General features: G+C 37.8%; 4 protein-coding genes across 6 annotated transcripts; all 4 read left to right on the top strand.

The window, feature by feature from the left end:
• Positions 1 to 6,531: 6,531 nt before the first annotated feature.
• Positions 6,532 to 8,050, top strand: LOC117616062 (endochitinase EP3-like). The gene is made up of 2 exons (XM_034345263.1): positions 6,532 to 6,872; positions 7,341 to 8,050. Exons 1-2 carry the CDS (start codon positions 6,584 to 6,586, stop codon positions 7,739 to 7,741), a joined length of 690 nt encoding a protein of 229 aa, XP_034201154.1. The 5' UTR covers positions 6,532 to 6,583; the 3' UTR covers positions 7,742 to 8,050.
• Positions 8,051 to 23,586: 15,536 nt separating this feature from the next.
• LOC117616512 (cyclic nucleotide-gated ion channel 1-like) lies at positions 23,587 to 36,278 on the top strand. Of its 3 annotated transcripts, none has more exons than XM_034345849.1 (8): positions 23,587 to 23,742; positions 23,847 to 24,336; positions 24,601 to 24,813; positions 24,926 to 25,194; positions 33,197 to 33,308; positions 33,968 to 34,246; positions 34,351 to 35,878; positions 36,040 to 36,278. In XM_034345849.1, the coding sequence occupies exons 1-8, from the start codon at positions 23,687 to 23,689 to the stop codon at positions 36,117 to 36,119; spliced, it is 3,027 nt and encodes a 1,008-aa protein (XP_034201740.1). In that variant the 5' UTR covers positions 23,587 to 23,686; the 3' UTR covers positions 36,120 to 36,278. The 3 variants fall into 3 exon arrangements, with proteins under 3 accessions (XP_034201740.1, XP_034201742.1, XP_034201741.1); XM_034345850.1 differs by having other exon boundaries at positions 23,630 to 23,764; XM_034345851.1 differs by lacking the exon at positions 36,040 to 36,278 and having other exon boundaries at positions 34,351 to 36,038.
• A 1,310-nt stretch (positions 36,279 to 37,588) lies between these two features.
• Positions 37,589 to 38,567, top strand: LOC117615908 (protein DMP10-like). Its single transcript, XM_034345088.1, has one exon. It carries the CDS (start codon positions 37,668 to 37,670, stop codon positions 38,565 to 38,567), a length of 900 nt encoding a protein of 299 aa, XP_034200979.1. The 5' UTR covers positions 37,589 to 37,667.
• A 3,392-nt stretch (positions 38,568 to 41,959) lies between these two features.
• LOC117615899 (protein FAR1-RELATED SEQUENCE 5-like) lies at positions 41,960 to 43,553 on the top strand. Its single transcript, XM_034345076.1, has 3 exons — positions 41,960 to 42,083; positions 42,527 to 43,227; positions 43,305 to 43,553. Exons 1-3 carry the CDS (start codon positions 41,960 to 41,962, stop codon positions 43,551 to 43,553), a joined length of 1,074 nt encoding a protein of 357 aa, XP_034200967.1.
• The last annotated feature ends 28,536 nt before the right edge of the window (positions 43,554 to 72,089 follow it).

Raw genomic sequence — 72,089 nt, 5'->3', positions numbered from 1 at the left:
AGAAAGGCACTAAGCATACTGCATTTGGGATATAAGCAGGAAACAGGAAGTTGTTCAAACTAGAGAAGCAAACTGACCATCACGATAAGAACTTCCAAAGTTCAGGCTTAGAGACATAAGTCATTCAAAACGAGACTTTTCTCATTACAAATTTGGTTCAGCAAAAGCCAAGACAAGCAGAGTTTGAGTTTTCACAAATATAAAAACCTCAACAAATTTTACAGTGCAGTTCCAGCTTATTAAGTCCTCAAGTCCAGCCACTTTTGCCCCTTCAAACTAAAGAAGCTGCAATTATGCCCGCTAAAAAATCTCCAAAGGCTTGAAGTAGATTAAAGCTTTGCCAAAATTGAACTTTGGTATCGATTTATAGCTAAAGCTAAGTAGTTGAAGTTGTTAACAGCTCAGTCCAGCCTGGATCAGAAGTTTCTACCCAGGCAAAAATGGGATTCCAGCCATCTTTTGTTTTTTTAGAGTTGATTTTTTTTCCTTCTTAATTTTGTAAAAGGCAGTTCTACCTAAAACAGTCCGCTTTATTATCATCTATTATGGCCAAAACTACTAATTTTATATTGTGATAAATTATGAAGTCCTCACCAGCCTGAGGCAGGAAAAGAACTTACTTGGGAGATATTCCTCACCCAAATTCATAATCGCTTTAGAAACCAGTAACTTGGGGCGCAAGTTATCTATTTCAAAGAAGTCTGTCATGATTTTTTTTATTGCTAGCAGTGGCACGCTCGCACACCAAAGAAAGTTGGCTTGTTGACCAGTCAATGGTTTTCAAGGTAATGGGGAACTTTGCCCTTCCATCACAGGAATAGAAACAAAACGGGTGAACACATCCCCCATCACAGACCCACCCCCCTCTCATGAACCCAGAACCCACAAACCCACCCCCTCCACACCCCCCACCCCCCGCCTCCTGCTTTCCCCCTCTCTGAGACACAGTAACCACATCCCCTCATCACCCCCCCCCCCTCTCATGAACCTAGAACCCACAAACCCACCTCCTCCATTACTTCCTCCAAATCCAAACGCGATAGATAAAGTTTTCCACCATAGGCCTTTCTCCATGGAAAAGCCATAACCGTCACAACTACCCATTTTCTTCTCCCCTATTCCCCCATTCCCACCACCGCAAGCCACCCTCCCTTTTCTCCATCTCTTCCTCTCTCTCTCTCTCTCTCTCTCTCTCTCTCTCTACCCCCTCTCTTTCTCCCTTTCCCATTCGACCTCTCCCCTCTATATTAATTACAACAAAAGGGAAAGAGATGAAGTGAGTGGGCCCCACTGTTTATTAAAATAAATTATATATATTTTTTAACATCTAAAATGACCAATTTGCCCTCATATTTGACGGCAAATTGGATGAAATGTTGAGGATTTGAACGGCGAGGAGAAATTGAGAATAAAATTTAGTTCGAGTCCTTAATTTTGTATAAAAAAAGATCAGGAGGTAAATTGATAATTAGGTACAAGTTTAAGAGGCATTTCAGCAGTTAACCAAATAAAATATGGGGCTCCTCAAACAATACATATAAAATAAAATCTGGAGTCTCCTCAAACCAAGTGAGCGAGGTCTCAATATGAAGAGCAAAACGCGCTAGAGGGCGAGTGAGCCTAAAATATTTTTAGTTGTACTCTTTAGTAAACTAATGACATGCATACCAAAGTTGCTTCGCAAAGCATGACTGATCTGATTATTTCCAAAGTAATTTTTGCTCACAGAAGCAGAATGGTCCTGATGGATTTATGAATACAGTACATAGTCTTGACCGGCATTATTTGCTATATTTCCAAAGTCGAATTATTTGCTATATTTATAAGCAACCCATCTTGACCGGCATTGGTTTCAGAACTAACAAAATTTGGCATTGCCTTGATGACGATTGTTCATGTCTGGCAACGATATTTTCAAGACGCCATGACTCGAAGAAAATTGGAATGTTTTAATGTCCTCAATGGACTGATTCCACAAAAAAAAAAAAAATTAAATAAATAAAAAGAAAGGTTAATATTTAGCCTTACCCTAAGAAATTAATAAAGCAAATCACAGTCGTGCTACAAATAGATGGAAACGTACGAAATGTCAACGGACTGCTTATTGATTCAGCACTGAAACTAGTTGGCTCCGCAATTGATGGGGCCGCCTGTTCGACATAATAGTACCATGCCAGCAAGCAAGCATCTAGAATTTTTTTATTTTTTTTTTTGCCGGAGCAATATATAGTTAAATATTACTCCCCTTTAATTTGAGCTTAATCCAGTCGTTACCGTGTTAAAATATCTCAAATTATTATTTTATACAATAGAAACTGATAGAGAAGAAAATTAAATACGCGATGTTTTTAACCACTTGAATTACATATAAGTTCGTTAAAAAGTGTTTCATTACCCCTATGATAAAAAAAATATTGATCCTAAAAAAATTGGGTGCTTAGCTTTTGGTGCAATAGCAGTTGGGGTGGGGGTTGTGATGGATCACTATTATTATAAGACTATGAGTCTTTATGAACTTTTTTTTAATACAACTGATAGTCTAAATTATTAAAAATTAATTTAATTTACGAAAATGGGAATTTGGGTGCAAAAGGACGGGCTCAATACCGTAGTCAACTAGCTTAATCCATATGTGCAAATCAACTCCTAAATTTCTATAATTCTAGATGAACTTGAGTGATTAAATACCTAATTGAATAAATAGTGGTATAAGGCGGAACAATGACCAACAAGATTATTGAAAATTGAAATTCCTAGGCAAATAAATGTAGGTAATTTGGAAATCAGAAAAACCAATTTTAAACCATACAAGATTTTTGTCTTACTTACAAGTCAAGGTCCATGATCCATTCAAAGCATACACATTCCGGAACCATGTTTTCAATATGAACTAGGTAGCCGGATAGGCTGAAGTTGAAAAGTTAGACTAAATTCAATTGTCGATAATGTTAGTTAAGAAAATAAATAAATAAAATAAATAAAATAGGGATGAGAAGGTCTTGGGTAATGGACAACTGGATTCTTTTCTTTTATATATATTTTTAATTTATTTTCTTTGCTTTGTTAAGCTGTGCATGTCAATGGGTACCAATTTCCCCAAGTTCATTTGGAGACACGAATATAGGTGATGTGGTTCTTTCTTCTAGATATACATTTTTATAGGTAAATGTTTAAATTCAACAAAGTCTACTCTCTCAAGTTAATTACAAAATTTAGAACATTCTGTGATGCCGTACTCGGCATGGTGCTTGACAACTTTACGAAATGGCATGACGTTTGAGATGTGCAACAACAGGATACTCCAACAAAGGCAGAGTTAGAATTATAAAGTTAGAGGGTTAAAGTAAAAAATATAAGTATATAAATATATTTAAGTATTTAATAATTACATATTTAGATATAAATATTTCTAATTAAGTTATGTCTAATTTTTTTTAGAGGGAACTTTAACTTAAATTATAAGTGGTGTATTACAAATTCTATTTGTTATATATAATATAATAGAAGAGAGATAAAAATTTGGGGGGCTAGGGCCACTCTAGGCCTAGGAGTGGCTCTGCCGCTGTACTCCAACTCAATACGCATTGCATTAACAAACCTTGACAAGTTGTTCTAAAAAAGAAAAGAAAATTAACTTTTGTTATTTTTTTTAATACAAGCGATGGTCTAAACTATAAAAGAGAAAAAGATTTCTCACACACACTATGATTTGCAAATTAATACAATTTTCTACTCGACTAGATCCCGTTGTTATGTTAACTTGTAGAATTAGTAGTCTTTTTTTTAGATGCATGTATATTGAGATTTGGCATCGCAAATAGTTCATCGTTCATTTAATCTAACCACTAGTCTCTATTCTTTTTCAGAAACGAGATAAACGGATTTCTTTAATCTAAAGAAATGTTTACTTCTCTCTCAAGTGACGGCAGCAGCCATAACAGAGCCAAGCGATCTCATTCACAAGCACCAGAAAATTTCGACGCAACAAAATTATTTTAGTTTTTTTTTTAAAAAGAACGTGTGTAGTTGAATCAACAACAAAAATTAACACGTAAACACAGGACAAAATAATAATAAAATCTATGTTGGCGCGTAATAGTAGGAGTCAACCAGAATGGAGTTTTAACAATTGAAGTGAAAGTGATGGGCACCACGAGTCAATCCAATACTTACAGACTCAAAGAAACAGACATCCGCAATTAATGATACCACCAGATCGTTTTCAAATTTGCTTTTGCAAAAGAGCTTGCCAAATCATCTATTATGATAAGTCGTTTGATTTTCTTTTCTTTTCTCTTATTATAGCATTCATAATGAGTTCTTTAAATTATATTTTTAGACAAATTTTAGAGAGAAATTAGAAAAATACAATTCTAACTATGCTCCTTATTCACCTCATAAAATAAAAAGACTTCTACGAGCTCCTGAATCTGAAAAGAGAGAAAGGACTCCTAATGACTACTTATAATTTAATGCTGTTTTATTTTATGAGCATTTTTAACATTTAATTAATATTAACTATTATATATATATATATATTTTATAGAGATGGACCAATTAAAAAAGAGTTATAACATTTACGATTTTTTAAACTAAAAAGTACGATTGAAGTTAAAATTTTATAGAGGGTTCATAAAATAATTTTTATATATTTTTAGCTAAATTTTAACTAAAAAAATCATATATGTATTATCCTCTTTATGAATTCCATCCCCACTGCTTTTAAACATGCGTGCTTGCGGTGACCCAGAAGATTTAAGGCCATGCATTCAACAAGCCGCGGCTCTAGATTAGATTGCATGTACACCTAATCATTGAAGTTAATATTATTATTCGAATTTTAGAATATAAAAAATTAACGGGTTTAAAAGAAAATATTTAATTTGAAACCTAAAGAACGGTTAGTGTAATTTTTTACTTTTATTTATTTATTTTAAGAAATATCCATAAAAAAATTACATCACTTGATTAGCTTTTATAAAATATCAATTAATAAGTTAATTTTTTATACATTAAAATTAAGACAATTTTTACTAAATAATAAACTTACCTTTTGATTTAACATATAAAATATGCATAAAAGATTACAACACTAGAGTCGCTAGCGACGAGGGGACATAAAGGCAGAAAACCCACGTGTGAAGATTTGTCATTGGCAGAGTTGGGGCAAGACGCATATAGGTGTTATTTTTCGCTTTCCTTTATATATTTTTATACCTTTTTAACCATTAATGAATATTATTGTTTATTTACACGCATGGCGCCAAAAAAACAAGTCCAAATAATCAAATTCAAAATTTAAAGTCTTTTATGGAGTTTAAAAGTAGAAGTATCCAATTTAGATTTTTAAAGAATTTATAAAAGTTTAGTATTCAGTTATAAACTTTTAAAATGTTTTAAAAAGTTTGGTATGGTATCCAAAAAGTTAATAATTTTAAAAAGCTTATTAAATGAATGACTTTCATATACTTTTAAGGCTAATTATTAATAACAAATTTTTTACCAATTTACTACTGACTTTTATATCAACTCTATGAAATTATTTAAGAATATGTCAATTCTATGAAAGTAACTCACTCAAGAAAGACTCCACTTATATTATCCTATTATGTTGTTACAAATTGTGAATATGGACAAAACAATTAAACACAACTTAATAAATTGATAGTTTAACAATATAATAAGGTTTCGTGAACTTAGACAAGAAAATAAACTTTAGTAGTATATATGATTTGGAGTATTCAGTATATAAAATTCCAAATTTAAACTACCTAATTAACTTTGTCGGCGAGAAGTTCTCTTGTTCTGGACACTGGCGGACCCAGAAACTTTTTAGCGAAGGTGCAATATTGACTAAGTATGAAAAATGGTTTTTCGGAATAATCATTTTCTCAAGATAATTTTTGGCGGCTTTTATTCCTTACACATCAAATAAGAAAACTTGTTTTTATGGGATTTTAGTATGAAGTATATATTGACTTAATGAGCCATCATTTTTAGCCTAAATCGTATTTTGCACTAAAACCGAAATTTCATATTTTGATTTGGTGGGAATTTGATTTTCTAGTATTTTTATTTGAATCTAAATGGGGGGTACTTCCTTATTTACATTGTAAACTTAAGTAAATGGAGTAATATAAAAATAAATAAAAGTAAAAGGACAAAGACATTTACTTAAATGTTGAAAATGGAAATAAGGTAATTTGTATACCAGTTGAGCAAAGGGGCAATTTGAAACACTTACAATGATTTTTCTGGCGAGGGGAGCTGGACCTCCTTGCGCCTTATAGAGAACTTCTGGAAGTAGAATAGATTGGCTAGCTAGGGTATAAAATATACCTAACTCGATAACAATGGTTTACTATTGGAAGAGATACACATCAACAGATCTATCAGAATCAGAAAAGAAACCAATAATTTACGTCTTGCTGTGTACAAGTCAAGGTCCATGAAAATTTAGAACCATACGTGTCCTCAAGAGATGTGCATAAATTTCTAGAAAAGCTAGAAATTTCACTATAAATACCCAACTCATCTGAACCTTCACTTCTCATCCTTTACCCATACATATCCCTACAGAAAAATGGCTAGCTATAGACTACTAAGCCTCATTGCCCTTGTATTTGTAGCCGGAGGAGCCCTGCCCAGAAATGTAAGAGCTCAAGCTCCGGTGGCTGATGTTGTGACCCAGGCATTCTTTGATGGGATCATTAACCAGGCTGCTGCAAATTGTGCTGGGAAGAACTTCTACACACGACAATCTTTTCTGGATGCTGTCAACTCATATTCTGATTTCGGTCGGTTCGGTACGGCTGACGACTCCAAACGCGAAATCGCAGCTTTCTTTGCTCATGTCACTCATGAGACTGGGCGTAAGTTCTCTATGCATATATTACTAGCATATGATGCTTATCAATTGGGACAATTTATCAGCTTGATTTTTGTTCTTGTGAATATCACCATTACTCAGTAGATTTATATGCATGTGTGTGCGAGGTAAGTTCTTGTGAATATCATCATTATTATACTTTAATTGGGATATAATGATAACCTACAAGTTATCATTGTCACCCTTTGTTTAGGATACAATCTTTAGTGATTAATTAGATCAGTAATTACCAAATAAATTTAATGATAAGCACAATATATATTATTGTTTTTTTTAATCTTTTGTAGCTTTGTAAATGAAGACACGTATCTTTTGACCTCTTTGAGCTTTTGTCCTGAGGGTTTCGCTTTATAATTTCCATTTCTGTATTATAAAAAAATATAAGAAGAAGAAGACAGTTAATTAATTAATACCCTAACAAGCAAATTCTTTTTTGTCTTGTTTAAATCAGATTTCTGCTACATAGAAGAGATAAACAAAGATACCTACTGCGATCCAAACTATCCAAACTATCCATGCAACCCCAACAAACAGTACTATGGTCGTGGACCGCTCCAACTAACATGGAACTACAACTATGGAGCTGCTGGAAACAGCATTGGATTCGACGGCTTAAACTCGCCAGAAAGCGTGGCCTCAGACCCCGTTCTTGCATTCAAGACTGCCCTGTGGTTTTGGATAACCAATGTTCGTCCGGTTATAAGTCAAGGATTTGGAGCCACAATTCGAGCCATTAATGGCGCTGTGGAATGTGATGGCAAACAGCCTGCCCTAGTTCAAGCCCGCATCAACTATTACACTGATTATTGCACCCAACTTAGCGTTGATCCTGGCACTAATCTCTCCTGCTAGCTCTCCAATTTTAATTAGGTTCATTAATTGCTCTTCTTAGTTTCCTTCTATCTATGCAACTAAAAGCATATTTAGAATGACTAAGCAGTGCAGCCTGAAAATAAAAAATAAAGGCCAATAGGACTACCTCCTGGGTTTGATTCCCCTCCTTTCAATATCGCTTGTATCGATAGAGGACTACCTCATGTTGTGTAGTCGATTGAATAAATAAAATAAAAAGCTAGCGCAATAAAAAGCACAGCGTGCTTAGAAGGTTACCAGGGTTGGTTCTATGATCAGATATATATTGAAATTTAGTCCTTTAATTAATTTCTCTTTTGCTATAGAATAATTTTCACATATTATGTATCCATTTTAGAGCCTTATGAAATATACAACCAGTCAATCGCAGTTGATCATATGTCCAACGATGGACTTGTCCAATATGCTCTTGGCATATACCAATTTAAGGCTCATAGATAAAAGGGTTGACTATCCAATTGCCGTCGGTTTGAGCTGCTCTTGGAATATCTAAGTGCATAGCTGGCCCACTTCTTTCATGACATTGAAGACATAAAAGGAAGCTAAGAAACGTCATATTTTATACATAGACAGTTTTTCTTGTCATGATACTTTTATATAAGATAGCGTTATACTGCAAGGTACTTCAGAGTGCTGTTCTTCTCTTCTCATGAGACTCTTTTACATAAGATTAAAGTTATTGGTTTTAAATTCAAATGAATGTTGAGTTGTGAAGATACAATTCAACTAGAAAAATGATTTGTTTTATGTTTAGTTTCCTTCTTGGTTTTAAATTCCTATTTTCAATTCCTACACATGGTTTAGGATTCCTGTTATAATAATCATATGTCCTACCAATGTTGAAGGGATTTTAAAACATTTTTTTAAGAAGTTCATTTGAATATTAAATATGCATTAAATTAAATTAATCGCAACGGAAGTCTATGGTAGTTGTTTAACTTCAAAAAATAAAACTTCTTCCAAGTATCTTAAGTCATGAACATTGATATGTTTTTCATATGGAAATTCAAGAGAAAAGGATACCTAATTACCTTTGAAGCAATTATATGAACCAATTTGTGTTTGGTCTTCTCTTGATGATTTCCTCTTTGTTGACCTCTTTGATCTTTGATCTTTGCTCCTTGATCTTTCTCCTCTATGTGAGCCACAAAAGTATATGGCTTTTAAGTCTCCACACCAATGGAACCTTAAGATGAGAGGTAGTATCTTGAGAATACAAGGATGCTAGTGCAACATTCTCAAGATTGGTTTCAATCTAAACCCTATGAAAGATTAAAGTGTTTCACTTTTGAAAACTGTCTTTTATCTCTCTTTGATCTCCCAAACCTATTTGGTTGATGTTAGATTGTGTTTGTATGTCAATAAGCTTATGGAAACAATTCCCATACACATTTACTTAAGACTTTTGGCCAAACCCCAATGAGCTTCTAATTTTGGGCCTTGTGACACTTAAATCATAATATTTAGGTGTCTTAATCCCTTAGGCTTGATATGTAAGAACCCAAAACAAAATATCTAAAAAGAAAGAAAATATCTAAAAAAGTAAGGAAAATATCTTTTAGCAAAAAGACAAGTTTGCCCTCACATATTTTAATGGGGGAAAATTTGACTTTTTAATCGAAAAATAATTTGGGAATTTCGCTTACGCCATTGCGTAGAGCGCGGCGAAACGAGTTCGTAGACACGGAGTAGACCCGAATCGGAGCCGTAACGAAGAAGATATGGTCTAAAAATCGCGAAGGGCAAAATGGTAATTTGGCCAAAAAGTCAGATTTTTATACCCCTCTCTCTCTCTCTCTCTCTCTCTCCCGTCACTTCTCTCTCTTCCCTCTCTCTCCCTCGCGTCGCACCCATGCCTTGCGCCCGTTCGACTTCCAGGCGACGGCTCGGCCACCACGGGCCGAGCCGATCTCCACCGTGGGTACCTACGAATCCGCCTCCGTGTCACCGTCAATACCTGACCGACCTCCACCCCGGGGCCGCCCTGAGTTGGCCGGAAAACCATGTTTTCCGACGGAGGTTCTTTCGAAGCCACCCGAACTTCCAGCTCAAAATTCTCCTTCGTTTCTCCACCAAATCGATCGAGTAAGGTATGGTTTCTCAGCTATTTTTCGTGTTCTAGCTGATTGGTATATGGGCTTCGATCGATTTTAGCTCTAAGGGGTTCGATTTTTGACTTGAAATCTGGCCGGAACTTCGGTCGTTCGAAACTACTATTTCTGGTCACTTTTTGGGGGTTGTCCAAGAACAAAAGTGACTCCAAATGGGGTGTTTTACCTAGGATTGGAGTTTGGAGTCTTGGTTCCGAGATTTTTCGGCCACCCGAAATCGCTTTGGACACCCAAAGCTGCCCGCGCGTGCTGGAGCACGTGGGCGAGGGTAGTGATGTAATTCTGTAAAGTTTTGTGACCCTCGTGTAGGGATGGCAACGGGCCGGGTAGGGGCCGGGTATGACAATACCATCCCCGTCCCCGCTCTCCATCCCCGCCCCCATCCCCGAACCAATCCCCGTTTAATAGGTTTCGGGGAATACCCGTCCCCGTTTCCGTCGGGGGACTATCCCCCATACCCGCCCCGAATTCCCGATTTTTTTTGCACAAAAAATATTTATCATATATTTTAACATTAAGTTTCATATTAAATTATCATTCAACACATCCAAATTAACTACAAAGTTCAACTCAACTATTCAAAATCACATCAATATGAAATTCTAGAAAAGATTAGGAAGAATTAGGAGAGAGAGGTTAGCTTAGGGTTAAACATAAATATTATAATTATATATTTATTTATTTAAATATAAACATATATATTTTCGGGGCGGATTCGGGGATGGGGACGCCAATACCATCCCCTCCCCATACCCGACGGGGATTTTTTAAGTTCGGGGATCCCCATACCCGATAACCATTTGGCCCCGAAATCTCCCCCCATTAGGGTCGGGGACCCGACGGGGACCCTCCCCCGCGGGAATTTTTGCCATCCCTACCCTCGTGTCGTCACGAGCATGTGGGATTTTGCGGATCTCGATTCGGAGTCCGTTTGAGCCCCGAACGGATTTTCCATATCGCGCGATCCGTGGGTGCAGTGTCGTTAAATAATCGGATCGCGCCGAATTTTGGATATGTCGGTCTACATGATGATAGGATCGTGTAGGATTCGACGGATTGTAAATCGGAGTCTCGGATACTCCGGAATCGCGAACCCTGGGGCTAGGGTTTGGATTTTAAGCGATAACGCGATTTTAGCTAATCCGACCGTCCGTTTCGGACCAAATTCGTGGAACATGGTTCCTTCTCTATGAGGAACCTTTAAAGAAGCCCAGATTTGTCATCGGAGGCCGTGGACCCACGGGGTCCTGGGTCGGCCGATCAGACAATTTATCGCTTAATTTAAGCATCGGGTCTTCCAGACTGATCTATGAGTCTAAAAAGTTAATGTGGGCTCAGGAGTAACTTGGATGTGAATGCACGTATTTCTAGGAGCAGTGGGCAGGGTGTTTAATTTAATTCTTTATTCAGCAGTTTATTAATTTAATATTTATGGATAATCAGGCAGCAGGAGCCCGACAGGACCGCAGAAAAGAACTTCACGAGGTCCAATTAGCTCGGACCATCTTTGAGTGGACTTTCTTTCATGAATGACTTTATATAAATGAGTTATATAGATGATTTTTATAAATAGATTTCATATATGATTTTATATTGATTTTATATAAATAAGTTTTTATAAATGAGTTTATTTGAATAAATTTCTTTATTGATCTTGAGTAAGCTTTATTATATTTCCGAGCATGATTAGTACAGAAATAGTTCCATAGTTTTGTGCTGCTTACGTACACATGCTAAAGAGTTATAGGAAAAAGAGTTTGAGGCTTATGACAGATGAAATAGCGGCACAACTTGAGATTTCATTTATTATTCCGATTTTTCTAAAGGAATTTATTTTAAACCCACCTCGTACCCATTTTCTTTGGTGATTACCCACAGTTGGACCGATGTCTACGGACATCCAGTCCGATTTCAGTTTATGTCAGTGCACTTGACTTTGCCTCACGAGTCACGGGGACGCTCGGACCGTGAGTGCCAGGATTTGCGGCTCGACAGACTTGGTGTCCCGAGACCTGCCAGGATTGCGGCTCGGCAGACTTGGTGTCCGGAGACCTGCCAGGATTGCGGCTCGGCTGACTCTGTGTCCCAAAGACCTGCCAGGATTGCGGATCAGGCTGACTACGGTCCCTTGCATCCTGCCAGAGCGACTCGAGCTGACTTGGTGTCATCGAGGAATCTGCCGGCGGGACAGACTGATCATAATCCCCTGATTTCGCCAGTTTGCGGCTCGGGTAGCCTGCGTGACGCCCGAGACCTGCCAGGGAATTGACGGTTAAGACAGGGGTACAATTTGGTGGTATTTTCAAGGATTTTGAGTTTTCTTTATTTAATTATGATTTTCAGTTATTTTATATCAGCTTTCTAATTTTTTTTTCAGGCATGGATACCTTTATATATATTTATTCAGTTATGCAAGGTTTGAGTACAGAGCTTTTATACAAGTTTGATTTCAGTATTTTATGCAAGCTTTGATTTCAGTGCCTTTGTGCGAAACTTTTCGAACTTGAATGTGATTTATATAGAATGCCTTGAATTTAGTATGCGTTATATGGAGAGTACGTATTCAGTTTTATTTAACTATTTTACAATGGGGGTTATTATGGTTATAAAGTTATTTCTAAGAACCTTATTTTTGTCCACTCACATTTTCAACCTGTTTTTCGCCCCCAGGCCATAGAAGTGCGCCGGATCCACCACCGGGCCAATCAAAGCTTCCGCGTCATCCAGTAAGGTAGAGTTTTATAGAAAATCCTTAAAACCCTGAAACTTAGACAAATGCTTTGATATATAGTTGAAGTTGAAAAATAGGAGTTGAGATCTGTTATCTGAAAAATTCTGGCAGTTGGTGTGAATTTAATTGATTGTTTAACAGGTGGAAAATATTGGGTTTGGTCAAAATACAGGGGAGATTCTGCCGAATTTTTGGCAGAAGTCTAAGGGAGAGTTTAAAGCGAGAAGGGTAAAAAGGTCTTTTATGCCCGACATTCGCCAGGTGCCGGACACGCACAGGGCTTGGCCCGAATTTCAAAGAGGAAATTGGGTCGGGTCCTGTCATGATACCCAACTATTTGAGATTCCCTTTAACTATTACCAAGGCCCAAATGCATTTTTACACGTAGTAAATCATTCACATCAAATCAATCAAATTGATTTCCTCATTCTCATTTGTATTACTTAAAGTTAACCATTTAAGGCGTGCGATCCATTATGTTATAATTAGCAAGGCAGTGGGAAAATATTAGAACTTTTTATAATCAACTGGAACTAAAACCCCTTTTTAATTCTTCCTTTATATGGATCGATCACAATCAATCCTAAGACTTTCACGAGCCAAGAGTGACATCTAGGAATATATCAAGGCTACCCAAGCTAACCAGAATAGATGAAGAACCTATTCAATTGGAATTGCAATGCAATACGATCCTTCTCTTATACAAAATTTCAAATCATATTATTAGGATACGGATTGATTATGTCAAACCCCTAATATGATTTATAAACTCATGTGATTCAAAAGAAGATGATTAAGAATCACATTCTAAATCAATCTCAAAATACTTTGGCCAAAGATTTGCTGAATCGCATCTCGAAACATTCTCCTTCTTTATCGAAGGTAGAGATTCCTTATTGTACATTCACATGCCCCTATGATGAATTAAGAGACCCAAATACTTAAGACAAATATTTTACGGCTTGCCTTTGAGAGCTATCAAAGATCAATAACGCATCACAGGACAACCATGATGCCTCAAGTCTAAGGATTAATTTGCATTATTGCAATTATGAGTTCTCGTTTGACATGTAGATAAATACTCCATATGATAACTACGATTGATCGCGTTCAATGTACTCATTCAATAATGAGCACCCACATACTTGTATTAGTGTCAACTACACAAATGGTTTGAGACTAACCATCCTCCTTATGAAGCATACATAATATGTGCTAATCTTGATGGTTTATGAATGCCCATTTGATAACCCTATGATTAGGAACATTTTGGGATACTATAGTTAAAGATCAAAGGTCTCTTGAATCTAATCTTCTTTAGATTACTTTATCTCCTATTTAGTATTCCCCGGACTTTGTTTCTTTAACTGATATAAAAGATAACAAAATAAGTTTGTCGTTTATTGAAATGTAATCTAAGGAGATTACATCAAATGTATTGACTCTTAAGCCACATTTCTAACAAACGTAACCCTAGGATTTATGCACTGCAAATAAGGCCATTAGGGAGTCATTATTCGTGGCTAGAGTGTGCCTAGAGGGTGTGGCATAAGTGCAGCTATGAGCCTAATTACGAGTAAGTGTGAAGAAAACACTTGAGTGCTTGTAACTGCTTTCTCTTCCACTTCTATAGTGAATCTCTAGCAACTACAGGAAGTAGGTAGCCTAAGGCCTGATGGGACAAAGCTCGGCCAGGCCTGATGTCTAAGCTTGATCAGTTCGACCCGCTTTAAGATTAGGTAGGGCTTGGGCCTATTGTGAAATTATTGCAAGTGCACAATCCGCACAAGTAATATAGAGATAAGTAAAGTGTCATTCCCACGAACACTATAATTTCCTATTAATTACCAATTATGATTAATTCAAAAGTTTATTTGAACAGTTGATTAACAAGATTGATTGATTTAAGTAAACTAAAACAATTATGAAAAATAGCAATTCAATTAATGATGGAAAATCAAGTTAATGAGACAGTAGGGCATCCGATTTCACATTAACCAATTTAACTTAATTCTTATAGCCAATTAACCCTAATTACTACCCATGTTGACAGTTGTTTTCTCCTAATTCATTCGATATCCCCTCTCGGGCTCAACCAAGAGTATTCTTAATTAACAACCCATTTTCTCTCTCGACCAACGGATTTAGAAAATCAAGAACCCATTAAGTTCTACGAGAACCTGCAAGAAAATTGCATGAGTCATGTTAGTCCCTCTCGGGCACTCATTCAAGACATGGTATTTGTTACAATAAGCAAACACCAAACATCTCCTCTCGGTCTCGGCTTGGATCATCAAATCAATTAAATATTAACCAGATATTCCAAGCATTAAGAATAGTAACAAATACTCAACATGGAATAATAATCAGAAATTAATATAACTATAAAATTAAGTATTCATGGTTAGGCTACATCGTAGCCCTAGAAAAAGAAATTAGTTCATGACAAAAGAAAAGATAAACAAGAGAACTGGTGTTATAAAACCAATTTGACAGATGAATTTGATCTCTGGATTCTCCACAGCAACACCTTCGTAAGCTCCAAAAGCACTCGGCAGCAACTCTTGGCGTTCTCTCTGATACATTTGTGGTGTAGTGAAATATGGTGAAAAGTCTATGGTAGAAAAGATGATCTTTAGAGAGAGCTTAGAATGATCTTATATAGTGTAAAATAACTAAACCCTACTCTAAAAAGTTATTGAAAAAATCTCCTAAAGCAAAACAAAATCCCAAACTATTAAGGAAACAAACTAGGAAAGAATCATTCTTTGACTTGGAAACACGTCAGCCAACTTGCACGCACATTTTGGGGTCATTTCACTTCCTAGAAAATTCTAAAAAAAATAATATGAGAAACGTAACTTGATCTCTAAGATTTCCAAGCATATATACACGCCACTAGGAAATATCATAAAGGTCTTCAAATCTTCAATCTTCCACAGCAGTGCAGTTCTGACGGAATTTCAACTTAGGCTGTCTTGACTTGCAAGTTTGGAGCATTTGGCTTGGTAGAAAATTATGAAACTTTGACACAACGATCTTCAATGTCTTAGCTATCATCTCCAATTGGCCTCGTGCTAAAATTCATTCGAAAAGTTGATGTTCAATCAAAATCCTTCCAAGAGCACAGAATAGCTGAAAATAAGGAAAGTAAGGTAATAATACTCTTTTTAATTAACTTTCCCTACAAAAACCAAATATAAGAGGTATAAAAATATAGGAAATAATGCACTTATCAAGGCCAAGGGATTGAAATCTTGGGCCGACTCTTGGGTCGGCGTAGCCTGACCAATTCATAAATAAATAATAAACAACAATAATGTTGGTGATTTAAGATCATTTGTAACACCTCAAATATACACTGATCAAGATACGAAGTAGGAAGAATTCTAAATGGTGACAGTGATAAATGGGGCCCTTTTAGAACTTCGTGGTACACAATAAAACCCAAGACAAGAATACTGATTATTGGTCAATCAATTTAATCCACATAAATAAAAAAAAATTGTGTGAATATATGAGGAAAGATAAAGAATACTTATATAGTAAAATCTGAAAAGTCTTTTTTTTTTTTTTTTTTTCCTTCAGATTTTTAATAATTTCTTCTTTGTTTTTTTAATTACCATTTTTCTGATTTCCCTCTCATAATCCATTTAGAAAACATTTTGGGTGGTAAGTCGGTGCGATATCCTCTTTCTCCTTCTACCCTGTACTCACGCTCTGAAGAGGCTTGAAATATTTACGTTCATATCCTATTCTTGGTCTAGGGATCACCATTTACCCAAGCAAGATAGTATGAAAGAAAGCTATCACGTGGATGACACAAAATTTTTGAAGGCGGTCACCCTTAAAGAGCTCAGAGCCTGAGTACTGGCCAGAAAGAGAAAGAGGACATTGCATCGACTTACCACCCAAAAGGTTTTATTAAAAATATTGTTAGGGACAGTAAGAAAACATGTTAAAAAAAACAAAGAAGAAAAATATTAAAAGTTTGAGAAAAAACATACTAAACCAAACCCTAAACCATTCTTCTGCTCTCCTCTCCACTTCTTCTTATCTCATCATCATCATTACCACTCATCTTCTCAAAATTTCTTCTTTATTAACCCCCCTTCACAATCTCGATTTTTCTCTTCCTCTTCAAATTTACGACTCCTCAAAGATAAGTCCAAATATATTATCCGACGTTTCCATTGCTTGGAGACAAATAGAGTCCGAACCACAGCCTATGATTACAACACCTAGAGGATTAGTCGTATTAGACAGTGTAGGGGCCTTCTTGTTCCAGCAGCTCTAGATGGACTTGTGCTGTTGTAAAGAAAGAGTGACGTTGTCCCTTTGCCTGGTTTCAAGAACTAGACCCTAAAATACTTAAAAAGAATGCATATTCTTGGGGAATACTCTGGTTTTTCTCACCAAGAAGATAATGATTTAGTGAATCAAAAGTTTAGGCTTGGCTTGAGTGGCTTGTGGTGTGTGAGTTAAGTCTCTATGAGTAAAGCAAGAGAGCGTCTGCTTGAGCTGAAATGGGGTATTGGATAAAGGATATTTCAGGGCTTGGAATAGTTTTTGGTTTGTATTATGGTAAAAGAAGAAGATAGCTTAAGAGGGAAAATGTCGCGACCCGATTCGAGAATAGGGAATATTCCCAAATCAGGGTGTGAGTCATACCATAGTTAAAACTAAAATCCTACAACCATTATATGATGAGAAATAGAGCCACAAATAATACAAATTTACTTAATAACACAGAATTAGAGTCGTAGTAACTCGTAGTTAAATACACAGTAAGGTATTTATCAAACGGTTGACTACTTACAAATATTAATTACACAATTCAACAACAAAAGACTAGTAGCTTGGTTGAAACCCGCTTCCACAAATTTCGCCTTGAATCCTACATAATCTATTAAGGTATGAGCATTCTAATGCCTAGTAGAGTACCGTCAAACCCCTCAAGGTCAGCTATCACAATTAATCAAAGTGTCATGCATCAAACAACATAAGATACAGAAATTATGCAACCATACAAGATAAATAAATTTGCAGATGCGGTGATGCCATGAGCTCACTCCCTTCTAATCCCACTAATTCATACCTTAGGGCAACAAGCTTGCATGTCCCATACCATGCGTTTTAGCACTGCTGTAACACCTCGTCCTAAAAATAATTGTTCAATTGATTATTTATTGTGAAATTATATTTTTGCCCTTAGGTGTTGGGTCACTTTAATCACTTTTTGTTCAGAAAGAAATTTGGGGAATTGAGCAGCACCGTTGTGTAGAGCTCGATGATACAAGTTCGTAGACAGGTGGCATGTTCATTTTGGAGTTAAAACGAAGAAGTTTTGATCTACGGAAGTGTAGTGACACAACTGTAATTTTTGCAAAGTCAAAATTTTAAAAGCTGGCAGCTCTCTCTCTCTCTCTCTCCTCTCCCAACTCTCTCTCTCTCTCTCTCTCTCTCTCTCTCTCTCTCTCTCTCCCAATCCGCGCGACGCCATACGTTGCCCGACGATTGCGTCACCATCCGGCGATCGTTTTAGGTGAAATTGGTCCCAAAAGTGTCGTATCGACATCCTCTATCTAACCCACCAATTTTTCCAGCTCAAAAACCCAAGGATTTGCGAGTGGAATGACTGGAAGTGTCGACAATTTTTGAAGCTTCTAACGCCGTTTCTAGAGACTCCAGCCACCGTTTCTGTTGATTGAGGTATGAAACTTCATCTACTCTTCATGCTCTTTCTGTTATGAAAGTGGATTGGATCGATTTTGGAGTTTCGTAAGTCAATCAAAATACCCATATAGGGCCGATGGTTTGGCCGTGATTTCATCAAGCTCCGGTCACTTTTTGGCCATGGTTCGAGAACAAAAGTGGTTCCCTTGTTAACTTGAATGTATTGGTATAGGTATTGTAGGGAGTTTTGAGGATTTTCAATCGCTAGAATTTTCTCAAGGCCCCAATGTCGACGGCGGTGCATGGGCCTTGTGTCGATGATTTGTTTTTTACCTAGAATTATTCCCTCATTTTCACGAGCACGATGGTATGGTCGGATTTGAATTTGGTTATCATTTGACTATCAAACAAATATTGCACCTATTATGCTATATCCAAATTTGATAGGTTCGAACAGTTCGATCGGTTCCAATTTCAATTATGTTGTTCCATATACCTCTAGATCGTGTAGGTACTTACATATCGAGAATCGGAGCCCCGGATACTCCGAGTCAATGATTCCAGGGTTAGGCGAACCAATCGTCGTCCAATCGTGTGATTGGCTTAGATTCGACTGCTCGATCAAGATCAAACTTTCAGGACTTGTTTAATAGACTTTGTTGGACCTATAGGAACTTTTGGATTTGAAATCTGAGGTCGTGGCCCTGCAGGCGTAATTGACCTAGATGGTGGGCCTCATAGGTCCGATCGGGACCAATTGGTTAGGAGGTGTTTGTGCCTTGGTTGTTTGATTTTAAAATGGTATTTTGCTACAAGAGTTTTATTAATTGTTTATGGAACTATTATTCTATCGCCTTTACTTTCCCAATATGATATATTTATGTTTTATTGTGTGGATTTGGGTTGAGTTGATTTTAAATGTTTGGTGATATGTTTATGTTTATTTTTATATATATGTGTAAAATCGTTTGAAATTGGAAATATTGTTGCCTTCGGAAATATTGATATCTTCAAACATCCCAGTTGCCTTCGGAAATATTGATGTCTTCGGACTTCCTGGTTGCCTTAGGAAATATTGTTACCTTCAAAAATATTGATGTCTTCGAACATACAGTTGCCTTTAGAATGTCTTCGGACATATGGTTGCCTTCAAAAGGTCTTCGAACATATAGTTGCCTTCAGATTATCTTTGGACACTTCAGTTGCTTTCAAATTTTTCTAAGCGCGTATGACATTGCCCCATGAGTATCGGAGACGCCCGAACCATGTGATGCTAGGATTTGCGTTCTCAGGTTGAGTATATCTCCCTAAGTTCTTGATGCAGCAGAACAAGAACAAAAGATAATTTCAAGCAAACTTAACTTTGTTGATTCTAAGAATACCCAAACTAAAACTCTAATCTGTTAATTCTGCGAATACCCAGGAAAAGAGTAAAGAGATGAGAGAAAAAAACTCAATCTTTATTCAATAATCAAACATCAACTCACCATTTCTTACAATTTCATGCATTATTTATGGGAACCTCTCAATTAAGATGAGATAACTCCTCATAACTCCCCTAAGATGAGATAAGATAAGATTAGACAATTATGATGAGATAACTCCTTATAACTCTCTTAAACCTTTCCTATCCCAACTTCCCTCCTAATGATAACTTCACATTAAATCTCCCTAACTCACAAAGATGAAAGGACTCTCCATAATTTTATTCATGAACCTAGATAACTCCCACATATGAAGAGATACTTATTTAATGTAGGTTATTAAGACTTTCCTCATGCATGAACGTGATCCCAATGGTCCATTTATGTATTTGCTAAACTTGCTGCATCAGTTCTGCGAAGATTTGCTTTCTCAGGTTAAGTATATTTCCCTAATTTCTGCTATGATTGCATTCTCAGGTTGATTATTTGTCCCTGAGTCATGCTAGGGGAATTAACGGTTTATTTGAGTTATCAGGTTGAGTATATTTTCCTGAGTCTTGTTAGGGGTATTGATGCATTATTTGCATTCTCAAGTTGGCCACGTGTCCCTGAGTTATGCTAGGATGTGTCACACATGTGGAGTGGATCATTCAACATGTGTAGTACTTGCAATTGACAGATTATCTATGGAATTGATGGATTATATTTGGGATACATCTATGTGGGGAACAATGCAATATTGATGTGTTTATACAGTTAACAGGATATTCTTCGCCATCGTGCTCATATTATCTACATAGGGTTGGCCAGGATCCCCAGTCACCTGCCCGACTTGTCTACACAGGTGGTTGGCTAGTTTCCCCCTTTCCCGGTTGCCTTTGGATTTAATGATATTTCTCATATACCCTTTGGTGGGTGATAGAAGGATATATACACTACGTGGACGGTTACAAGTATGGCTTTCAAATAAAATGTTTGATTATGTAAGTGTTTGGATGTTCAATGATAAATTGATTGAATAGTTAGGTACATAATTTTAGGGCATGATATTTGGTTATATAGTTGGATGTAAACAAATTAAAGAATAATTCTATAATTTAATTGTTGGTTTTACCTTGAACAATATTACCTTATCAGAATTGTGATTTTTGGTACAAAGAACTACATGTGGGTTGATCCCTTAGTAAGGGTATGTAGGTAACTTAGGCTAACCTAGGTACAACCGCAAGTTTATGATTTGTTTGTTATGTTCAGTTAGGTTAAGATGTTTTTGCTAATTGGCATATGGTTTATACCTTGTGCATGCTGAAAGATTGGGAAATAATTTTGTTTGATGTGCAAGTAGATTTTTGGGTTTTGAGCCAATTTCAACGAGGGCTCTGCCGATTTTGCTGTAAAAGTAAAGTCCTAAAGTTGTTTTCGAATTAGGGCAAAAAGGTATTTTAGTAGTCTGGGCTGACACATGCCTGGTGGCGGATAGGGAAAGGGTTCGTCACGAATTCCAAGGGGGAATTCGGGGCGGGTCCTTTCAACTGTTGCTCCGAATACCCTTAAATATGAAATAGTGCTCATCCGTCTATTAACCTTATTTTTTATTTATGCATTTCTTAACTTTCACTTTTCATTAAAGGCCCTACTCTTATCACCTAACTATATTCATGCCCTACTCTCATCACCTGAATATATTCCACATTTTAACTTAGATATATCTAAGACATTCTCCCGCGCCTTAGATATACCTCGACCCAAACACAAATCCAAAATACAACCATATTTATGATGCATATGTAATGACACTCAAACATCATTTATCTCTATGGAATAGTAATAATATTTCAAGTATAATCACATGAATTATAATATTCATCCAACATCAAATAATATCCACGAAGCAACATCAATAATAATATTCACATGGCACCAAATATTATTTCATCGAACATCAAATAATATTCACCGAACAAAACAACAATAATATTGCTATATATAAGCACCAAGATTAAAAGTGACATAGCCAATCATCAGGAAATTACGAAATTCCCTAATTCATGTCTAGTTGGCTAAAGTACCAATTTACTCTTTGGAAGTTCTCCGAGGATTTGTCGAATCTACATTTGTAATCCAATTCCTGAACAAATTCAAATCCAAATTATTATTGAGCAATCTTTGCTCTATTTCACCTAAGACCAATAAACCTCAACTTAACACCTCAACCTTACGCATTGCAAAGATTCTGAGTGAAAATAACGAAAATGCCCCTGGGACCAACCCGGGGTCCAAAGTGGTCAAATCTCGTTCAAAATAATCTAAAACTGTGTCCTACACTTTGTCGACACTGAAACAAATCTCGTTCAAAATAATCTAAAACTGTGTCCTACACTTTGTCGACACTGAAACAAGGCTAACGACACCCATTGTCCAAAAGTGACCATTTGGGTCACGTGGGCCCCATATCAACCGACATTTCAAAAAAAATCCGCCTCGACGCACAGCCTCAGATTGACTCAAGACATATATCATTGGATTCGAATCAAGAAATTAAGTTGAATGGACTAATAATATGGCGTCAGAGGCTATCGGAATAGTCGCCACGCGCTGCCACTCACAGGAGATGCAAGTGGGCTTGGCTGCGGTTACTATTCATCATCTTCTAAAAAATTATGTATTTTTTTTGTTCTAGAGTTTTGTATTTCATTTTGACTGACCAAATATCAGCAGAAATTAACCAAATTATAATGGTTGGAAAGCCTATTAATTCTAGTTTCTAATCCAATAAACCAAACTCAAAACGGAGCTATAAATGAAAGAGAAATCAAGCTCCAAAATCGGGCTCATGGCTGGTTTTCTACAGATTCTGCAGAAAATATCCATAATCATTCTTCAACATAATATTATTTTTTAACTAAAATACGAAACTCCACCTTTATGTGTTTACGGCAGTGGGTTTCTGGAAAGCGGAGGATGTGTTTGGGTTGAGAAGGCTAAAGCTTGTTTCTGAGTGATTTCCAGCGGAGGGTAAGCTTGCCTATGTCCTCCTTGGTCTCCCGGTTCCTGGCTAAAGCCTTTTTTATAGACACAGGAGGAGCAGTCGTTCGTCTAAAGCTTTAAATGAGAACGGCTGAAATTGGACCAGTCATTGGAATACTGGCAGGTTGGTAGCTGGTTTTAAGTGGTGGAAGAAGACTGCAACTCGGCAAGTCTATGACTTAGTGATGGAAGATAGGAAACTGGAGGTTGGGTAATAAGTGCTGGAGTAAGACGACATCACAAGAGGTCTACGTTGTTTAGTGCTAGAGGATAGGAAATTGGAAGTTGGGTAATAAATGCGGGAGGAAGACGCGCTCTCTGTTTACCCGCTCAATAGGCTCAATGGAAATATATTCTACATTTTACGATTTTTTTTAGTTCCGCCATTGTTGACCAAAATATATTCTACATTTTGATAAAATAAAAAAGTAATTTGATAAAGATCTAAGTAGCTGTGTACATCGAATGTGAAAGCATGATTTGTCTTTAGCTTTTTTCTTTACATAATTTAAGCCTCCATTATATTCAAGCTTTATGTCAAGTCACTATATGTTGACCCGATATGAATTTTAATTCCACACGCTTTTATATTGAACGATGGCCTCTCAAAAAAATAATATATGATAGAACAAAATTAGCTTTTCTAAATTTGATCTGCTTGATAAAAAGGACAAACAAGACTAACAACTCTACATAGACTAACTTCACTTATTTTCTTTAATTTTTTTGTCGGATTTATATACGTGTGTGACAAGTCAAAACTCAAACATTTTTTTTCCAATTAAAAATTTCCTTTTATTACGTCAACTTTCCACCCACCGAGTGCTATAGCTAGCCAGATCAATTTTTGCCACTCTCAGCCTTGTCCAAAAACCCCTCTTCCTTGCTTCACCTTGTATAGAAAGCCTCCCAATTTCTGTTATTAATTTAAATTGTATCCACAGAAGTTGGAGTTATGCCCAACCCCGATGTAACTGTGGTTGTGGAGAAGTCGGAAGAGAAAGATGGACGGTTTGGTTTCTTTAACTTTGAAGTCAATACAGAGTAACTCTTCTTTGATTCTTTCTATCTGATAGGGTGAAATTTTATACTCATGTTTCTTGTGTATTTTCCAGTGATTCAGATTCAGACTCGGATTCAAAATCATGCTCATACTCAGATACTACAAGTAGTGGAGAATCTTCCGTCGAAGAATGGCAGATATCAAAAGAAAAATGGCCAAATATGAAGGTGAAAATTCTTGAGTGGAAGAAGAAGATGTTTGCAAAGTGGAAGCAGATTTTTGCAACATCATGTGTGTTTGCTGTTTCACTGGATCCTTTGTTCCTCTACATTCCTTTCATCAATCAGGACATGAATTGTCTGAGATTGGACCAAAAGTTGAAGATAGCAGCTCTTACATTAAGATCTGTAACAGATATCTTTTATATTATGGACATCATTATTGAGATTTATACATCTAAGATCTGTTCAAGTTTAACCATTGAACTTCATCACATCTCCAAATCAGAATTCTTAGGGAACACTTTTTTGCCGACGCTAGCTAAGAAGATTTGGCAGTCATACATCTTAATTGACATTTTAGCTATTCTTCCCCTTCCACAGGTAAGACAAGTCCTTCTTGGAGGTAATTATTGCTTTCTTATGTCTTTATTAATGATATTATTCGGAACACATTTATTGACTAATTAAGTTATATATTAACCACCTTTCTAATAAAGGGAGTCTCTATCATGTATGTGGGACGTATCTGTATTAGAGTCATGCGGAGTATGATAATAAAAAGCATCAAGTCCTGTTTCAATATTTTCTCTCACCACATATATATAATTCAACTTAATTATTGGCATAAAATTGTATTGTGTTCAGGTTCTAATCCTCACTTTCTTTTCAAGAATGGGGGCTTCGAGATCCTCGGAGACAAGCAAGTTTATTATGAACTTTTTTGTTCTGATGCAATATATACCGCGGGTTATTCGCATCTACTTATCGTGTGAGGCACCAAAAAAGTCTCCAAGAAGGGAGACTCCAATATGGGTTAAAGGTGTACTTAATTTCTTTATGTATATCCTTGCTAGTCATGTAAGTTTCAATCTTATTGTGATTTATTTTAACATCATGAAGTTAGCGTTAAACAAATTAAGTATTACAAGCAAGTTCATTCTAATTAACTAAATTATTTATTATTGTTCAGATACTCGGAGCCATATGGTACTTTTTTGCTATTCAACAAATGACAGCCTGTTGGCAATATGCATGTCAAAATGAAAATGGGTGTGACCCTAATACCTTTGGTTGTCATTACCAAACATTCAAAGATGATTTGTGTCCTATAAGTTCACCAAATGCAACGATCTTCGATTTTGGGATATTTCTTAGTATCCTTCAGTCTGGTGTGCCGTCATCAACAAATTTTCTACAAAAGTTCTCGAACTGCTTTTGTTGGGGCCTACGAAATTTGAGGTTTGTACATTTAGGACCTTTTATCTTACATATCAAATATTACTTACAATATATGAACAAAAACATATTCAAAATTCAGGATGGACGAGGATTAATATTAAATAGATGTAGAATATTGTATGCCCTTAGAACATTAATTAATCACAGTGCATATCAAAGACATCAACCATACTATTTTTTAACATAACTTTCTTTGTCAACTAAAAAGGATTAAATGTTATTTGCCGTTCAAAAGTAGAATAAGTTTCATAATATAGAGAAGTGAAGGATATTTCAGTAATTTAGTGTAACAACCCGACCCTAATTTTATTAACTATTGAAATTATTTAATTTATTTAATTATGAAATTACAATTTTGCTTTCGGGAGTAGGGGTATTTTGGTCACTTTTTAATCCAGAAGGATTTTGGGAAAATTAATGGTATCATTGCTCTCTCTCTCTCTCTCTCTCTCTCTCTCTCTCTCTCTCTCTCTCTCTCCCCTGCATGCGACAGCACCCCCCTTCCCCCGACTGTATAGCAGCCCTGGTTTTCTCTTCGCTGCCTCCACCTCCCCCAACTCTTTCGGACCGGCTAGCTTCCCTCTACCGGCCCCACCCCTTAGCCGCCGTCAACAACCACCGTTGTCATCGAAAAAAGCAAGAAAGGGGCAGGTTTTAACGCATAATTTTCGGAGCTTGTTCGGACGATTCCGGCTACTAATTCTTCGATCTAGGTATACTTTTTCATCCTCTCAATGTGTTCTAGTTGATGGTTGGGTTGTTTAGGATCAATTTCTACATTTTGGTTGTCAATTTATCGCTTGAAATCTGGCCAGTTTTAGGCTCTTGATTCCAGTTGCTTTTTGGGGTTGGTCCAAGAACAAAAGTTGCTTCATTCTTTGTTCTGATCATGTAGATATAGGTCTTGACTGGCAGTTGGGAGATTTTTCCGATCGCTAGAATTGTGGGCCACTTTGGGGCTGGCCTTTGGGTCCTAAAATGATCCCTATGTCATCCAAGCACGACGGTATACTCGGAATTGAATTTGATTATCGTTTGACTGTCAATTGTATATCGCATATTAGGCATTATCCGGGTTCAATATGTTCGGACTGTTGGGTCGACTCCAATTTAAAATATGATAATCTAGGCATTTCTAGGATCTTGTAGGAATTCGCAGATCGTGAATCAGAGTACTGGATACTCCGATTCAATGACTTAAAGTTGCGTTAAATGATAACCGTCCGATTGTGAGATCCAACAGTTCGATTCGGACCAAACTTATAGGAGGGGAATAGTTGACTTTATTGAATTCGTAGGAACTTTCGGATCGGAAATCGAAGGTCGTGGGCCCAACAGGCCTAGTTGACCAAGTTTAGGCAGTTTGACCCCTCGGTTGATCGTGAGTGTTCCGAGGTAGTTTCACCATTCGATGAGTACTAGAACGACCTTATTAACGAGTCTTGATTGTTATTTGAGTTATGTTGACTATGTTGGAATTTTGTGATTGTTTTATAATATCATATGAAATTCTTGGATTATTAGTTTGATAACTGAAGTTATGGAATGGATGAGTATGAGATACTTGATCGATGGGTTATGCAAGCGAGTCTTGGGTCTCGACTATGATTATTAGTAAATAAATGGATGTTTGTTTTTAAGTGTACTTCGTTCGTCTAATATGAAATTTCTTGCATAATGAGTTTTGGATTGAAAATTGATTTAATATGGGTTAATGAGGATATGGGATCTCTAAAGGTTATTATTTATCATTAATTAATATTATTATGATTATTATTAAAGCATATGGATTGGGTAATATTGGGTTATTTACGAAAGTCTATTGTTTTAATTATGGAATATAGTATTTTATGGAAATTAAGTGTAAACAAGTTTTGATTACTATTTCAATTATTTTGGGCCTTTATGGAATATAGGCTTGAGGGTTTATTTTCTATACTAGGAATAAATATTTGGGAAAATTGAATTAAGGTAGGGAATATTATTTTTATAATATATATATATATATATATATATATATATGAGGTTATAAAAACGGGCTATCAGTTCAGTCTCGGCCTGTATCATGTGACACGGGACTTCCCGTTTAAATTTTGTTATTCTTAATATTATTATTATTATCATTATTATTATTATTATTACTATTATTATTAGTGCCATTAATATTATTTATAAGGGATTATGTGACTTTGTGTAAGAAACGGTGTTTTGAATTTTATTATCTTATCTTAGGGGATTTTCAGAGATTGTTTGTTCCTAAGTATTTGAGTAGTGTTTTGAATATTAATAAAATCGAAATGGTTTACTTAGGTTTGGTAATGGGTATTTCGGTTAATGAGGCTTATAATTAATTTGAATATGGATTATATGTGTTGAGGAATTGTTATTCACTCTATGATTAAATAACTGGGCAAGAGATTAATATAAGATGGGTTACTTTATTGTTTGGTTGTTTGAATATGGGATTACACCATGTTAAGTACCCTCCCTTGGTTACAGTATCCACACGTGGCGTTGGATTATTCGGTGTGTGGGCATATATGGTTATGTTGTTAGTTTATCACACGTGGCGTTGGATTATCCAGCGTGTGATAAAGCAGTATGCGCGCATAGAACATGGTTTGGTTGGGCCACACGTGGCATTGAATTTTCTGGCGTGTGTACTGATTGGGACACTGGTTACTTTACCACATGTGGCATTGGACTCTCCGGCGTGTAGTAAAGTAACAAGGAGAGGAAAAGGGATTATTATACTATGTCAGGAAAAGATTAATGTTTAAAAAGGATTATGTTTGGTATGATGTGATTTAAATTAAAGGGAAAAGATAATTCTAGAATTAACTTATTAGTATTACTGAAAATGATTGTATGTTATCTAAACTGTGATTTTTTGTAGTAAGAACTACGTGTGGCTTGATCTCTCACAAAGGGATACGTAGGTGGCCTGAGGTCTTACCTAGGTGTAGTTGTGAACTAAAGTTTATTTATGAAACTTTAATTTGGTCATTTGGATCTAGTCTTTCTTCTTTTGTTTTTGATGAGTTGGGTTTTGATTTTGTCGGTGGTCCTGAAGCTCGATTGAAACCGAGGCCTGATTGAAATGATTATTCATATTCCTGTTTGACTAAGTGGGTGTTGTTGAAAAGTGTTTGTGGTTAAGATAGGTATGATACCCGTCTTGGATTGATGTACGATTTTGGCCCAAGTCTTTAAGCTACTTGCAATTGTGTTTGGATGGTAAACATCACACGGTGAAAAATTGGGAAATTATTTTATGTTGATTACAGTGGGTATTCGTAAAATTGTTTGGGTTCATTAATTGCATCGTTAATATATTATTTGACTTAAGAGATTGCTGGTGGTTATGCTTTGAATTATTTGAAGGATAGAAACCTATTCTGCAAACTGTGTTATTGCATTGTGTGTGCTGGCAGTTGGTTTCTTAAACTGAGATATTTACAGGTGAAACAAATTTGGTAAATGTCCGTTTTTTAGGTTAGACTCTGCCGAAATTTCAACAGAAAGTCTCGTCCCTCTTTTCCTTGATTTGAAAAAGAGGCTATATCGTTAGTAAGTGGGCCGGCATAAGCTTGATGTCTGAAATACCACAGGATTCGTCACGAATTTTGAGGAATTTGGGGCGGGTCTTGTCATTTAGTCGTTGACCTATTTCACTATAACTTATAGTAAGAGTTTAAATGAAACATATAGAGTAAAAGCATGGGGCAAAATGACAGAATTGACAAAATAGGGCAAAATGAGACAGAGTAAAAACATAGAGTTTAGAAGCACAACATACAATACAAGGATAAAGTGAGATTTAAATAAAATAAACACGAATAGCAAAACAACAATTAAAATTTCTTGTTTTAAGAGAAAATTAATAATTGTACTCATAAATTAAGTGTAAATATCATAAGCCACAAGGGCCAGTACAAATATCCACAAAAAGTTAATACAAAGATAGAAGCATAGTAACCACGTAGGGTTAATCCAAATTCATAGAAACACACCTAAAATATCAAGCACACAAATTGTATCTCCACTAATAGCCATATAAGGCCGAAGAACTTTCGGCATAAAAGCCCCAAGCCTGAAAAAGCCATACATGAATTGTAGTGCCTAAAACTATACAACTACAACTTTTAAACTCTCACAAGTAGAGATGAGACTACAAACGAACACCCAACTCACAAAGTGTTGATTACAATTCGAGAAACTGTCAACACACAAGTGAGTAAAAGTCACTCATCTACCTCATCTATCTCCAAAACCGCCAATAAAACCACTAGTGCTCGTTGTCACTAAAGGTTCCAAAAATAACAAAACCACAAGAGCTGTCAATGAAATCATCAATGCAACCAAGCGGAAAATCCAGGGAAAAAACTAGTAAACAACCCGAAGAAAGAGGGGAGGGACGGAGAGGAGAGTGATGGGGAAGGAGGGCACCACCCCTAAAAGGGGCCCCGAGACTGGAGCTAGATTCCTGAGGTCATGTCTTTTTTTTTCTTTTTTATTTTTATAAAGTTTTTAAAGAGTTCGTTAGAGTTTATATTAAACTTTATTCTTTTGATGCCCAAAGAAAGATTTCGAGCCAAAAAAAACCCAAAGAAAGACTTGAGCAAATTATTTACTTTATTAAGTTATTCTAAACTGTTTTTTTTCAACTATTTCATATTTATTGCGTATTTTCTTAGATATGTCAAGATGATATGCAACTTTAAATTTTTTCAGAAGTGGTTGTCATTTTCTCAGTCTTGTTTATTCACCTCTTGTCTCCTTGTCTTTATTTTATTTTATTTTTTTCTTTGTTATCTTGTGACCAACTTATATGTGATGAGGTCCTAACAAATACGTACCACGACACATTTATTATTGTCACTTGCCACCTAAATGGATTGAGATTTTCTAATCACTGGCTTTTTCTTTTGAATTTATTTCTCGGCATATAACTTTCGTTTTTTTAAGAAAAAAATTACCTATATTGGGGGTACCACTGTGGCATATCCCAATTCAATCACCTATAGCCATGTATTTTAACTCGATATGTCACTGTATGATAGGTTTAAGATTCCGCCACTGTGACATCCTTGTTACATGTAAGTTTTTTTTTCGTTTTTTAGGGCCCTTTACCTATTTTTATGCAATTAATTTTCAACACTTTGATCATTGCAATTCTTTTTACTCATTATTGTAAGAGCCTCGCTCATCGTTTATAGTTAACTCTCACGTATTGGGTAACTGTGGGTTAGTTTAGTTTGTCAAGACAGTGTGTATACTCCCTTACATGTGAAGTTTGAATTTCCTTCCCTTTAAATTAGATTAATTTAAAGTTAATTTAGAATATCGCTTGACCAAAAGGTTCTATTCTCCCAAAACTTGAGGACTAATACCTAAATTACATATTCTAAATTAACGGAACTACATGACAAAGAAATCAATCATACAGTCCACAAACTAAAGTTTACAATAATTACTAAGTCCTAAAAAGTTTTAGAAAATTTACAAATTTTAAATCACATTGGATTGTTGTAGGAGCGGAAAAACTAAAAAGAATCCAGGTCATGGGCTTCAATTTGGGCATTTCGACAATTCGCAATAATGATTTGAACTAGTATGGGCATTCAAATCGGAAAACCGAGCTAAATTGGGCTATAAAAAAAAAAGTGTTGACAAAAAATCGGATTGAGTTGACAAAAAAAGGACGATTTAGATTTTAGTTCTTATAGTGAAAAAACTGGATCAGAGCAAACCGAACTAGTTGTGTATTTTTCAATTAAAATGTTAAGTCTAATGCTAAATTTATAAGTTCATAACTAATCTTTCCCCTAGAATGTGAGCACCGACTCCTCGTCTACCCTTCCCCAACCCGTAGCCCAACCCTTCCTCCTCCATAGCCAACCAATTGAGACCCATGACCCCCAGCCCCACCCACTCCTGCAGGAAGCCACTTTAGACCCAGTCCATGCCAGAATTGCCCTCCGATCCCCTCTGGGTTTCTTGGCGTCTCTGGCCACATAGGGGAGGAGGTCTCCTCCTCTCCGTCCCCTCTTCTCTCCCATTGACCTCCTTGTCCCTTTCCTTCTCCTTCATCTTTTCTTTCTGATTCTCCCCTTTCCCTCTGTCGGTGTGGTTTTTTTTTTTTTTTTTTTTTTTTTTTTTTTTTTTTTTTTTTTTTTTTTTTGCCTGAGTCCGATTCCTCGGTGAGATGGTGGTTCCTCCCCACCCTTGTGGTGGCTGCTCCAGCTTTATGCTTGGTATTTTGTGGCTATTGTCCCAAATTTTATCTGTGTCCCCTTGTATACTCCAAACTTTCCCCACAATCACATATGTTTCATCCTTTACACCCCTCCCTATTCTGGCCTTCTCCCAATCTGGGATCTGCCCTCTCCCTTGGGCAGTAGCAGCTGCACCTAAACACGATTTATCGTGTGTATATCGGAATGTGGGTGGAGTCTGTGCTTCAATGCTTGCACCACCTCATTCTGTTCCTTTGGTTCCTTTGGTGTCAGTACTTTTGGCCTCGGGTTGGTTTATCTTGGGGTTTTGCTTTGCGTGGTTGCTGCTTTCTCTATGGTGCACTTGATGATTCGGGATTGCTGGAGGTGGTGAGTCTTGGGTTCGTGTCTTCGGGTTGATGAATGGTTGTGTTATGAGCGATTTTTGGTATACTTGTGCGTCTATATATGCAACTATGCTGATCTATGTGGAGGTTGACTATCCTCGTATGTGGCCATGGTGGTTCGTTATCGGTCGTTATCGGTCCTCGTGAAGGTGGTGGCGGCACTTTGTGCTCGGTTTTTTCTTTTTGTCACTTTTGTATAAGGATACTTTAGAGCATCCATAATAGGCTCCTTAAATTACATCCTTAGACAAATTTTAAGGAGGAATTGTAAAAATACAACTCCAACCATGCTCCCTATCCACCTCCTAAAATAGGAAGACCTCTAGAAGTTCCTAAATCTGAGGAGAGAGAAAAGACTCCTAGTGGCTCCCTATAATTTAATGCTGATTTATTAATAATTATTTCAAACCTTTATTTAATGCTAACAAATTTTTTTTATAATTTTTTAATAGAGATGGACCAATCAAAAAAGAGTTATAGCATTTATGACTCCCTAAACTGGAGAGAATGATTGAAGTTTAAATTATAGAGAACTCCTAAAATAACTTTTATATGTTTTTAGCTAAAATTTAACTAAAAAATAGAGAGCATGATTGTGGATGCTCTTAGTGCCCCTTTTTTTATTTAGTTTTCATTTTCGTTAGGGGATCTGATCCTTTAGCTAGTTCGGAGCTTGGTTCAAGTGGATTTTCCCCCCTTTTGTACTTGTTTCTCTTGCTGTTCTAGTTGTGTATTTCTTGCCCTTTTGGGTTTATTAATGCACTAATTTCAACAAAAAATAAAATAAAATAAAACTAATCTTTCCCCAAGCCCACCTCCAAATCACCTCTCTTTTCTAGTCCCAATCACATCCCTTTACATGAAATTGGACCATTTGTGAATTTTAAAGCCAAAAAAATAGCATTTCAATGTGGTTTTGTAAAAGAAAGAAATTCAAAATTCAAAACAGTAGATTCTGGTCCAAAACCGAAAACTGAACTGGCTTATGAGCAAACTCAACCACATCGGAACAAATAATGTTTACTCAAAACCAAACCAAACTGAGCCGGATGAATAATATTAGTTTCGATTCCGATTTGGGGGGAGAACCAGACCCTGCCCACCCCTACTTTGAACATAAAAAAGAGTGTGTTGTATTTTCTTACATTTTCTTTAGTACAAGCGATAGTCTAAACTAGGTTTCACACACACACACACACACACACACACACACACAATAACAAGGTGCCATAGGGTTTCGAACCTGAGACTACTAATCTGCAAATCAAGACCTTTTTTCACTGAGTTAGACCATATCGGCAGTATTTTTTTTTACTTAAGCATATTGAATTTGTAACTTCATACTTGCATCTTATATTGCTACATTTATTTTTGCAGTTCTCTTGGATCTAACCTCCAACCCAGTACTAGAACTTGGGAAAACCTCTTTGTGGTTTTTATTTCTATAACTGGCTTGCTGCTATTTATATATCTCATTGGAAATCTGCAGGTTGGTGCCCCATTTAACTGTTATTATATATATATATATAAATAAATTTCTTGATGCTTAGAGTTCCTCATTTAATTATGTATAAATTTCTTGATGCCATTTTGATCCTGTAGCTTTGGTTTTTTTTCTTTTTTTCTTTTTTTCTTTTTTCAATTATGTCCATGTGGTTTTAACTTTATTCATCAATTTGTTTTTTATCATACAAAACAATAATTCACTCAAGAAACTACTAAACACACCCAACCAACATCACTCCCAACATTCTCTCGATGCACCCACATATTTCCAGGGACAGCTTCACCATGGATACGTTTTTTTTTTTTTTTTTTTGCCAGAGTATAAAACCATTCTTTTACAATTGCGTATTCATGTAAGAGTGTTTTTCTTGTAACAATGGTGTATCCTTTACAATACAGACCTAGCTAATACTTATGTAACGATTGTTTCTTCTTCTTCTTCTTCTTTTTTTTTTGGGGTCAAATTGCTTATGTAACGATTTTTTATTGTCTCATTTAATGGTGTCTATATATATAATGTATATTTTAGCTGAATTTTTATTTGAATATGTTTTGTAAATCACAATGATCAATGCATATGATTGATCATTGTAATATACTTTAATTAGAATATAACTATTTCACTTGCTGCTTGTGGAATAGACATATTTGTCCTTGGACACTACAAGAATACAGGTGCATAGACACAAGATGAAAATAAAACGGAAAATGGAAGCGAAAGGTCAAGAGCTAGAATTATGGTTGCCTAAAAATGGCATCCCTCAGAGGTCGCAGAAGGATATAAAGTTGCAGATCATGGAAAAGGTAGAACAAGAATTTGAAGAAAACAGGAATGTTGACTTGGATAATTTTCTCCCTACTCTTCCCTTGGATCTTGAAAACCAGATCAAAAGTTGTATGCCGTTGACTAGGTTGAAGAAGGTAAGTTTGTCCAAACCCTTGACTATAGTTGTAGCATGATCATATATAACAAGAGCACTTCAATTCTTCAAAGCAATTAAATTAATCACATTCATTAATCGTAGGTGCGAGTACTTCAAAACATGGATGAACAAGTGTTAAAAGCAATTTGTCAGCATCTCAAGCCCATGAAGTATTCTAAAAACAATCTCATTCTTCGAGAGGGCGAACCCCTTAAAATGATGATCTTCATTGTAGAAGGACATGTAGCCGTTGAAAAGAAAGGCGGTTCCATTTCGCTGCAAGGTGCAAGAGAATTATGTGGAGAAAATCTTCTAGCTTGGCCGTTCTCGACCTCTTTTCCTCAGACGTTACCCACAGCAACAGAGTCTGCTAGGGCAATTGGTGATGTTAAAGCCCTTATTCTAATGGCCAGTGATATGAAGAGTGTCGTCTTTAAATTCAGGGTGCATTTCATCAAAAAGTACGGAAAACTCAAAGAAAAATTGGTCAATCTTCATCTAGGACCTGTTGATACAACACCAACATTGGTTGAGACAGCACCAACATATGTTGAGGGATCGCCCACAATCTTTACTTCACAAGAACTTAAGAAGGCCACGAAAAATTACCATGAAAGTACAAGGCTTGGTGAAGGAGCCTGTGGAATAGTTTACAAAGGGTTACTACCAGATAAAAGAGTTGTTGCCATAAAAAAGTCCATGATTATTCATTCGCCATCCACGAGCGTTAACTCCATTAATGAGGGTCTTATTCTTTCTCAGATCAACCACAGAAACATCGTCAAGCTTTTAGGTTGTTGTTTAGAGGCAAAAACGATTTTAATGGTTTATGAGTTCACGGACAAAGGGTCTCTCTATCATCAAATTCACAAAGAAGGCATAGGATCCGGACTCTCATTTGAATTAAGAATGAAGATAGCAGCAGAAATTGCCGGGGCATTAGCATACTTGCACGCCATGTCAATCCTACACCGGGATTTGAAGACAATAAATATATTATTGGATAAAAGTTACGCAGCAAAAGTTTCAGGCTTCAGAGGTTCACGATTGGTTCACGAAGATCACGATCAGATATCAACTTTAGTGCAAGGGACACTCGGATACTTAGATCCTGAATACATTGAATCAGCAACGCTAACAGAAAAGAGCGATGTCTACAGCTTTGGAGTTGTCCTATTGGAGCTTCTAACAAGTCAAAAGGCAGTGTCTTTTGAAAGGTCTGCCGTAGACAGAAATCTAGCAAACTTCTTTCTTCGCTCAATGGAAGGAGGTCACTTAGTTCAAATTCTTGATGGTGAAATAATCAACGTGGGAAATTTTGAGACAGCCGAAGAAGTAAGCTATCTGGCAAAAAGATGCTTGAAGGTTAGAGGGGAGGAAAGGCCTTGTATGAAAGAAGTAGCCGCCGAGCTCGAGGGGATAATGCGAAGCATGGAAAAGCATCCAGGAGGACAGGCTAATTTTTCTCGATCTCCCAAAGAAACTGACGGTTTGCTTGGTTCGCCTTCAAACGCTTATGTTGTGGATGTTAGAGGTGAAGGTGATGATGCTGGTTCTAGTGGTATTATTATCAGTGCGGAGGATGGCAAGAGCATGCAAAATCAAATCCAAATGATTGAGCCTTATGATGGTGGACGATAATTGGTCTTTTGCTGTTTAAGTTGTTTTTATATTACAATTTTTATGATTTTTTAATTATCAATAGGAGATAGATTGAAATTAGAATTCTCTATAATGATAAATTTTGTAAAAGAAGAAAGTTGCATATCTTGAAAGAATGTATTGTAACAGCTGCAGTGCTGATGCTGAGGTCCATGCATGGGTGCCTTGAGAAGTTGTGGAAGATTCATGGGTGTGCTGAACATTCCTAGCAGTGCATAAAGAATGGGTGTGCTGGAGGGGATTTGTGATTTGTGATCAAAAGCCCAAAAAAAAAAAAGGATTTACCTTTTGTGTTATTTTATTTTCATTAAAACAAAAAGGTTTTAATTTTGATGCTGAACTTTGACCTTTGTACCCAAACTTTTATATGTGGCAATTTAGTACTTCAATCAAATTTTGTGAAGTTAAAACATAGCCTTCCATCTATCTCCACTGAAACCCATTACATAATCTATATGATATCATCATACTCTTCAAAAGACCCAAAAACAATTCCAAGGAATAAGGAACCAATAAGCAAATCCAAGAAAACCTAAAAATAATATGTTCACCTGATGTCCTTTTTGGGTGATATTGAGCTTGTCATGTCCTTTTTAGTTTTATATTTTCCTTTGGGGAGAGCTTATAATCTTTGGGTCTCCTTTATACAATTAATTGACCCCTAGCCTCCTCCATGTTTATACTGCTGGGCCTTGCTGTCAAGCGCCATAGGTGTTCTAGGCCAAAAGTCTAGATACCGGGCACCTGGGACCGAAAACGGTTTCAAATGCCGAGATCTTAGGTTTGTGAGTCGAATTTCGTGATTATGTTATCGAGGATGGGCTTGTCAAAGTCCATCTCCATCGTTTGGGCTCCGAAGTACGGGGTTGGTTTCTAGCGCCGGCCCTTGACTCCCTTCATTAGTTATGGCTGCGGCTCTGGGTTCCCCAAACCACAACCTTAGCGCCAACTCTTTGGTTTGCTATCATACATAAGGTCAAAGTAGTTGTATTATCCCATATTTTTGTAAGGATTTGTTTAGCTTAAAAAAAAAAAATGCACTTGATAGGATTATGGTGGGATAAATTCTTGTCCAATCCTTGTTCACATTTGATTGCCAAGGATGCGATTTGATTAAACTAATCCAATCATACTACATTGAATGACATTGATTGAAAATTCTATTATGGCATCGCCACATTGAATGGCCTATACTCTCTCTCTCTCTCTCTCTCTCTCTCTCTCTATATATATATATATATATATGTCTTTAACTACAGTCTACAGTAACCTTGAGATCACATGGACTTAGAAAAGTATAAGATACGGTTTATATAATTTTCACTTTCTCATGAACTTTATGCCAATCTTATAAAGTTGTGCTGGAAACTTGCTTCTTTTCTGAGGTGGGAATAAATTACAGTGAACTGAGAATAACATTGCCACTAGCTAAGAGATATGCATTCGAATTTCTCAAGCTTTTTGTATAATGATATATCACATGAACCAAATAAATAGTCTTTTGTGGCAGAAATTTTTTTTTTTTTTTAACAAAACAAATTATGGAAATTAGAAGGAAAAAAAAAAGTTCTCATACAATATTCCCTCCCATCTCTCTCTCTCTCTCTCTCTCTCTCTCTCTCTCTCTCTCTCTCTCAGTTTGCTTTATGTAGCTTAAAATCATATCTCACACAATTCATTCCCATGCAATTCTCCAAATCCATCAATTAATTTATACAAATACCTCCAATAGCAATTAAACACATTAAACCCAACCCATGGCTGATCATCCTCTTGTTCTGCAGATACATCCACCTCAACCGCACCTTCAGCGCTCCTCGAGCACGGAGCTGGGTTCAGAACTAGCAAATTCATCATTAACACCGCCACCAGCAAACCCCATGGCAACAAAACTTGAACAGTTGGTGTTGCAAATTGGACAATCATCAACAGCGCCACCACAGCATGAAGGTATTTTAAACCTCAAGGTAGGTAAGCCAATTTTGCTACACATAAACTCCTTAACACCACCACCACCACCAAAGCCAGAAAACCAAAACCATGATCTCGCTGCACCATCTGATGATCAGAAACAGCAACTGAATGCCATTGTTACACAGTCAAACCCAGCTGTTGATAAAATGAAGATTAATAAGAACCAAAAACTAAGCACTGCAGGAAGCCTTGCAAACCTTTTACCCACTGGTACAGTTCTTGCCTTCCAAGCCCTCACACCTTCTATTTCCTACAACGGCCGATGCCACACTTTCAACCAGTACCTTGTGGCATTTGTCATACTAGTTTGTTCTGTCATATGTTTTGTGTCATCCTTCATTGATAGCCTGCCATGGGAAGGCAAAATATACTACGGCTTCGCCACATCCAAGGGTCTTCGTGTTTTGAACGATGACGATCACGAGATTGATAAAAACGACGACATTCAGCACGAGTTGAAGAAGTTGCACGTAAAACGTAAAGACTTTATTCATGCGTTTGTGTCGGTGTTTGTGTTCCTGATCTTTGCTTTTAGCAGCTCAGAAGTGCAAGGCTGCTACTTTCCTAAATCAAGAGAGTTGGAGTATTCACTCGTCGTATATTTGCCTTTAGTGGTTGGCCTTTTCTCAAGTTTCTTGTTCTCCATTTTTCCGACTAAACGCAGAGGGATTGGCTGTGTATGAACAATCATGTAGTGCACCAAAAAAGCCCTTACAATCATGTCGTGCACCAATAAAGGGTAGAAAAAATATATATATATATATATATATATATATATTCTACCCTTTATTTTAAGGATGTAACAATTTGATCCCTATCTATTTACCCGAAATCTGCTAGCACTTGAAAGAGGTCAGGAGATTGTATTAAGGGCCAGTTTGGATTGCTATGTTATGAAAATAATCGCTGTCAGATTTGCTGTGAGAGAAAGCAATTTGGCGTTTAGCAAACTTTTTGTTAAAAGTGTTGTTGATACTGATTCCCGTATAATCAGAAAATGATTGCCACATAATCATTAAACCCAACGTCTCTTCGAAACTAATTCCTGCATAATTAGAAAATGAAAGCACCTTATTAGCTGCTTTTCCTTATAGCTTTCTCTTACAACAATTTTTAACAATAAGTGATTTTCTCATAGTTTACCAAACGGACTGGATTTTCCAAATTTTTTTAAATATCGCTTATCACCCCAAATAAGCAATGCCAAACTGGCACTAATTGATTGTGATCATACCACTATTCCTACTCAATAGATATTTAAAAAGGGAACTTGCACCTCAAGTAACCAGATTCATTGTTTTTTATGCCTTCATTGGTAAGCACTTTAATATTTTCAGCAAAAAAAAGAAAAGAGATAAGAAGCATATTATCAATTTCAAATGGTTATAACAATGAAAATAGCAAAACTATTGGAAAACAAAATAAAGTAAATTAAATGAAAAAACTAGGATCGGGCCGAAGGGTTGTCAATTCGAACATTCTGGAATCGCCAAAACTATCAAGAATCACGATTGGGATTAATCACCACCCAGAAATTATACAAATGTAAAGTTGTGCATAACAATCTTCAGGAAAGATGGATGAAACTTGCAGGAGTTGTCAACTTCAAATCTCAATATCAAAAGCCAAACATTGTTTGCAAATTGTGTGATCGATGGGATTTGTTGAAATTTGTTTGAAATCAATTGTGTACGTAGAGATCCTCAACTATTCTTCTGACTTGCTTACATATACTTGAACATGAATCCAAATTTTCTTGGCAACTAGGACTACTTGGCCACACTGGACTAATGAGGCCCCAGCTATGAGTACCCCCATTTTCTAGTAACAAAAGCTGCTACCTCATGGTCAGCGTGATTACCCCACCGTTTTGTAAAGGAGAAACAAACTTGCTCCAACCTCCGCGTTAATTGCCTGATGTCAAAGATAATACTCTCCACTTTCATGTCCACCGTTTCTTCCCCTCTCACGATACCAATAATCATCGTGGAGTCTGATTCAAGTACCACACGACTATACTGCTTTTCAATGCATGCCATGAAAGTCATGTGAACAGCCTCCGTCTCCACCATGAGCACCAAACAACATTTGAGATCTCCAATCCCTCCAGCACTCACTAGTAACCCGTATTCATCCCACACCCTTTCACAGAGTTTGTGCTCTCCATGCCCCATCTCAATTGGCCTTGTTGATGCTCTTTTTGGCAAGGTCAACTTAGGTAGAGGAGTGTTGGATCTTCAGCAGGGTGAGAGGGTTATGAACTTTCCGCACAGAGGGACCCTGTAGAAAGAGATAAGGAAGAAGCAATCATCAAGCTTCGGGCACCGGTATGGTACCTGTTGAAGGCTATCCGATATTTAAGTCAGCGAGTGTACGTAGTAATTTTGACAAAGTAACAGTAAAAGTAAAAAGTAGTTACCTCATTTTGGGAACTCGTGCCCCTTTTTATAGATAGATGAAAGTGAGAGTATGCCACTCTCGTCTTCTTCATCCTCCTAAACCCTTATATTGTGAATTTTTTGAGTGGGTACTTTTTTGTTATGTAAAGTATTCTGCGAGAAGTTTATGTTCTTATTGCCTTAATTCTTTTTTCTAGAATCTTGTGTGTAGCTTTTCATGTCTGGTTTAGTCTAAGGTACTACTAAATGACCTATACAGTGACATGTAATTTGTGTTGTTTGTGGGGTAACATACATCTAGGCTGAGCTGTCACTATGCCAAAAATGATCTTTAGCCATGGGTAATATTCGTGGCCCCCATCCTATTGTGGTATTCGTGGTTGTTTATAATAAGTGGGGGTCATTTGGGATCTGTGTGAGGTCATTGTCTTCTTTTGTCTAAAAAACATAATCTTTTGTGTCAAAATCTCCATTTTTTTATTCATTTAAAGTTTTAATTTCAATTACTTTTGCCAATATCCAACTGTGAGCTCTGTTCCTTGTGAAATTTAGTTGGTATATCTCTTTTGAAAATTCTGTGGTGCATCGGCTGTACCGGTACAGCCGGTTATTCAAGGGCTGAGTTTGCATGTTAAAAATGGATGGTTGAGATTCAATAACTTAGTAACCTGTTGAACCCTTTGTTATTCAACACGTGAGTGGCATGTGACTGTGAGGAAGGCAAGTTTGGAGGATGAAGAAGACGAGCGCTCTCCTCTCTGGTTTCCCAAATTGAAAATCCTAAGAGCCTATCCAATCCTTAGGGCCTCCAGGAACTCTTCTCTTTGCTTGCCTACTCTCTCTGCTTTCCGATGAACTCTTCTCTCTGCTCCACCAGGAACTCTTCTGTCTCACTTGCCCAAATCCATCCTAAGCGCGTCCAACTCTTGTCTGTGCTTGGCCAAAACGCATCTGTATGAAGCTAGTGCTCATCAAATCGAGGTAATCCACGAGAAAACCCAAGCCGACACTAGCGACTCTGCCTAAGAGAGTTCCTCAACTCTTCTCTCTGCTTGCCCAAAACTTATCTGCAGATATTGAATTGATGGTGGGTCCAACCTCCATGATGTAATGGTCACCAAATTGGAGGTATTTAATTTTAGTTTGTTCTGTTGGCATTGTCTGATACATAATTTCAATTTCGCACATTGAAGGGTGTCACCGGCCTGATATGAGATCGCCTATTTCTGTATGTGTTTAGGAGCTTTGAAGCCCATTCCAGCGGGTACTACATTCAATCGATATACAAAGTGGGTGGGCAAAGAGTTTGACCGCTGACAACAACAGCGGAATGGATTTGTAATAACAAAGTGGTTGTCAAGATTTTGAAGATCACTGTCAATTAACTACGACATTTGAGTTGGTGGTGAAAGGAAATGAAAGGAGGAGGCGTTGAAAGTATGGAAACATCAAGTAAGAGTTCAAAGAACCCTCTTTTCTAGTTTAGGAGTTGAATGTATTTTGGTAAAGAGTTGATGCAATTGCATGTTTTTGGTTGCGAAACAGTTAGACGTGGGGCAATTATTGAACTGACTATGTGCAATTGCATGAGATTATTCATTTGTGTTTTTTGAAGAGAAGGTATGTTAGCACATATATTATAATGTAATTTCAGTTTGAATTTATGTTTCTCAGGCATGGAGGGGTCTGGTAAGATGGACAAGGGTGTAGAGACATCAAAGGGTGGTTGTAGTGATTCAGGGTATCTGGGTGGTTGTGAAAGGTTGAGTGATAGGGCACCGGCAATAGAAAGTGGGCAATGTTGGTCGAACATCTGGTTAGTCAAAGTAGTGATGATAATGGTGTTGAAATTATTGCATCGAGGGAAGAAGATGTTATGGGGAAAGAGTTTAAAACAATAGAATTAGCGGAAGAATATTATATGAATTATGCAACGGGCATTGGATTTAGCGTGAGAAAAGACAAATTGGTTCATAATTCGGAAGGGAAAGTATGTAGGAGACAGTGGTGTTGTTCTAAAGAAGGTTTGAGAAATGAGAAGTTTAATGATCGACTGGATAGGATTCGACAACCGAAGCCAATTACAAGAGAGAATTATCCGGCTCATTTTTGGGTGGGTTATGAGAAGAAATGTGATACTTACATCGTTATGAATTTTGAACCACATCACAATCATCAACTAGTTACTCCACTTGAATTGCCATATCTCTGATGTAACCGTGTTGTTCGAAATTCTAATTTAGCACAAGCAGTGGGAATGCGAAGAGCATTGGTTAGAACATGTTATACATATGAGTATATGGTTGACCAATGTGGCGGGTATTTAAATGTTGATTTTCAAATAAAGGATCTGTACAATAAGTTGGATGCATCACGCAAGGAAATTTTGCTCGATGGTGACACAGAAGCCACACTCTCATACTTGAAAGGGAAAGGAGCAATGGATCCAGAATTCTTTTGTAAGTTTAGTGTTGACGAGGAAAATAGGCTTGGTAATTTGTTTTGGAGGGACTCCACTTCACTTTTGGATTACATTGCCTACGGCGACGTCCTCATATTCGACAGCACGTACAAAACAAATATGTATGACAAGCCTCTAGTGTTGTTTATCAGTTCGAACAACTACCGTTCTACTGTAATGTTTGGTTGCGCATTTTTGCATTACGAGACATTTGAAATGTACAAGTGGTTATTGGAAACATTCATGGCATCCATGAAAGATAAGAAGCCCATATCAATATTGACGGATGGTGATGAGGCGATGCGTAAAGCCATTGATGATGTGTTTCCCATGTCTAACCATCAGCTGTGCTCATGGCATGTGTCAAGGAATGCACAGAATAACTTGAAGGATGATGAATTGCTAAGAAATTTTCAGGCATGTATTTGGGAACCATTTGCGTTGGGCGAGTTTGAGAAGAAGTGGGAGGTTTTCAGGGAAAGAGTGAGTACTCCGAAACAAAAAGAATGGTTTGAAATTATGTATGCAAAAAGAGACTCATGGGTTGAATCATGTCTTAGAGGAAAGTTTTTCGGTGGTATGTGCCCACTCAACGCGTGGAGTCCATGAACAAGTATGTGAAGGATTACTTGAGGAAAGGCGAGAAGTTGTTTGAATGTATTCCAGCAATTGATAGGGCTATGTTATGTCTTAGGAATACCACGGCGAAGGATGGTTTCAACGCAAAGTACTCAACACCAGTCCTTAAAATCGCATTGACAAAACTCGAGCAACAAGCTTCTCTGATAAACGTCCTAACGGAGACGTAGGCAACCGTCCAAAACATTATAATGGAGACGTAGGACATCTGCCAAAACGTTTAAAGGAGACGTAGGCAACAGCCAAAGCATCTTAAGAAAGATGCATGCCATATACGAAGCATCCTAAGGGAAAAGCAGAAGAGTACCTTTTAAGTAAGCGGTGGGTAAACATTCAAGCATCCTAAGGGAGATGCACAACTAAGGCACCAACAGGTCACTCAAGCAGTTTATAAGACTCAAAATTTTTTTGATTTAAATAACTAAAATTTCCATAGTAAAGTGACCAACTGGCCGAAGTTTAACAAAAGAAAGATGGTCAAACAAGACCAGTTATTGCAAATAGAAAAGAAGATTACAAAGCTTGAAAGGATAAAGGAGTCTCCATCTATTGGTCGACGATCTCCTCAGCTTTCGCATGATCAACTGCACCCTCCATGGCTCCACCTAGCTTAGCTACATGCTTATTAGATGTAGCCATCTGTTTAGCAGTCCCAGCTGGCTGCTTAGCCAAGTCTGCTGCCACCTCATCAGCTGTACCCACCTTGGCATTGTCCTCCTCAACTGCAGTCTCGTCAACCACCTGCCCTTTGGCTGCCTCCATATGTATAGCATTGATCTGCACACCTTGAGCAAGACGCATTTCAGGGAAGAACATCTCAACATCCTCATATTTAATGGGATGACAAGGAGCAGCTCCACTCTTGCAATCCAAGTAGCCCAACTTGTATGCGTCAACGATAGCTTCATACTTAGATGATTCAACTGCCATGTGGTAGGCCTCAAACTTGGCCATAAATTTTTCATAACTTTGGGACATGTCAGCATTCTTGCCCTCAAGATGAAAGTAGTCATCTTTTTTACTATGTAGGGTAGCAGCAAAAGAGTTGAGTTCACTATCTTTCTTAGCAAGGGAACTCTTCAGCGTAGACATGCTTTCTTTCATTTCAAACATCTTTGTTTCATGATGGATTTCTCGGCCAAGAGCTGGCCAGTCAGATCAACATTCTTCTTCTCCAAATCACTAAGTTGAGCAAAAGAGAGGTAACAACAGACGAGTTTCAGATGGCCTCAACAGCAAAAATTACTCATTTTTGAAGCAAATGGACAGCCGCTTCCTTTTCCTTCTCCAAGGAAAGACTTGAAGCAATCATGTAGTACACGAATATATATATATATATATATATATAAAGTGCGGATGTCCGCATAGGATATATATTGTAATAACCCAGACCTTAAATAATTTTTAATTATTAATTTATTCAAGTAAAAGACGATTTTAGCCCGAGGATATTTTAATAGGTTTAAAAGTTGACTTTTTGTTGGGAAGAAATTTGGGGATTTCAATTGTACCGATGCATAGAGCACGTTGATATGAGTCCGTAGACACGTAGTGGGCTCAAATCGGAGTTGTAACGAAGAAGTTACGATCAAAAGAAATTCAGTGGCAAAATCGTAAATGTTTCAGAGTTCAGAATTTTTAAAACCCAGATTTTTCTTCTTCTTCGCGAGCCTCACGAACAACCATTTTCAAACTCTCTTTTCTCCTCCGTCCAGCCACCAAATTGAGAGCCACAACTTGCAAACTCTTCATATCTCTCTCCTCTTTTCATACATAACCATATCCAGCCTTGATTCCCATCTAATCGATCGAAAACAGAGCCAAAAACGAGCCCAAACCGACTGTACAAAAACAGCACTTTTCGTGGTCTTTTCCGGCCAATTCCGGCCGCCACAGCTCAGCTAATTACACCTAAACTACTCTCCTACCTTCCCTTTGTGTCATCCCTCGAAAACCTAACGTGAATCCATTCCAATTTCGTTGATTTTGAAACTAAAATTTCCTAGGTTTTTAAGAGACAGAAAGCTTCGTTTGAGGGCTTTAAAGGCGGAATTGATCATCAGGCCAAGGTATAAAGTTACTCCCCTTGATGTGCTTAATCCGTAGGTATGATTATTGGCCGGCAGTTTGGAGTTTTCCAATCACCGAAAAATTACTCAATGCAACTGTCGGCAGTGGCGGGGCGTCGCTGGGGTGTCTGTTTTGGATATTTGTCCTAGAATGTTTTCCATGTCGTCCTGAGCACAACGGTATGCTTGGATTTCAATTTGATTATCGTTTGGTCATCGATCAAATATCACATTAGGCGTTATCCAGGTTTGATATGTCCGGACAGTTGGATCAACTTCATTTTCAAATATGTTAATCTACACACCTCTAGGATCGTGTAGAAATTCGCGGATCGAGAATTGGAGTCCCGAATACTCCGATTTAATTTTTTTCAAAGATTAAGTTAAACAATAATTGTCTGATCGTATGATCGTGAGCAATCCGACTGGTCGATTCAGACCAAACTTGCAGGACATGGTTACTAAAATGTGAGGAACTTATAGGAACTCTCGGATTGGTAATTGGAGGTCGTGGACCCCACGAGGTCCCGGATTGACTAGTATGAAAGTTTATCGCTTAGCTAGTCTCGAGTCTTTTCAGATCGTTCTAACCATAAGGAAAGCTTCTGTGAGCATAGGAATGACTTTAAAGTTAGTGCACGCACTTCTAGGAGCCGGGGGTTAGGGTTTTAATTAAATACTTATACTGAGCAGTTTTATTAATTAAATATTCATGATGGTTTAATCAGGCACCCGGGACCAGGCAGACCCGCAAGAGGGACCTTCAAGAGGTCCAGGTAGTTCGGACCAAGAGTGAGTGGACTTTTGTTTTATAAACAATTTTATGCAATTGAATTTCATTATTTGGTCTTGAATAAGTTTTATTCGAAGATTAGTGCTTTCATGATTTGATATGTGCTTTTAAATATTTTAATTTATATGCTGCAGAGTAGGATATCCTTTAAGGATATAGGAAAAGGAAATTCTAGCTAAATATCAGATAAATGGCAGCGGAGTTCTAACCGAAATTCAGTTATTCATCAGATCTTTCAGAAATTTTATATTTTCTTAAGCCACTTTAGGTACCAAGATATAAAGATGTTGCCTTCGGTATAGTTAGCACGCTTGACAGTTGCACCACGAGTTTCGGGGATGCCTGGACTGTGGGAGCGAGGATTGCGGATCAGGTTGACTAAAGGTCTCTTGAATCTTGCGAGATTGCGGCTCGGGTCGACCTTGTATTACCGAGACCTGCGAGGACATGTCATAAATTGTGACACGAGGAATTGACGGCATACAAGGAATTGACGGATATCAGGAATTGACGGAAATCAAGGGGTACACCTCGGTGATAGTTTTAAATTGATTTCAATGCTTTTAAGAGAGTTTTATTGACCATGAGTATGATTGGCATATACGTATATAAATATATGAATGCATTGATTTCAGTACGAATATAATGAAGAGAATAATTTAGTTTTGCATAACTATTTTTATAGTGGGGTTAGTATGTTCATATTCCATTTTCTAAAACTTTATTTTTGTCCACTCACATTTTTTTGAATGTTATGCGCCCCCAGGCAGTAGGCGTGCATCTGTGAACCACCACAGGGCAGTTTCTGCTTCCCACACTACCTCAGTTTGATGTAGGGTTCTTGGTTCACAAGTTGTTACCTTCCTTGTAAATTGATCTGTATAGTTGCTCTGATATTGCCCTAGGAAGTATTTGACTATTGGAATGTATTTATATATGTATACTGGCAGTTGGTGTATATATTTAAATGCTTGTTGACGGGTGTGAATTTTGGGAATGTCCAATTTACAAAGAAAACTCTGCCGAATTTTCGACATGAGTCAAACCTAAAATGGATTTGAATTTTGAGAAAAAGGGCAATTAGGTCATTTATGCCTGGCACCGCCAAGTGTCGGACACACATAAGGTTTGGCTCAAATTCCAAAGTGGAATTTGAGTCGGGTCCTGTCATATATTCTACCTTTTATTTTAAGGATGTAACAATGTGATCCCTATCTATTTACCCGAAATCTTATAGCACTCGAAAGAGGCCAAGAGATTGTATTAATTGTGATCATGCCACTATTCCTACTCAATAGATAAATAAAAAGGGAACTTGCACCTCCTGGTAACCAGATTCATTGTTTTTTATGCCTTCATTGGTAAGCAATTTAATATTTTCTGGCAAAAAAAAGAGATAAGAACTTTAATATTTATCTAACTTAAACAAAATCAAGGGAGTAAGACTGAATCTGGAATGAAACAACATGATCAAAACGATAAGCATATTATCAAATTTCAAATGGTTAGAACAATGAAAAGAACAGCTCTATTGGAAAATAAAATAAAGTAAATTAAATGACAAAACAAGGATTGGGTCCAATTCGGACATTCTGGAATCACCAAAACTATCAAGAATCATGATTGGAATTAATCACCACCCAGAAATTATACAAATGTAAAGTTGTGCTTAACAATCTTCAGGAAAGATGGATGAAACTTGCAGGAGTTGTCAACTTGAAATCTAAAGAATAAAAGCAAAACATTGTTTGGAAATTGTGTCATCGATGGGATTTGTTGAAATTTGTTTGAAATCAATTGTGTATGTAGAGATCCTCAACTACTCTTATGACTTGCTTACATACTTGACAAAACCCTAACTTGAACATGAATCTAACTTTTCTTGGCAACTAGGACTATTTGGGGTGCAAGACTTCTATCTTCACAAGAATCCCTATTTAAATCAGATGAAACCTTATTATTTTACTTGTAAAACCTTAGTTGTAACCTTCTATATATTTCATCCACAAGGAGAAAAAGCCCTATAATAATTTTATCATATTTTTGTATTTGACAACTAGTTACTTAATTTATTGATTTAATAGTATTGAAAAGTTATTGAAGTGAGGCCTACAGCTAGAGTACCTAAATGAGTCGTTAAGTCATTGAATCTGTGATATTGGTCATAGCTAGCCAGTAATATTATTTTCAGTTTTTAGTTGCAATTTCCATTTTTCATTTTTCATTTTTATAAAACTTAAAACATAAACTTTGTGCGGTATATCTTCAAGTATGTAATATAATAGAGAAGAGAGAAAATTTTTGGGGGGAGCAAGGACCACTTTAGGCCTAGAAGTGGCTTTGCCACTGTACTCCAACTCAATACACATAGCATTAACAAACCTTGGCAAGTTGTTAAAAAAAAGAAAAGAAAATTAACTTTTGTTATTGTTTTTTTTTTTTTTTTTATATAATACAAGCGATGGTCTAAACTATAAAGGAGAAAGAGATTTCCTACATACACACTAATGTCTGCAAGTTAATACCATTTTCTACTTGACTAGATCCTGTTGTTATGTTAACACTACTACAAAAAGGGAAAAAGACGAGACGACCAGAAAACAACGACAGTAGAACAAAATACCGTCGTTGTGTTCAGAAATATGACGGTAATAGAAAACCGTCGTGGATAAATAATTTAAACACCTTAAAAATCGAGATTCGCTTGCGTATTTCTAAAACACAACGCACCCAACTTAAAAAGCTTCCTGTTATTAAACAGGTTTTCTTCTGACTTAAACTCTGACCCTAAAAACAACGACAGTAGGTATGAAGCCGCCGACGTAGAAAGTAAAGACGACGGTTTACCAAAACCGCCGCTGTGTTAACTCCTTGATAAACACGACCAAATGTTCTTAATCAGCGTCGTATAATTTTAAAAACAACGGTAAAAATAAATTTATTGACGTATTATGTGAGAGTGTACTATGGCGGTATCTATAACACTACTGTCGTATAGAGTAGTAGAGAACCACGATACCAGAAGAGTTGATTACGACGTCTAAATTCAATAATATCCATGCATATTTTTACTATATCAAGACGGTCCGTATAAGTTAGTAATCAACACGTCAGTTTGTTCAATGAGCATCGTATCATATTATTTTACCACGTCGTTAAGCGAAAAGTACTGTTGTATTTATTTATTTTATACGACCGCCCTTATCTGTAAACCATCGTCTTAATTTTTAGTGCTTTTTAAGTTTTTTTTTTCTTGGATTTTGGTAGCCTACGATGGTAGATCAACAAAATAACAAGAATTGAGAAAAACCACAACGATTTATATAGAAAATCGTCGTCACAGAGAAATTAAAATGACATCCCAAGATATATGAAATCTTATCAGTGGGAGCTATGTTCCTCATCATAATCGAACCACCAATGTGAGAAAGACAATATTTTAGATGTTGATGACGTATCTGTCTTTGTGTCTTTGAGATACACAAAGGCACATACGCATCAAAATGCAAACTATTTGCCTCTAAACCAAACCCGGCATGAACTAATGGCGGCAAGCTTTGAGAAAGACAGTTTTTTGAGAAAGACAATTTTTCTGAAAGTTCACGATGTGTGTGTTTTGGTGTCTTTGAGATAAACCAAAACACATACATTGTTAACATCCAAATTATTGTCTCCAGAGAGGTGAGAGAGAGCCAAGGCCTAAAGTGAGGACTGCAGGGCCAGAAGAATGCGACTTTATTTCAAGTTGGAACCCTAAGTGAAAACTGAAAGTGAAAAAACGCGTGAAAAGACCCAGTTTATACAAATAATCTTTACTAACCACGGTGGTCCTTTTATAAATTGCGTCGTCTAATATTAAAAAGTCCACCGCGCTTATTTTTTATTAAGAGCAATATTAACCTAATATACCATGGTAGTAAAAGGAAACTTTTGATGTGTAAAATCGTAATCAACCGTATCAGTTTCTACTATCCTAGCATCGTTTTAAAGACATACTAGCTAGGGAGGTTTTTTGGTAAATAGCACAGTATTAACATATATACCACTTCAGAGAAAGTAAAACTTTTGTCGTGTAAAATTCTAAATAACCACGTCGGTTCCGTAATACTAAAATTCGTTTGACTTTATTATCAACCATGTCGGTTTACTATAAACAAGCGACGTATTAACTTATAATATCACGTCATCAAAAGTAAACTTTTATAGTGTAAAACTGTAAATAACCACGTTAGTTTCAGAATTCTAAAAGTCGTTTGGTTTTATAAATAACCACGTCAGTTTCTACTATTTTTGCGTCATTTTAACGACATACTAGGGCGGTTTTTAACAAGACCATCATGTTATTGAACTTTACGATTGTATATATATATTTTTTCAACTGACCTAAATTTTTACGCTCTCTCCAACCGATAAAATATTTCAGTTTTCCTTTCAGTTCCCAAAAGTGGTGTATCTGAATCTCGCCATCTTCCTCGTCTTCGTCTCCAAATCTCCAAAGTTTACGTCGGAAGCAAACTTTCTTTGCACGCCAAAGGTTTTTTCTCACTCTCTTTTATTTTTTTGTCAAAATCATTTCAAATTTTTTTTTGCAAAAGTTTTTCTAATTTTGATACCATGAAAGAAAGAGTCTAGAAACAAGACTCCATTTTCAAAATGATGAAATCTTTTATTGAGTTGAATAATTTTAGTAGTCTCTCACTTTCTTGTAGTGTTAAGATGACGGTTTTGTCTTGTGTGTTAAAACAACGTAAACAAGACAAAACCATCGTAGTTAATCACCGTCGTGGTGTAATAATTAATACGACATAAACAAGATAAAACCGCCGTCTTATTACGAGTAATATAGAAACGATTGTGGGAGAGAGAGATCTAAACAGTTTTTTTCTGTATTCACTCTTAATAAGACGACTGTTTATTCTTGTTTACATCGTTTTAATAACCATACCACAATGTTGGTTTACAACCGTCGTGCTAAAGGAAATAGCACGATGGTTGTGTTTTTCTATCGACGTCTTCTTTCTAATATTACATTGTTCTTTTTAATTAACCGTCCCTTTTTCACTTGCAGGTTTTAATCCTCGCTAAACATGGTTTTGAAATCTCAAAGTAAGGAGGCTTAAGTATCAAAAGGTAAAAGCAAGGACCTTGTAGTTTCAAAGGCTCAAATGAATGAAGACAAAGCAGTTTAAAGCAAACCCTCAAAGAAGATGAGATTTACTTCAACTTCCGAGAAAGACCCTATCTCAACGACATTTGATGAGAAGCCAATATCGACTTGTGGTATCAACACAATGAGTCGTGCTGTGAAGAGGAAAATCCAGAAGATTAAGCCCGTAGTTGAGTACAAGAAAAGGGGCAGACCACATGGCAAGGCTGCTGTTGAGATGCAATCTTACATTAGCGTTTTGGCACGCACTAGAGTCCCTTTTGTGGACAAGCAATGGACTCAATTACCCAAGGATATGAAGGAGCAGATTTGGAAAGCTGGTGAAATGTGTTATGTTATTGGGTAAGGGGGCAAGAAGATGGTGCTATCGTCTACCGCCAAAAAATGGAAGGATTTCAAGTCTACCTTAACGAGGCAATTTATCCTTCCATTCACAAATGACAAGGACAAGTTAAAAGAATCCCCTAAGCTATATAACTTCATAGAGGAATCGCAATGGGATGCCTTTATAATTTCAAGATTATCCCCATAATTTGAGGCTATGCATTCTAAGTAGTCACAGAGAAGGGAAAAATGCAAGTACAACCATAGGTTGTTTCGAAAAGGGTACATTGGTTTGGAGGATCAATTTGAAGAAACCATGCCCGGTGAAGAAATCGATCGTGCTTTGTTATGGAAGAAGGCAAGAGAAGATAAACACACATCCCCGATCCAAAGGTTGCAGAGAAGGAAAAATTAATCATAAGTCTCACTCACTCTATTCTAAATTTGAAAAACAGAAATTTTTAATTTAATTTTGACGTCATTTGTTTTACTAAACGTCCTTAGAAATCAGACACAACGGCGTTTTTTATTTACCGCCCTTTCAAAATATTTAGGACGTCGTTTTTTCAAGAAATCGACGTCTGGATAGAATTACCACGACGGTTTATATTTTTGAGTTAGTCATTTTATTTTTAAAGTTTTACAACTATCTTCATTTACTCACACACATGCGCGCGCGCGCACACACACACACACACACACACACTCTCTCTCTCTCTCTCTCTCTCTCTCTCTCTCTCTCTCTCTCTCTCTCTCGATTTTCACTCTATTTCTAGTAAAGAATACTTATTTTTGTTATTTTTTATTTTATTTCTGCATTTGAATTATATGACGGTTTTTTCGTTTGCCGACGTCAAAATTCATACACAATGACGGTAATTGTTTACCGCCGTTTGAAAAGATGTACTACATCATTTTTTCTAGAATCCGTCGTCTTCATTGAAATACCATGATGGTGTAGGTTTTTTATTAGGGTCGTTTTTATTTTTTGTGTTTTACAACTTTCATTTACACACAACTTTTTAATTATACGACGGTTTTTTTTTCCAACCGACGTTAGAATTTTTACACAATGACGGTATTTGTTTACCGCTGTTTGAAATGTAATACTACGTCAATTTTTTCAAGAATCCGTCGTCTTCAGTAAATACCACAACGGTTTAGATTTTTGATTTAGGGCCATTTTATTTTATCTTCATTTACTCTCACACGCACACAGACACACACACACACACACACACACACACTCTCTCTCTCTCTCTCTCTATTTTAATTTTACTTCAGGTAAAGAATGCTGAATTTCAGTGAACTTTTTTTAATTGTGCATTTGAATTATACAATTATTTTTTCTCATGCCGACGTTATAAGTTCTATACAATGACGGTATTAATTCACCGCCGTTTGAAATTATATACGACGTCAATTTTATCAATAAACCGTCCTCTTCACTTACATACCATGACGGTTTATATTTTTGAGTTAGTCGTTTTATTTTATCTGTTTTACAATCTATTGACTCACTAACATTCTCTCTGTCCATCTCTTTTAGGATGATTTTAAAAAAAAAGTCTCCGAGGGCGTTATTTTATCTGTTTTACAATCTATTCACTCACTAAATTTTAAATAGACGTCGCTATTTTTCATCTTCGGCGTTAGAAATTTCAAAGAATGACGGTACATATTTACCGCCGTTTAAAATCTCATAATACGTCTATTTTGTCAAAGAATCGTCGTTGTGAGTGAAATACCACAACGCTTTTACTTATTTTAAAACCATCTTCTTTGTATTTTGCATTTTATTTAGAACTTGTACATAACGAGGATTTCTATTTACCGTCGTCTCCGTTCTTTACTAAGTTAGTTTTTTAAGGAACCATCGTTTGAATTTGAATACCACGGCAGTTTGTGTGGTTTTGTTACTACAGTTTTGTTTTACTTGTTTTACAAGCCATCTTTACTGCATTTTGCATTATATTTAGACTACCGTTTTATAGTTTTGCGACGTTAGAACTAGAACACAACGATGGTTTTTATTTACCGTCGTCTACATTCTTTACTATGTTGGTTTTTTCAAGGAACCGTCGTTTGTATTTTAATACCACGACGGTTGGATGGTTTAGTTAGATTAATTTATTTTACTTTTGTACAAGCTATCTTATATTTATTTCTTTATTTCTTGAAACAGGATTTCTCAAAGCTTGACTTGGCAAGCTGATAGAAAATCAATTGACGGTCATGATAAGGTCATAATTTCACACATTTGCATGCCTTCTTTGTTTAGTAATTTTGTTTAGCTTCTCTTTATTTTGAGTCTCTTACCTATGTTTGTGTGTTTTGGATGACATTTGATACAATTCATGCATGTTAAGGGCTGAGTGGCACAAGAGGAATATGATCTTAAAGACAAAACCAATTTGAGCCACACTCCTTGTCAGTCCAGTTTCGTAGGTCATCTTACATGCATCATTTCAGTAACTTACACAGGTCGGATGAGGAGACATCCTTGATAGAACTTGTTCAAATGGGTGTCTATTATAACATATCCAAATTTCAGCCCAATTGGATAAACCTAGAAAGTTCACAGAAATGTCATGTTGGTTGCCATCACATTTAATGTGGCTACATCCCTAGAGCCATGTGCTACACATGGGCAGCCACACATGGGAGTCAAATCAGCTCAGGAACTCAGAAGGATGAACAAAAGTCAAGCTTTCCATAAAGAAACCATACCAAAGCATGTATTTGGCAGCTGGAGCAGTTGGCAAGTATGGGCAACTAGAGCAATTGGGAGCAGCTAAGAGAGGTGTGCTTCACCAGCCAAAGGGGAGGACGAAATTGCACTCTATAAATAGAGAGTTTCACTTGGGTCAGACAGACACATTCACTTCATCCATTACTCTCATACACACATTCAGATTCACCACAAAGAGATAAGGGAGCTTGGAGCTGTCAAGGGAGCTTGGAGCTGTCCTGGGAACTTCCTTGCTGCCATCATCTAGTTCTTCTCCTCTCTTTATCCTATCTATGTATTTCTTATTTTCTGTATTCATAGTTATGTCTAACTAATCCATTTAGTTAGGGCTTTGGATGAAGCCCTAGTCATGAATATTCAATGTTATGGATGATTTTATAGTTAATTGATTTCCTTGCTTTTATTATCAAGTTGTTAATCTCCAGTTTATTATGTGCTTGATGTATGTTTTCTTGGAGTAGCTAACTAGGATTTTATGCATCTAGCACAGGTTGGGAAGGGATTTAGATTCACCAATTCTACTCTCCTTTCACAAGCAACACATGAATGGCCTAAGAATCATTCAAGGGGTTAATAACCATAGGTTGACTAGGACAGATACCATGTTCTAGGACTTGTGTGATTATCATATTCTCAAGGAGCTTAATGACTTTTATATGCTTTATTCTAAGTAGATACCATGCTTAGGTTGCATATTAGAGATCACATGTTGTGTAGATACCATGCATAATCACATGCCTTAGGAGAATCATGCATCCTGCACCTAGATACCATAGGCTTGTATGCGATAATCTATTGTTGATGAAGCTTGAGTCAATTTCTATGCATTCATAACTTGGATTGAAAAACTAGTGGTGGATTCCAAGGCTCTAACACCTCTCAATCATTGTTTCACAACTTGTTGATTGCTGCCAGTGTTTACTTTCGAGCACTTTCATTTCACTTTCTTCTTTTCATTTCAACAACAAAACCCCCAATTTCAAGTGCGTGTGTGGTGCTAGGATTCTGTCCTAGACCTTGAGTAATTAGCAAGAGGCATTGTTGAATTCGACCTTGCCTTTAGCTAGTTAGTCAGTTTCTTTGTTCTATGTTTTTCTAGCATTCTAAGTAATTTAACTTGGAACCAAGTTACCATTCTCCGTGGGATCGACCTCGTATTTACAGAAGCTATATTATAAACAGTTCGTGCACTTGCGAGAATTAAAGTTGCTGTTTTTAATAACTCATTGTAGTTGTTAAGAATAGGCCCAACAGGTCATATGTCTCATCCAGCGGATTCCTAGTCTTGGAAACTTGTTGATGATAAATGGCCCGAGTTTGGTAAAGAGCCAAGAAACGTGAGATTGGCTCTCTCATTTGACGGATTCAATCCCCGCAGTTCTTTAAGTAGCATATACAGTTGTTGGCCAGTTATCTTAGTTACATATAATCTCCCACCATGGCTATGCATGAAACGAAAGTTCATGATGTTGACCTTATTGATTTCCGGTCCTAAACAACCCGAAAATGATATAGACGTCTACTTAGAGCCCTTGATTGATGATTTAAAATCTTTGTGGGATGGGATTAGAAGAGTGTATGATGCACACATAGGAGAATACTTTACACTCATAGGTGTATTACTGTGGATAATTAATGATTTTCCTGCCTATGGGAACTTATCTGGTTGTGTCGTTAAATGATATAAAGCTTGTCCAATATGCGGCAATGATACATCTAGTCACAGGTTGAAAAATGGCCACAAAATTTGTTACATCGGGCATAAAAAATGGTTACCAACATATCATCCATATCGGAGGCATTGTGCAGCTTTTAATGGGAAACCTGAATATGGCACGCCTCTAATGCCATTAACCTGAGAAGAAGTATTGCAGATGGTTGAAGGCATTAATTACAAATGGGGCTCAAAAAATGGGGGAAGTGTTGATGAGAATGATGGTGACAGAGTTTGTTGGAAGAGGAAGTCAAAATTCTTTGATCTCGAGCATTGGAAATACCTTCATGTGAGGCACGTCCTAGATGTTATGCACATTGAGAAGAATGTTTGCGATAGTATCATTAGTACATTGCTAGGGATCCCTGGAAAAAATAAAGATGGGATTGCTGCTCGGTTAGATTTATTGAACATGGGGGTCAAAACTGATTTGCAACCCGAGTATGGAGAATGACGTACTCGCTTGCCTCCAGGGCCTTGGAATTTGTCAAGAGTAGAGAAGAGAACGGTTTGCAATTCTTTATATGGTATGAAGGTCCTTGAAGGTTATCGTTCAAATATAAAAAAATCTTGTATCTTTAAAAGATTCAAGACTTCTTGGCCTTAAATCTCATGATTGTCATATCTTGATGCAACAATTGCTCCCTGTGGCAATTCATTCTGTTTTGGAGAAGCCTACAAGGTATGCAATAACTCGATTGTGCTTCTTCTTCAATGCTATATGTGCAAAGATGGTAGATGTTTCCAAGCTAGATAAGTTGGAAGAAGATGTAATAGTTACTTTGTGTTTGCTTGAGAAATACTTTCCCCTTTCATCCTTTGATATCATGGTTCATCTAGTAGTACATCTTGTCAAAGAAGTTCGTCCATGTGGGCCAGTTTATTTTAGATGGATGAATCTGTTTGAAAGATATATAAAAGTGCTAAAGGGGAATATGCTGAGCAGTATATAGCTGAAGAAGCTGTAGAGTTTTGCACCGAGCATTTATCTGATGTTAGTACAGTTGGAGTGCCATCAAGCCAGAAGATGGGAATTTCAAAGCCATTATCAGGTTGCACAATGAGCTTAGTTGATCAGGACCTGTTGAACCAGACACATTTATATGTCTTGGAGAATACGAAGGAAGTCCTATCTTATATCGAGTATGAGTTTAATTCTTTAAATAGCCATTTTAAATATTATTCCTTATGTTTATCTTATATACAAGGGACTGTAATGCTTGATTTTTTCGTGTCAATATAGGGAACATATGATGTTTATCAAGGCCACTTATCCAAAATTTAGAATGAGAACAAAGTGGCTGCATGATAAGCACAATAGCACTTTCATTCAATGGCTACACTTTAAGGTATATGTTATTGAATAACATATATTGAATTTTTAATTTTTCTTCTTTCTATGTTAGATTGAATTAAGATATATGATTAATTTGTAGGTTCAAAGTGAACTTGGGGAAGAGAATAATGGCATATTAGAAAATTTGAGGTGGCTAGTAGCTGGTCCAAGTATGGCAGTGCCATCATATAGAAGCTATCTTATTAATGGTGTTAAATTTAATACCAAGGCACAAGATGATGTGCGAACTATCCAAAATAGTGGGGTTTATTTACTTGCACATACTATGCAAGTTGCTAGTACCAAGGATAAAAACCATATTGTCTCCAATATGGATTTTTATGGTGTCATTCAAGAAATTTGGGACCTTGACTACCAAAAGTTTAGAATCCCAGTCTTGAGGTGTGATTGGATAGATAACACTTCAGGCCTTGTAGTCGACGAACTTGGATTTACCCTTGTAGATCTGAGTAAAATTGGACATAGGAATGACCAATTTGTTATGGCTTCTCAAGTCAAACAAGTATTTTATGTTGACAACCCAATGCATCGTGGTTGGTCGGTAGTGTTATCAATGCCTAATAGAGAATATAATGATGTTATTGGTGATGATGTGCTAGGTGATATTAGAATTGAGTGTGAGCCATTTACTAGAGGGATACCAAATGTTGACACATTTGATGACCTAGTGGGTGAGTTTGGGAGTGAAAATATTAGAGATAGGTGTGAAGATATATGGATTGATTGATTGTTGTATTGGATACTGACATTAGTTATGAAGTTAATTGTATGACATTAATTAATAGCACTGTATATCATTTTAATTATGATCAAATTTTTATTATGCATTAAAGGTGTAAAATAATGGATTAAAGGTGTAAAATACGACGGTCTAGTTAAAAAAATCGCAAAAACAGACGTCTAAAATATAACCAACGTCGTATTTTTATAAACGACGTGGAAAGAAAATGAAAAAGACCGTAAAGAAATAAAAACCGCCATTTGGAAAAGAAAACACGTCGATTAATTAAAATTAAATTACACGTGTCTAATAGATATTATCAACAATAATGATCATGAAAATAATGCACGTCGTAGATTTAAGAATACCACGACTGGAAAGTGCACCAACCGACGAATTTTGGGAAATACTACTTCCACCGCTTAATAGTTACCGCCATCTAAAGAAGGACATAAACGCAACTCGGTTCTATTAACTGTCGTGACAGCTCTTCTGCATGTCGGTTAGGCTAAAACAGTTGATGTCTTAGAGAATACACAAGTCAAAGAGGGTTATAAAAGTGACTTTTAAAAGGCCAACCACGTCAAGGCCTATACAAAACCCGACGTGGTAAGTGACCTAACAACGTCGACAAATTGGATGCTTAAGACGTAGTGAAGAACATAACCATGACTGTTATTTTACATTAACCGTCGTTCAAGCAATAATCCACAGCGTTTCTTTTCCTGCTCATGATGTCAAAATCATTTTTAACGCTTGTGGGTTACCACAGCAGTCATGGTTACGAATTGTTACGTCGGTTTTCAATAAAGGTGTGCCATGTTAAATATTTCAGACGTCAGTATTTTAAAAAAAGTGTCGTCTAACTTTGTTCAAGGGGCTTTTTTTTACCATTTAAACGTCGGTTCTCGCAAGAAACAGATGTGGAATATATTTAACGAGGTGGTTTTTTTCTTCCCCAATGACATGGTTAACACATTTTACTTTGGTTACAGTATGATTTTTGACATGTAATATACTTTAGACGTCTGTACTTTTCTGTAAGCATCGTCTAAGTTTGTCGAAGTTTATTTTTTTCCCTTTTTATATATTTTAGACATTATTTTTATTTATTTATTGAACATATTATATGTTAACCACGACGGTTTCTACGTTATACACAACGGTATTCCTTCAAATAGAGAGGGGGATAACACTTTTTACGTTGGCGTTTATGTAGTTCTTGACATGTAACATTCTTTAGACATCTCATTCTTTCAAAAAACCGTCGTCTAAGGTTGTCGAAGTTTTCCTTTTATGCTATTTATATACTAATTAGATGTCGGTAATTATTTTGGTATGACATTGAATGTCTTAACGACATCGGTTATTTGCCGTCGTTGTTTTATGTATCAAAGGATGGCGGTCGATTTCACAACGGTTTGAAAACCTTCTAGACGATGGTTAATTTCCGTAGTCTATTTCAATTTTTGTAGTAGTGTCGGTACATATTCTTTACTCATTAGAAATAAATGGTCAATTCCTTACTTTAATTTTGTCTTGGACATATTCAATAGACCAATTAATGGTTACTTAAATATAACCACCTAGGATCAAAATATAGATCTTAAAAAATCAAAAAGAAAGCTGTCAGAATTTATACAAAAACCAAATAATTGTTCATGGCCCAAAATAGGATCGAACAAACGGAAATTCAAACTATAAATTATAGATCTGTCAGATTGTCCATATCCAAGGAAAGAGCTCGATGCACGGAAGCCATGTTCTTACTGGCCAACCTGGCCCGAAAGGTGCGAGAAGTCAAATCTTGAACAGCAGGCTCACTGGCAGTGATTCGAGCTCGAATTCCGTCCAGTTTGGCTTCCAGCTCCGCCTTCAAAGAAAGGTCAGTAGCAATATCAGCCCTTAAGTTGGCTTCTTCTCCTTCCAATCCCTCAAGCTTGTCCAAGATGTCTTCAGTGGCCTCAGTAAGTGCAGCAAAGTGGACCTTGTTTTCACAATGATCCTCTAGAACTTCTTCTGGATCTCTCATGGAAGGAAGAATCTCCTTGATCATACTAATATGCTTGAGAGTTTTGCTTAACCATTGCTCTAGAGAGTGACATAGGGGTGAGATGAGGCGTGACCAGAGCAATCTGACTAAGAAAAGGCTGCATTCTTGATAGAGCATCAGGCTTCGCCACTGGGTCAAAATCAGGTGCCCTGATTAAATTCCAAAGAGTCCTGAGCCCATCCACTGCACCACCAAGTACTACATCTAGTTTCCTCAACTCCATGATAATTTGCCTCCCCTTTGCGCTAGTAACGTTAACAGTATGCTCAGCTCTAGGCTCGGTACCCCTCAGGCATACTTGAGCAGGGAAGGACATGAATTCTCCTCGCAACAACACCCTCTTCTGCAAAAACATTCGGGCCCGATTGCGGCTCATAAGTGCTAAAATATGAAAACTATGAGAGAATATTTGTTTGTGGGAATTTTCTGTGTATTCTTCTCCATGTAGGAGGTCATATTTATAATACAACGAAACCTGAATGGGAAAGTAAATAATAAATTCCTAAATCTATTTGCAGTAGGAAATCAAGAATTAAAGTAAATCAATTACAATTATAATAGGAATTCTTGGTGTGTAAGGAAAGTAAGTCAATATCCACAAGTCACGCCAATACTCCCCCTCACGTTGGTGCATAGATGTCGCCAATGCCCAACTGATCTAGTGAATTGTGGAATGCTTTACTGGAAATCGCCTTTGTCAACATATCCGCCAATTGATCCTCGGATTTCACAAAAGGAAACTGAAACACTTTAGCCTCAAGCTTTTGTTTGATGAAGTGTCGATCCACCTCAACATGTTTAGTACGATCATGCTGAACCGGATTATGTGCAATGGCTATAGCAGCCTTGTTGTCACAAAAGAGATTCATTGTGGATGTAGGTTTATACCCAAGTTCAGTAAGTAACTTTCTTAACCAAAGAAGTTCACAAATCCCTTTAGTCATGCCTCTGAACTCGGCTTCTGCATTGGATAAAGCTACTACATTCTGTTTCTTGCTTCTCCATGTCACCAAATTACCTCCCACGAATGTGAAGTAACCCGATGTGGATTTTCTATCTGTTACATTACCTGCCCAATCTGCATCTGAATAACCATCAATATTTAGATGACCATGCTTTGAGAACATAAGTCCTTTTCCAGGTGCAGACTTCAAATATCTAAGTATCCGAAGAACTGCATTCATATGGTCTTCACTTGGAGAGTGCATAAATTGACTGACAACGCTCACCGCATAAGCAATGTCTGGTCAAGTATGTGACAAATAGATCAATCTTCCCACTAACCTTTGGTATCTTTCTTTGTTAGTTAGAACTTGATCCGGATATTCTCCAAGATGATGATTCTGAACAATAGGAGTGTCCGCAGGTTTACAATCTAGCATCCCTGTGTCTGTCAACAAGTCTAAGACATATTTCCTTTGAGAGAGAAATATGCCTTGCTGCGATCGAGCCACCTCAATTCCCAAGAAATACTTGAGTCCACCTAGATCCTTCATCTCAAACTCGTAGCCAGATAGTCTTGTAGCTGTGATATTTCCTGTTTATCATTCCCAGTAATAATCATATCATCAACATAGATTATTAATGCTGTTACCTTCCCTTTTCGATGTTTCAAGAACAGAGTATGATCTGAGTTGCACTGTTTGAAACCATTGTTCTTCATTGCCATGGTGAACCGTCCAAACCATGCACGTGGTGATTGTTTCAATCCATACAATGCTTTTCGTAACCTGCAAACTGTTCCAGTCTGAGTAGTATTATATCCAGGAGGAATGTCCATGTACACCTCCTCCGTGAGTTCGCCATGTAGAAAAGCATTCTTTACATCAAACTGGTGTAGTGGCCAATCCAAATTAGTTGCAAGGGACAATAAGACTCTGACGGTGTTTAACTTTGCAACTGGAGCAAAGGTTTCTTCATAGTCTATACCATAGGTCTGTGTGTACCCTTTTGCCACAAGTCTTGCCTTGTATCGCTCGATAGATCCATCTGCATTGTGTTTTATAGTAAACACCCATCTACATCCGATAGTCTTTTTTCCTCGGGGTATAGTCTCCAATGTCCAAGTCTGATTTTTCTCAAGGGCTTTCATCTCCTCTTTTATAGCTTGGACCCACTTAGGATCTTTCAATGCTTCAGAGACCTTGGTTGGAATATGGATAGCAGACAACTGATGCACAAAAGCCTTGAGTGGTTCAGACAGCTTCTCAGTGGATACATGATTTGCAATTGGATACTTGGATGTCTTGCCAATATCAGGTGAATAACGGTTTGGTGGTTTCCCACGATTTTGCCTGAAAGGTAATTGATATCCAATAGTTTTATCATCTAAATGCACAAGTCTAGTAGGAGTAGTTACCTCAAGGATATTCTCAGGAGATTGGTCTGTTGGTACTGTTGAGTTAGAGGGGGGGTCTTCATCTTGTTGTTCTGTATTGTCTGTAGGTGTGAGACTCGGATCAGAAATATCTTCGCATGGATCAGGTGGGTCAGGCAATTGATCGCTATGAATGGGCGATTGGTCGCTTTTCGACAGAGAGTAATCTCGTGCTCCAGACTCGGAATGATCAATCATTTCTGTACAAAGGAGAATTTCTTTATTTTCCAAGTTGTTCCAATTCTGCTCTTCACTTCGTATCTCCCCCTGAAGTGTAGAATTGGATGATGGGTCATGGAAGAACAGCTCAGATTCCAGAAAGGTCACATCCAAAGTGACATAGGTTCGTTGGGTAGGAGGGTGATAACAGCGGTAGCCTTTCTGATGAGTGGCATAACCCACAAAAACACAACGAAGCGCACATGGATCAAGTTTGCTACGTTGATTTTTGTGGAGATGAACGAAAGCCACACATCCAAAGATTCGGGGGGTGAGTACCAAAACAGAAGGCAGAGGTCTGTGTTGTGCAAGCACCTGTAAGGGAGTTTTAAAGGTCAGTACACCAGAAGGCATGCGGTTGATCAGATGAACTGCGGTGACAATAGCATCATCCCAGTGATGGCGAGGAACATGAGCGCCAATCAGAAGTGCTCGGGCGGTTTCAAGAAGATGTCGATTCTTTCGTTCAGCAACACCATTTTGTTGTGGTGTCTGAGGACAAGTCGTCTCATGGATAATTCCATGTTGTTGGAAGTAAGTCTGAAAGTCATGATTGACAAATTCTCCACCATTGTCTGAGCGAAGAATCTGGATTTGAGCATTAAACTGAGTTTTCATCTGTTTGTGGAAGGACTGAAAACAGGAAAACACTTCGTTTTTATTCTTCAGCAAATAAAGCCATGTCATCCGTGTACAATCATCGATGAATGTGACAAACCATCGAACACCAGAAGGAGCAGTGATAGGAGAAGGTCCCCGGACATCAGAATGAATTAACGTAAATGGAGTAGTACACTTGTTCGTACTCAACGGGTAGGGCACACGGTGACTCTTGGCCAAAATACAAGTATCACATGTGAAGTCGGAGTCCTTGAAACCTGAGAATAAATCTGGTATAAGATGCTTCATATAACTAAAAGACGGATGTCCCAATCGACGGTGCCACAACCAGATTTGCTTTTGTTTGCTATCAAAGGGATGTGTCACGCTATTAGCCATGCCGGGACTGAAGTCATCGACATAATATAGCCCCCCTCTCTTAGTACCACGACCAAGAATCTCCTTAGTGTGAATATCCTGAAGCAAACAAAAACTCGGGTAAATGAGTACACAACAATTCAATTGTTCAGTAAGCTGACTAACTGACAACAATTTAGTGGATAAAGATGGAACAAGTAAAGTATTAGACAGTGTGAGAGAGGATGAGAGTGCAACAGTGCCAGCCCCTGTCACAGGATAAGTAACACCATTGGCATTTGCAATACAGGTTCGTCGAGGTTGTGTAGTATTCAGAAAATCATCAGGATCAAACGTCATATGATCAGTTGCACCGGAATCAATTATCCAGCTCTTGGAATCAATCTTATCGAAAGTATGGAATCCATAACCAGTACCATTACTGGTCATATTGCATTGTCCTCGATCTATAAGAGTAGCCCACCAATTGGGGTAGCCATGCGATTTAAAACAAGTCTCACAAGGGTGTCTCGGATCACCATAATATGCGCAATCTGGTCCATGTGTCGGGGTCGTTAGTCTAGAAGTCATAATCTGCGCAGCGGAAGATGCATAGGATACAGGTTGAGTAGGAATTGGGATCGAAATCTGAGCTTGAGTCGGGGCCGGAGTCGGAGTCGAAATCGGGATCAGGGTCGGAATCAGAGACAAATTCGGGGTTGGGGTCATCATCGGAGTGGGGGTCGGGGTCGTCTTCGGAGTCGGGGTCGGGGTCGTCATCGTCATAGTCGGGGTCGGGGTCGGGGTCGTCAAAAGAGGATCCTGATTCTGGATCGGGTTCGGGGTCAAAGTCTGCATCTGTAGGAGCGGAGCCATCTGGGCACTCAACTCAACGATGGTTGGTGGAGAATGAGAGAAGGAGTCGGTGGTGCTACCTCCATGAGGGTTGAAAAAATCATCAACCCCCATAGCAGAGGCAATTCCAAGATCGGGGTTTGAAACTAGAGTCAGCAATTCCAAGATCGAAATCAAGAATTAAAGTAAATCAATTACAATTATAATAGGAATTCTTGGTGTGTAAGGAAAGTAAGTCAATATCCACAAGTCACGCCAACAATAAGGTGGTAGATCCTCTTCTTCTTCGAGCTTAATGGTCCTCACCTTCAAACGAATCTGCTGGAACCTTCTATCCAAAACATGAGGGTTCGAGACTTTTTCTTTCCCAAGTCTCTGCAAAAGAGCACTTATTGTCAAAACATGTGAAGGAAAGAAGAAACTTTCCAAACAAAGGGNTCTAAATAGACCTGAGGTATTGGCACATAAGCTATATCGGGACTTCCCTCTTCTCTAGAAAGAGAATCTCTCCTTGCTCTCTTCTCACCGGTCCTTGAGACACTAGGAACCGCCTCCGACTGCTAAATGAAATTGGCCCGAAAAGAATATTCTACCTTCTTCAAGAGCCGTCTCAGGATTAATATCTGGAGCTGAAGGAGCAGAAGCTCTGCGTTTTCTCTAAAGTGGCATTACATCTTCTTCATCATTATCATCCTCCGCTAGAGGAGCCTTCCCTTTGTCCCTAGGATCTGGATTTGAGCTAGAAGGGGGAGAAGGGATGGGCATTGTAGAAGGCCTTTCCACTCTCTCCTCTTCTAGAAGAATGCCACCAGGAGATGGAGCATCACCTAGAACTGCAATTAGAAGAAGAAGAAAAATCAGTTTCTCTCAAAATCAAAAGAAACGAAATTCTGACAAAAACTTTACTAGTATCCTTAGGGCCACTCGATTTGCCCAAGACGGTCTCTATCAAGACACCAAAAACAATCCAAATTGTTAGAAAATGATATATCGGGTTCAAGCCAAGAATCGATTTTTGGAATATAAAAACTTACCTATCACTGCCATCCCTTGAAGACATCCTAGTCTCCACTTCATAGAGGCCTCTTCCTGTTCTGTCATCGCTCAGGCAAAAGGGCAGTCTTGGAAAGCTGAAGTATAAAGAAGCTTGGCAGATTCAGGAAGCCAAGAGAACAGCCTATTCTCCAAGAAGTCGTGAAAGGCTAGGGTACAAAGAGAAGAGGGATCATAGGGAGGCACCCTCATCCTATTGCTTCTATTCCTCCATGACGTTCTCACAGTCTTAATTTCTTAAGGCGTCATAGCCAAATTCCCCCAAGAGCTCCCCTTATTCATAGAACTATACTATAGTTCTGGAACAGCCTGGACAAGTCCGAATTGCCTGCTCACAAATTGAGGATTGTAAGCCTCCACTCCAGACGCACACTGCCTATTAGAATGAACCCTCTATATGCACACCGCCTATTAGAAGAGATCTCGGCTGGATCGGCCCACTCCTTCTAATGCCGGGGAGCTTCATGAAGGCCCCTCTCCATAAACCAAGGAGTATCGCAGGATAGTGAACGAAGCCAGGTCTTCTTCAGCCTCTGTTTGCAATCTCAGAAGAAAATTAAACATTCTTCAGTACTAACCGGCCTCTTGGAGCTAGTAGCTAGAGTAGTGGAGGGATCCACAGACAGCAAGATTTAGCGGGTTGATGTCCCCACCACTCCAACCATATCTGGGCCATCCAGATAGGACTACAAACAACAAGATTTAGCGGGTTGATGGTGATTTGGTGAAGACAATAGTAGAGAGAGGCTAGCATAAAAGGGCTCGTGGCCAAGCCTGTCTCATTATGAAGAGCCTTTGCCAGATGCATATATTCCGACTTCACACCTCCGTCAACATAGGGAAAGATGAATTTGTTCAGCCAAAAAAGCAAGAACATCATTTCATAAACCCAAAATAGGTCCTTAGACGCACAATTTCAGCCCTGCTACCCCTCATCGAAGTCCCAACTTTGTGGTTCCTGACCTCATAATCCCCCAATACATCAATATTCATACCCCAAGGCCTGAATCCAAAAATGGCCACCATGTCTAAAAGAGTAGGGGTCATGGGACCAGGACCAAAGGCGAGGCACATCAGGGCTCGAAGAAGATAGTCCTCCAATTAGGGGCATCAGTAGAGACCTTCGTGGTTTTCAATTTCTTTGGAGCCATTGAAGAAGATGACAGAAAAAGTTTGAGGAAAATTAGAAAGCTACAACGGTATTAGAGAATAGAAGAAAAATTTTCGTGTCAGTTTGCTCAGAAATAAGAAGTTCAAAAAATGAGAAGCTGGGAAGTTTTTCTAGCAGGTAGAATTAAATGCCAGACGTGATGAGACAGTTGCTTCTATCAGTTTGGAGCATTACTTTCGAAAATATTATTTTTGTGTGATTTGACATTGCAAGAAAACTGAAGGGACCAATTTGAATAAACTTGACCCAAGCCCATTAAAACTAGGGGGCATTGTTTGTACCCAATTTTGAAGAATAGACCAAAAATGCTCCACTTCCCAAAATAATATTTTTGGCCCAGGCCTTATATCCTTCTTTTCTTAAAAACCCAAAGGGTCTCCTTTAGAATAGAGGGCCCAAGGGTTAAAAGAAATCAATAAAAGCCCATGAAGATAGGAAGCCCAGACTCTTTAGTCACACTAAAGTTAAAAAAGAAAGATCGGTAACCGTTACACATTGGCCCACGTGAGGATCTAAAGAAGATTGTCACAATTAATGACGACTTAACCTCCTTCCCGCCTAGCAAGGCAACATGCTGTACAAAAACCACCATAACCAGAAAGAGCCGAATTGCCAACTAGATATCTGAGTACAACATATTGAAATTAGAAGGTTATTGCGAAAGACTGGTGGTTTTTGTCAGAAACATCCCATCGTCCCACCTATGAACAAGTTCATATCGGTGACCCAGCAGCTGACTTTGGATAGCAGCCGAATATCCTCTGTTTAGTACTCATCATTGAAGCTCTCTCCTTATCTATAAATAAAAAGCCTCCGCCACAGAAGAATAGGACTCTCTCTCCAACTAGACGTAACGTCTCTAAAATGCTTGAAGAACTCAAGATCTTTTCAAACCAACGTGCCTAATTTCCAGTTGACAACTCCTGCGTTTATCTTTTGTTACTCTACCATCTTCATGGTATGATTTTCTTTCAAAAACGATCAGTTTAAATTCATGTACTTATCTGACTGGATTGAGAAATCTCCAGTCTTTCTTTGCCTTGTAATTTAAATTTTAAGTTTAGTTAAATGGATTAACTGAGAGCTCTCATCTTCCTTTTACCGTTAAACTAAAATCAGAAAAAGAAATCATGAAATCTATTTTGACTGTTCCATTAAGCACTTGTTATTTGATAGCTTATATATATATATATATATATATATATATATATATATATATGATAAATGCTTCAATAGTCTAATTTCCCTTTCTTGCAATTTTAAATTAGTCATTCGGACCGAAAAGAAGGGTCTAGGCCCGAATAGAGCTGTATCAGCCAAAGATTGGAAAGGCAATCGGGCCCAAATTATCTCATGGGGCCCGAATTGATTATTGGCACAATCTGAAGACTGTTTTGAATTTTAACCAGGTTTCTAAACCTTAATAGGGTTTTGCTAACCACGATCTCGGTTTTTCTCCTTATGTGACCAGGTATTGCTCATACTTGTCAAGTTGTCATACACGAACAAAAGAATATTGAAGTCCTCTTAGTTGAGGTTGTAGACAAAGAAATTTTTCGTGTTTACAGAGGCATAGAAAAGAACTAATACAAGCCAGTACTCCCTTTGGAGCAGGATGGCTTGAGTAGAGGTCCATAACGAAGGGCAAATACAAAACATCAATTCACTATATCACCTATACTAGGTTTATTGGGCTAGTTTCGCACCCAATAGTGGGACGCGTACGCGAATCATGAATCATTGCCAGGAGAAGTCGAAGGGCAAGGTCAAATCTGAGCCCGCTCAATCCTGTCAAACTGATTCAACTTTCAATTTTGTTCTGAAATTGAGAGAATCCTCATCGTGAGCCAAGAAGATCCAATCGGGCCATTGGTGTCGATCCGTTGAACCCTCCACTCAGCCGAGCAAGCCGACCCTGCATCAATTAGAAGGAGCGCGAGACTGAAAAAGGACCAACAATTCTATTATGGCATGGCCACATCGAATGGCGTACACTATATATATATATATACATACAAATTAAACCCCATAAATTATGCAATCGTAGTATGAGTAAGTAGGGATCGTTCTATTCCGGGGATTAGGAGGGATGCTAATCAACACAAATTAAACTTATTAAACTGAAAACTAAGTTAAGGGAACAATGATTGGGGGGGATTTGGATGATTTAGACTAAAGTAATACTGACAGCAGCAAACAACTAAGTTATGAATGAAATATGGATGTAGGGATAGCTAGAGGATTCTTCTCCACACACATGGAACATATGCACACAAATCAATCTCCAGTTACTCTTTCTATAAAGTATGTGTTGAGGCCCAAAAATCCAAGGGGCTAGGCCCAAGATGACTATTGGCCCAATAGGGACAAGTAAACACAAGAGAATTTAGGGAACGAATTAATACGAGCTACGGGCCACATGCCGCGCCAAGCAAGAACGTGCGGGAAGACCAAAAACATGCTAACTTTACAAAAAAAACATGCTCACTCCTATTGAACCCGGCTATAGCCTATGGTGATAGGATAAAAAATCCAAGCACAAGCACAGGTGTCGGAACTGCCATGCCAACGCCAAGATGTGTTACAAGCTTAGGTGGGCCCAAGCCACCAAAATTACCCGGGGCTTGCTTGAACGGGTTGTGGTATGGATGGCAACAGGCTTTCATAAAACTCATTGACGAGCCAAGGAAGTGGTAGTTTCTGGTCACTTGGGGGGCCCAAAACTCAAGCCTATTTCTTCGGCCCGAAATGCATGGGTTAGCATGAGAGAAGAGAGAGCATGACCCAATACCTTAGAAAAAAAGTGCAAAGCCTGTTAGAAAAGGCTAAGACAATTAGAAAGCCTAAACGTGCTGTTAAAGTGCAATAGGCAAGCTGCTTCCGGCAGCTTGACGAAAAGCCCAGTAGATTGACCAGAATGACATATCACCAATTCAAAGCCTAGGAAAGAAAAGCCCAGCCCAAGCTCTCTGTAAAATATCTGGCCAAGCACGTTTTGTCCCTATCCGAGAGAGTCAACAGCAAACATCTTAAAAACCAGAGGAAATCCACACAAGCAAGAGGTTTATCCGCTGAGTAAAACGTAGCTCCTTTCCCTCCCATTGTCCTGGCAGCTTGCATAGGAAAGGTCGAGAGAAAAACAAGCGGCTCTTCACCTCTATGAAGAAGGGCCAGCAAAACCAAGACCTTGGAACCGCAAATGGGTTCCTTACCCATATGTCTTGGGCGGATAGGATTCATCAAAGAAGACGAAGTGGGGAAAAACAATGGAAAGAGGGAGGGAACTATGACGAAATTAGAACCCTGAGTGGCTATAAAGGGAGGACTTCTGCTACCCAGAAGAACCAACCCACTTCCAGAGCTCGACCAAGCATTGTCAAGCAGCTGGAAAATCTACTCAAGCCACCCCATCTCCCCCTCCATTCGTTTTCTTCCTCCATCAGGAAGGAAACCAGCTGAATCTTCCTTTGCTTGCTCTAAACCTCCATCCTCCATAGGAAAATTCATCTCTCTCTCTCAAAATTGCTAAACCTGTGAAAGCCTAGCTCCCATGCCACATGCTCTCCAAGCCAAGCTCTTCTGTAAAATTGGTTAAGTTTGTTTGGGCTATTAGTGAAGGAAGCCTGAGAGTGTTTTCGTAACAGTTTCATCAGACTCTGCGAAAAACACTCTTCCAGGCGCTTGGTATCGAACCCAGGCACTTGGGGAATTTTGCTCACTTCTCTTCTTACGGCAGCCCAAGCCCATTCGTCAGGCTGCTGGAACAAAAGGCCCCAACATAAATTGGCGACTTCACTGGGGACCAAGCTGCCATTTTTTCGCTAATGCCTCCAAGAAAGAAGACTAGGAGCAATACCATGGCCTCTCAAGGCGGATCTGACCACGGTGATTCCGAATCACGACAAAATGCCTCCTCTAGGCAGCAAGAACGTGCAAGTGAGGGAGCTTTTACCCTCACAGACCTTATTACGGCTATGCAGGCTATGGGGGAAACCCAAAGAGAGATGATGGACACCATCAAAGAGCTAAGGAATGCTGTTCCTAAGCCAAACGAAGAAAATACCCGACATCCACAGGAGGAATCTGCTGCTGCTGGAAAAGAGTCTGAACAAAAGGGACCATCTTTTGTTACCCAGGAGGATGTCGTTGCCATGCTGGAAAGGGAACTCAGTCGAAGCCAAGAAGACTGGAAATACATTCCTCAGCCACCTTACCCATCAAGCTTACTCCAGCAGCCTTACCCCAAAGGCTACGAAACACCAAACTTCGTCCTTTTCGATGGAAGGAAGGGGAGCCCAAAGGAGCATGTTAGTCGTTTCATCGATGCCTTAGGACCACATGCTGGTGATTATAATCTCCGACTGCGAGAATTTTCAAAAAGTCTTACTGATCGGGCCTATACCTGGTATACGACGTTGGCGCCAGGCTCTATTCGTTCTTGGGACGATCTGGCAGGCAGGTTCTGTAAAAAATACTTTCAGCACGAGGAAAGAGTCACCGCCACCCAGCTCAACAATACCCGCCAGAAGCATGGTGAAGATCCTGTGGACTTTGTACGAAGGTTTCGAGATCTGGCCCTAGATTGCTATGATGAAAAAGATGAAGAGGCACTTGTCGAAATCTGCATCAGCAACATTGTCGCAGATTATAGAGTGTACCTAGAAAACATTGGCATCATTCAATTTTCTAGGTTGTTGGAAGCAGTAAGAAAAACAAGCATGTCTGTCAAACCGACGGGACAAAGGACTTGGAGGAATGAGAAGAAGGAGGCGCACCAAACGCTAGCTGTAAATGACAAGCCTCCAATGACTACAGCGCACGCAAAAGAAAGGACCGAGAGACGTACCCGCCACTACCATGCAAAGATGAGGAGTTTCATGCCATCCTGGACACGATGATCGCTGATGGCGCAATCAAACCTCTCAGGCCCTACAAAGTCCCCACCCGAGGGAAAAGAATGATCCTAGGTACTGTCGCTACCATCAATTCGTGGGACATCCAACCACCGCTTGTCAAACTCTGAGGAGAATCTTGCATGGCAAAATACACGAAGGAGTTCTTGAGCTTCCCTCAAAAAAGCAGATTATTGATGAGGACCCTTTGCCAAAACGGAGGGGGAAGGAA

Source organism: Prunus dulcis, chromosome 1 (assembly GCF_902201215.1).
Source record: "Prunus dulcis chromosome 1, ALMONDv2, whole genome shotgun sequence".
NCBI classification, from domain to species: domain Eukaryota; kingdom Viridiplantae; phylum Streptophyta; class Magnoliopsida; order Rosales; family Rosaceae; genus Prunus; species Prunus dulcis.
The sequence above is the reverse complement of the archived record's forward strand: the minus strand, read 5'-3'. Positions and strand labels throughout refer to the sequence as shown.

Coding starts and splice junctions, on each gene's coding strand:
- LOC117616062 (XM_034345263.1), top strand. CDS start 6,584: ATGGCTAGCTATAGACTACTAAGCCTCATTGCCCTTGTATTTGTAGCC. Junction 6,873..7,340: donor TGTCACTCATGAGACTGGGC/GTAAGTTCTCTA, acceptor TGTTTAAATCAG/ATTTCTGCTACATAGAAGAG.
- LOC117616512 (XM_034345849.1), top strand. CDS start 23,687: ATGCCCAACCCCGATGTAACTGTGGTTGTGGAGAAGTCGGAAGAGAAA. Junction 24,814..24,925: donor TGTATATCCTTGCTAGTCAT/GTAAGTTTCAAT, acceptor ATTATTGTTCAG/ATACTCGGAGCCATATGGTA. Junction 35,879..36,039: donor AATGATTGAGCCTTATGATG/GTGGACGATAAT, acceptor GTATTGTAACAG/CTGCAGTGCTGATGCTGAGG.
- LOC117615908 (XM_034345088.1), top strand. CDS start 37,668: ATGGCTGATCATCCTCTTGTTCTGCAGATACATCCACCTCAACCGCAC.
- LOC117615899 (XM_034345076.1), top strand. CDS start 41,960: ATGGAGGGGTCTGGTAAGATGGACAAGGGTGTAGAGACATCAAAGGGT. Junction 42,084..42,526: donor GGCAATAGAAAGTGGGCAAT/GTTGGTCGAACA, acceptor ATTCTAATTTAG/CACAAGCAGTGGGAATGCGA. Junction 43,228..43,304: donor GGGAGGTTTTCAGGGAAAGA/GTGAGTACTCCG, acceptor ATCATGTCTTAG/AGGAAAGTTTTTCGGTGGTA.